The sequence below is a fragment of the Odontesthes bonariensis genome, chromosome 2 (genome assembly GCF_027942865.1).
Source record: "Odontesthes bonariensis isolate fOdoBon6 chromosome 2, fOdoBon6.hap1, whole genome shotgun sequence".
Taxonomy (NCBI): Eukaryota; Metazoa; Chordata; class Actinopteri; order Atheriniformes; family Atherinopsidae; genus Odontesthes; species Odontesthes bonariensis.
In genome coordinates, this window is record NC_134507.1 from 42,141,531 (window position 1) to 42,202,478 (window position 60,948).

General features: G+C 39.3%; 3 protein-coding genes across 4 annotated transcripts; all 3 read left to right on the top strand.

Annotated features, from left to right (window-relative positions):
- The first annotated feature begins 17,728 nt into the window (after positions 1-17,728).
- Positions 17,729-24,410, top strand: tlx1 (T cell leukemia homeobox 1). The gene is made up of 3 exons (XM_075485898.1): positions 17,729-18,182; positions 20,767-21,004; positions 24,200-24,410. The coding sequence occupies exons 1-3, from the start codon at positions 17,729-17,731 to the stop codon at positions 24,408-24,410; spliced, it is 903 nt and encodes a 300-aa protein (XP_075342013.1).
- An 8,562-nt stretch (positions 24,411-32,972) lies between these two features.
- Positions 32,973-35,702, top strand: sdhaf4 (succinate dehydrogenase complex assembly factor 4). Its single transcript, XM_075485912.1, has 3 exons — positions 32,973-33,170; positions 34,098-34,211; positions 34,695-35,702. The coding sequence occupies exons 1-3, from the start codon at positions 33,092-33,094 to the stop codon at positions 34,802-34,804; spliced, it is 303 nt and encodes a 100-aa protein (XP_075342027.1). The 5' UTR covers positions 32,973-33,091; the 3' UTR covers positions 34,805-35,702.
- A 1,523-nt stretch (positions 35,703-37,225) lies between these two features.
- On the top strand, positions 37,226-60,727 carry cep68 (centrosomal protein 68). 2 transcript variants are annotated; one of them, XR_012772740.1, is made up of 10 exons: positions 37,226-37,360; positions 48,757-49,163; positions 49,701-50,756; positions 55,098-55,302; positions 55,464-55,660; positions 57,464-57,586; positions 58,082-58,178; positions 58,287-58,472; positions 60,406-60,459; positions 60,639-60,727. XR_012772740.1 is itself a non-coding variant. In XM_075481778.1 (8 exons), the coding sequence occupies exons 2-8, from the start codon at positions 48,909-48,911 to the stop codon at positions 58,418-58,420; spliced, it is 2,067 nt and encodes a 688-aa protein (XP_075337893.1). In that variant the 5' UTR covers positions 37,226-37,360; positions 48,757-48,908; the 3' UTR covers positions 58,421-58,741. The 2 variants fall into 2 exon arrangements, 1 of the variants encoding a protein (XP_075337893.1); XM_075481778.1 differs by lacking the exons at positions 60,406-60,459; positions 60,639-60,727 and having other exon boundaries at positions 58,287-58,741.
- The last annotated feature ends 221 nt before the right edge of the window (positions 60,728-60,948 follow it).

The window sequence follows — 60,948 nt, forward strand, 5'->3', positions numbered from 1 at the left end:
TAAACTTTTTACTTCTAAAGTAAATGTCTGTATGCTAAGATAAAAGAAAACACAATGGGAAAGATTCTGGAGAATTTTTTTGCATTACTCAAATAATTCTCAAAGTATACACTATGAATTTCATTCATGTCTATGACATGACCTGTATAATGTCTGTCTGTACTCTGGTAAATGACCCGACAGAAGACTGACAAAAGCGAACTTATGTCCACTATGTTTTAGTACTGTACTACTACTACCGTAATGTGAGGTAATAATTTTATTTATCAATTTATCTATTTATTTGTCTGTTTATTTATTCATTACTCGATTTTTCCTCATTGTCGAGGGGTTTTCTTTTTTCTGCAGTCTGCTTACTGATTTCACTTTCTGTTGTTGCAGCACTCTATAGACATGAGTGATGCGCAATTAATGTAAAAATAGAGTGCCTGCCTGAGGAAAGATAAACAAATGAGGAGCTCTAACAGGAGCTGGTAGGCTGTTCTATAACTGAATTCAGCCTGAATGCAATGATTGGCAGACCTCTTTACACACCTATGACAGACCTTAAACTTCTACTTTCATTGATGAGTCTTTATGAGATTTTAGGAACTCTTTTTTCTTTTCTTTTTTTTTTAAGGAAAATTCTTTGGATATCACTGAGGACCACTCAAAACACATTCACAAAAGACTAGTTAAATGACAGAGCACTGACGGCACGGTCAAGCAGAATCACATCTGTCCTGCGACTGGCAACGTCTCCCAGCTGTCCATAGTAGATAGATGGATGAGAACTGGAAACCAGAATAGTCACCATTCCTCCCACCTTCTCTTCCACAGATGGCAGGAAGTGCACACTCGACCCGCAAAGCCTCGAAACAGGACAGCGACACCCTCAATGCTCTGGGAGGATGGTGGGTATTCTTGGAGCCTCAGGGTGCTGACAGAGGCTACTGTTCTTCCAGACACACTCCACCTGTTGCGTATGTGTCTGAAACAGTGCTGAGATAAAAATCTATGAACTAGTTTCTTCAGTCATTTCTTTTACTTCAGAGAAGTATTTTTGTTTTATCACTCAAGCAAAAACAATCTGTGCTGCCATATACCTGTAGACATTTAAAAAACTGACATCTTTTTAGTACTCAAAGATGTGGCAAGACGTTACAAAAGGCTTAAAAACATTAGTTATACAAATATTTAGTAATGTGAGCACCCATTGCCTTTAAAACTGCTTTTTGTTTCAGGCTTTATGTCCCAGTGTCTTCTGTCTTTACACGTAATCCCAAAATAAATCCAAGACATTGACATTGATTAGGGTTCTATAGGGGTCAGACCTTCTGTTGCTGGATTCTTAGTTCTTCTGATGCCTAAAGACAGCTTTTTATAACTGGCTAGATATATGGACGTGTTGTTGTGTATTTGGGATGATCAGACAGCTCCAAGCTCTCAGACTGTAGGGAAGTCAGAAAAAGAAATAATATAAACTTGATCCCTAAACAAAGAATAGGTCATACTTGGAGCTGGAGTGGACCTACACCAATTTGAAATGAAAGGTAACCAGGAATCTGACCAGGAAAATGTTTTAAGAAACACAGGGATTTATTTTAAATCTTCTCCCTAATTAATTGTATTCATGGTTGAACAGCTAAAAGCTAAATTATTTTAAATAAAGTATAAAATTCACACTAAGCAACAGAGAACACATCTCAGTTTTGATACACTGTTAAAACTGTCAAAACTGACTACTATGTATTTTGACAGTAAGCAAAAATGTTCGTTATAGAGATGATTGGCCAAATAATAAAAGTATGAACATTTTAAAGTCTTCATTACTGTGGAAGTCACATTGATTTTCTCCAATAAGGAGATAGAAAATATATTATTATTTGAACACTGTCATATTAGAATGATTGATTTACTGAAAAGGTTGCATGATAGATTATGTTTTGTCTAAAAAGAAAGGTTTCACACTAGATCCAGTAATGGACTGTAATATCACAGCTCTGTTGTTGTGTCTATGACCTCAGGCACTAATAACACAAGTTGTCCTCATTTGTTACCACAGAGCCAGAAGAGTTGACAGATTGAATGTTGATCATCTTCGTATGTCACTGAAACCGCCAATTGCTAAATACTTGATAATTGGTGTTCACACTTTAAATCTCCTTTGTAACCCACAAGACCTAGATGATTGAAGGAATCATGTAAAATGTATGTAAAATATATGTGTCATCTCAGACACTACTACGTAGCTACAATGAATAAGGAAGGTGAAAAGTCAGCTGAATGGTAAGAACAAAGTCCATGCCATCAGCACATACCCCCTGCCAGTTATCAGATAGGCAGAAGGCACTGATATCAGTCAAGAAGTCAAGAAAGTTCCTCACAGTGCTCACAAGCCCATTACGCTTAGAATGTACACTAAACGAAAGCAGGGGGGTCGAGGCCTAGTGAGCGTCAGAGCCACTATCCAGCATGAAACAACAAAGATCCAGGAAAACACCAGGAAGATGGCCCCCAGTGATGAACTGCTAAGTGAGTGTCTCAGGCAGCTGAAACCCAGGGGAGGAGGAGGAAGGGGAGGAACCATCATGGAAAGATAAGCCACTGCACAGCATGTACCACCGACAGATTGAAGAAGTGGTTGATGTCAAAAAGTTCTATCAGTGGCTACAAAAGGTTGGTCTGTGAGACAGTACAGAGGCACTAATAATGGAAGCTTAAGAACAGGCCCTGAGCACAAGAGCAATAGAGGCTGGGGTCTACCACACCAGACAGGACCCCAGGTGCAGGCTGTGCAAAGAGGCCTCTGAGACAGTCCAGTGCTTAATAGCAATGTGTAAAATGCAGGCAGGCAGAGCATACATGGAACACCAAAACCAAGTGCCGGCAATAGTGTACAGGAACATGTGTGCCGGCTATGGGTTGGAAGTTGTAAAGTCAAAATGGGAGATACCTCCAAAGGTACTGGAGAATTACAGAGCTAAGATCCTGTGGGACTTCCAGATCCAGACTGATAAGCAGATGATGGTCAACCAACTGGACACTGCGGTGGTCGACAAACTAAAGATGAAGGCAGTGGTGATAGATGTAGCAATTCCAAGTGATAACAAAATTAAGGAAAAGGAACACAAGAAGCTAGAAAAATACCAAGGATTGAAGAGGAGGTTGAAAGTATATGGGAATTGAAGGCAGCAGTGGTATCAGTTTTGACTTAGGGCCATGACCCCCAAACTGGGAGAGTTGCTTCAGCAGTGGCATGACACTAATTTTGAATAGGTGAACTTAGTATTTTGGAATTGTATATCATACTGAATTGATCAAGTCAACAGATTAACAGAGAGCAGCAGAAATGAATTCATGTTAAGATACTGATGGAAATGAGAATTTAAGATACAAGAAGTGAACTCTCTTTGAACATATTGTGGAACATCCACATTTTGCTTTTACTCGCTTTGATTGATTAAAGCCAAGTTAGATTTTCCTCTGTGGAAATTCACATAGCAGCTGTCTGTAATCCCAGGTCAGAGATCACAACATGAATTGTCTTCTTCCACATCTGAAAGTTCTAACTTCCGTTGTGAAAACTTGGGCCAAGTATCAAGCATTTCTAGTTTCCTCCCACAGAGCCAGCAATTCCTCCCATCAGCCACTCAATCTAAGAAATCAACGACCAAGGGCCTCACCAATAGAAGGCCTTTTACGGGAATACTAAGAGAAATTATGGGTCAGCTGGTATATTGCAGGGCATACTGATTTGGGTCATATTTTACTCTTTCCAGTATAGTTTGGATTGTGTTACCACGACAGGTAAGTTCAGCTTTAGGACATAGAGACTTTGTTAAAGACTTTCTCTTCTACTTTATTTTATGTTAACTAACTAGCAAAAACACGTCACAGGCACCTAGTACTGTACTTTGTGCCCATTTGTCATATATGATGCATAGCCCACAACATATCAAAGAAATATTTTAATTTAAAATGATCTCTCAATAAGCACCACTTTAACTATTTGATGACAAAGGAACATATTCAGGGTTTACACATGGGCTGACTTCCATATGTTTAAAAAGTTTTAGGAACATTATCCCAATCTCAGCATTTTCAGTAGATATAATGTCAAATAAATTTAGTCCAGCCTTAAACCATTTTCACCAAACCAATGCTTACTATGTTTAGATTCACTGGTGTATCAGGGAGAATTGTTTTCTCTTGTTTCCTCTTTGACCCACTCTTTCCTTTTCGCTCTCTGTCTGCCTATTTGCTGACTGGCTTTTATCAATCACCTGAAAATGGGATTTTCTGGAAGTCCTTGACACTCGCATGATAAATTCACTGATAGGGATCTGTCAGTAACACAGTGGGAAGGAAAACAGCACTGGCCTGCTGTAGAAAAGCTTTGAAAACATGACCACAATACTGATGTTTTCCAAATTCAACAGTGGACAGAAATATAAATTGACAGAAGGTAGCTTTATAGTTTAGATGTGTCAAAGATAAAGAAGGGTAAAAAGAGAGAGAATATCAACATAAAAGAAAGAGATCACAAGATTATAGTAACTTTATTCAGCCTGAAGAAATTCCATCAGTATCAAAGCACATTCAGGTTCCTAAGTATTTGAGCATTTATATAATGCTCCTAATTATACCTTTATACACCAATTCTACTATCAAGATTTGAGTGAAAAGTGTCTTTTTTCAGCTTTAATTCAAGTGAGTTTTAGGAAGATTCAATTTATTAATTTCATCCATTTTTACACAAGATTTACTCACAAGATTCTTTCCAACTCAATGACATTCTTTTTATTTTGCAAATATTATAGAAATACCTGGTACTGTTATGTACCTGATTTCTCCAGTGCATTTAACACAATCCAGCCTGATCTGCTTCGTCTGAAACTCCAGTAGACTCAGGTGGAGGCCTCAACAATCACCTGGATTAATGACTACCTGACAAACAGACCACAGTTTGTCAGACTGAAGAATTGTGTGTCTAACCAGGTGATCAGCAGCACAGGAGCACCACAGGGGACTGTACTCTCACCATTCCTTTTCACTCTGTACACTTCAGACTTCCAGTACAAGTCAGACTCCTGTCATCTACAGAAATATTCAGATGACTCTGCAGTTGTCGGGTGTATCAGAGATGGACAAGAAGCTGAGTACAGAGAGCTGGTGGACCGCTTTGTGGCATGGTGTGGGAACAATCATCTCATCTTGAATGTTAACAAAACAAAGGAGATGATTGTAGATTTCAGGAGAAACAGGGTCAGATCAAACCCTGTTTCCATCATGGGAGAAGAAGTGGAGGTGGTTGAGGAATATAAATACCTTGGTGTTCATGTGGACAACAGACTGGACTGGAGACACAACAGTGAAGCAATCTACAAGAAAGGACAGAGCAGACTGTACTTCTTGAGGAAGCTAAGGTCCTTCAAGGTTTGCAACAAGATGTTGCAGATCTTCTACAAGTCTGTTGTTGAGAGCGTCATTTCCTCTTGCGTCATCTGTTGGGGCAGCAGCATCAGAACCAGGGACCTAAAAAGACTCAACAACCTGATAAAGAAGGCTGGTTCTGTTCTGGGGACGACTGTGGAACCTCTGGAGACAATAATGCAAAGAAGGATTTTGCATAAAATCAAGAGAATTATGGACAACCCTGAACATCCTCTCCATGAGACTGTTATCGGAAAACAGAGTCTCTTCAGTCAAAGGCTTCTTCAGTTTGGATGCAAAACGGACCGCTACAGGAAATCTTTCCTGCCCACAGCCATCAGCATCTATAATAACTCCTTGATTTAATTGAGTTACATCAACATTTAATTTCCCTCTGGGATAAATAAAGTATTTTTGAATTGAATTTGAATTGAATACCACTTTTATAGCACCAGCACACAGTTGTTGTGCTTACTTGTAAAAAGTATCCAACATTTTGGTAGGTTTCCACAGAGGGATAACCACTCTCCTCTTGAAAGGTACGCATTCACATAATGTGTACTTTTAAACATTTGTGACTTGTCTCCCCATGTTTTGGCAGTTTTATGCAGCGCTGTCAAGGTAGTAACCCCCCTCCTCTCTACACACACACACACACACACACACACACACACACACACACACTAACACACAAGGTTGAGGAGATTCTACAGAAAACCAAGTCGAGGAAGTAACTTAAAGCAAGTAAAGCTGAGTAAAGAGAATCTGTCAATTTAAACTAAATTTTAGTTGACCTTTAGTTGTGTCTTAATGCCTTCAGTTTTGTCCTCAGTAGGGAAAAGCATTGTCAGTGACTGACTAAGCAACTTAAGAGTATTTAATTTCTTTGCCTTAAGAAGCTCTTGGGTTGCTTTTGCATTCTGCTATAAATAAATCTTGGGTTCACAAGTACAAATAACTTTTTTTTACCAGAAATAGTCACACTATTTCAGCGGTTCTAGTCTTTCTCTCCTTAGGTGTTTCCAGGGGTTTGAATAACCCCTCTGTGTTTACATTCTTGAAGGCATATCTTGAATGTAGATCCACCTACTTCCATGAGAATGTTCTTTACTTATTGCATATTGTAGAGAAGGAAAATTCAGTATTCCCCCCATTTATTCCTATTCATTTTTAAACCTGATAACTTGAAAAAGCTGCTGAACATCAAAAAGAAAACGTGAAGTTATTGAGGACAGTACAAAAACTTTTGAAAAAGAGTGCAAAGAGCTACACAGAAAAAAGCTGGAAAGAAAGCTCCAGCAAAATAATGTGAGAAATGTGTGGTTAAGGATGAAAAAGATCAAAAGCTTTAAAGGGATAGTTCGCCTCTTTTGACATGAAGCTGTATGACATCCCATATTAGCAATATCATTTATGAACATTGACTTACAACCCGCTGCGTCCTGTGAGCCGAGTTCCAGCTGAGTTTTGGCGTCCACGAAGGTAGTCCGGCTAGTTGGCTGGGGCTTGAAAAATAAAGCGTCTTGCTTCTCAAAAAAATATGCGTTCAAAATAGTAATACATTTGTGTCACAAAATCGTTTTGCATGAAAAAGTCAGACCTCACTTCGATTGGCGCTATTTTTGCCTCCCTTGATATCAATGCGTCCAATGTAAACTGTGCAGACCGAAGAGCAGACCGAGCACTCCCCTGCTTCCGAGCAGTAAACACCGTAACAGGTGCGGCTATCGCTAGGTGGCTTGACTCAGCTGGAACTCCGCTCACAGGACGCAGCGGGGGGTAAGTCAATGTTCATAAATGATATTGCTAATATGGGATGTCATACAGCTTCATTTCAAAAGAGGCGAACTATCCCTTTAAGGTGAAAAAGGATCAGACTGATGGACTCCTAGAAAAAGCCAATGAGCTGAAATTGTATTTCAACTGGTTCAGCTCAGATCAACACTCAGCATGCTCTTTACCTGCCTCCAGCAACACAGAACCCACACCCTACTTGTACCCACATCCTCTCTGTCACACCTCCATAAGGTGACCCTCCATCTCAGTCATGGCCCCCACATCAGGACTCAATGAAACCGCATCTGCCTCCCCCTCCAGCCTCTTTGTCTTCAGCAGTCAGGTGCAGAAGCTGCTGGAAAGACTGAATCAGAACAAGGCTGCAGGTCCAGATGGTGTCAGCCCCAGGGTTCTGAAGACATGTGCAGAACACCTATTTGCACCAAGGGATTGTGAGGTCTGACTTTTTCTGGAAGATTTTGAACGATTTTGTGATGCAAATGTATTACTCTTTTGAACACATATTGTTTTGAGAAGTAAAACGCTTTATTTTTGTGGCCCCAGCCAACTAGCCGGACTATCTTCATCAACGCCAAAACGAGGCTGGAACTTGGCTCACAGTACTCAGCGGGAGGTAAGAAAATGTTCATAAATAATATTGCTAGTATGGGATGTCATACAGCTTCATGTCAAAAGAGGCGAACTATCCCTTTAAGCACCTCTTCAACCTCTGCCTGAGTCAGGAGCTGTGGCGGCTCCTGACATTTTTTTTTAGGTAGTGCAATTTCCAGTCTGTGAAAGCTGCATCAGAGTGTGCTGTGCGAAGCTGAACCGATTGCACTGATGCAAACCTGTTATGTTCCCACGCAGGAAATAAAATGTCCAATCGTCCAGAAACTCCTTGTCTTCCTTAAATAAACACAACGCAGAGTCGAGGGGTTATTTGGTCTGCCAAATAACCAAAGTGACTCTGCAATTTCCCCCGTTATGTCCATAAGTACCATAAAAGTCCATAGGACTGAGGTATATTTGTCTAGGTAGCATAATTTATTGTAATCATTTTTAATAATTTTTTGTTATTTTTTGCATAATTTGACAATCAGTTAATATTACACCTTAACCATTATTTATTTATTTTCCTCATATCGTTCCAGGATTCTATGAAATAAGTAAACACATAAGCTCTTAAAGATAAGATTCATTAAATTTTCATTCTAAAGAATGTAATTAAAATGACAGCATATAAATCCAAGTCAAGTGTTTATTAAAGTTTTGGAAAATATGACTTAGAAAAGCATAACCAATAAACATGGTTAAGTGCAGCTTACTTATGTGAGATTTCTCTTTTTTAAATATAATACTGCACCATTAACAATGAATGTGTCATTATACATTCTGCTATTATTGTCAACATTATATAAAAGATTTAAATCATTACAAGTCAATGACTGAGCATAAAAGGTTAAGTTATTTAGCTACATCAAATACTACCTCGAAAAATACCAGGGTTGGTGGAGCCCTGGGTTTTATCTTTGCCTCGCAAGGCTAGCTCGAAAATCCTGCAAAATTCTTCCAAACTTCCTTCTCCGCATTAGTACGATGACTAAAGGGTACTTCTTTCAGAAACACTACCGTATTGTTGCACTCAACACTCGCCATCTTCTTCGTAGAATGTTCATGGTCCTGCGCAACAGACATATGACGAAAGCACGTTGTGCGTCGTTTGTGCAAGCACATAAACCCTAATAGAAAATGTACTGGCAGCATGATTTTTGAAAAAAACTGACATACCATTAATGTCAATGGGAGATTTCTAGTTCAAATTCAACCCTGACAGAAATCGCCCCAAATGGTGGTGGCAACACCAGGCGCAACCTTAATCTGATTGGACAATGACATATACAACCAGTTTGCCTACAGTAGATCAGTCCCGCCTTAGCAACTAGATTAAAAAAAAACTCTGTGTTTGGTAGTGCATCGCACAAATCGCCCCTATGAAGGAACCACCGCTGATCAGGAGAAAGTTTCAGTGTTGTGGAAGACTCCCCGCCTTGTTCCTGTACCTAAAAACTAAATCCTAAATACATCTGCCTTCCATAACTACAGACACGTTGACCTAACATCCCATGTCATGAAAGTCCTGAAGAGACTGTTATTGGCTCACCTAAATAAGCAAGTGAAAACCTTTCAAGACCCATTACAGTTTGCCTTTCATCCTGGGGTTGGTGTTAAAGAGCCCACTCTCATCTGGACAAAGCAGGCAGCACAGTTGATGCCTCCACCACCACCTGGATTACTGACTACCTGACAAACAGGCCACAGTTTGCGAGACTGAAGGGTAGTGTGTCTGAGATGGTGGTCTGCAGCACAGGGACACCACAGGGAACTCTACTTTCACCATTTCTCTTCAATCTGTACACCCCAGACTTTCAGTACAACTCGGAGTCTTGTCATCTACAGAAATAATCTGATGACTCTGCAGTTGTTTGGTGTATCAGTAGAGGACAAGAGGCTGAGTACAGGGAACTGGTCAGTCACTTTGTGGCATGGTGTGTTACCTCATCTTAAACACAAACAAAACCAAATAGATTATTGTGGATTTTAGGAGGACCAGGAGTGAGCCAAATGCTGTCTCCATCTAAAGTGAAGAGGTGGAGGTGGCTGAGGAATACAGATACCTGGTCAGTTTACCTGGACAGCAGACTGGACTTGAAATGCAACGTTGAGGCTGTCCACAAGAAGGGACATAACAAACTGTACTTCTTAACTCATTGGCTGCCAGCCATTTTCAGTTCAGAGACACCCATACTGCCAAGTGTTTTTCAGTATTTTGACTGATTTTCCAAGACCCACAGAAAAGTGTGTCTTATGACTATGTACACACCGAAATTACCAAAAGAATGAGTAGACTCTCTTCTTTGATCAGGAAAAAAAAGTTTGTTTCTACCATTTTCAGTCTTTTAGTAATAGACAGTAGAACATAGGTTGGTTTCACCAAAATCAGCTGTTTGACCCAAAAAATTGAGAAAACGAGCTCTTTTTTTTGTGTGTGCATAGTTGCACTGCTGCCACCTAGCGGGCAATTTTGCCAGTATATTCTCTGTTTAGTGTTTACAAGCCTAAGATTTAGTGACGAACTCCGCTAGATTGTCTCCCAGCCCGCCCCGTTAAAAAACGCAATTGACGTCTATAGACGTCTTTGGCAGTGAACGTTTTTTTTAAATTGACGTGTATAGACGTCAATGGCACCAAAAGAGTTAAGGAAGCTGAGGTGTCAGGATTTCCTGTGTTTCCTGACTGAAAGTTGGTCTGGAGCTGGAACCAGTTACCTACACACCTGCAATCAATGGAGCCTCATCTACACCTACTCTCTTCACCCATAAAGTCCTGGTTCAGTCCTCCACTTGTCGCCAGATCGTCTGCTTACCTTCAGTGGTATTGTGCCTTGACTCTGGTCTTTTCGACAGTATTGCCTTCGCATGTTGCTGATCTTTATTTCCCTGTCTTCAACTCCTGGTCCCAGCTACTCAACCTGCTCCGCCGTGTTCTCCCTGGAATTCCTCCTCTACACCACCAAGCCGCCAGCCTCCCTCACAACAGATCTGTCTCTGGATTCCACACCTACTGGTTAATGATCCATCTCCATTGTCCTGCGCCTCTGTTACCCGTGTCTTGGCAATAAACCGTTTTTTTTACCACCACCTCTGAGTCTTTTGGTTTGTGTCTGAACTAGTGTGTCCAGTAATAGACTGGACATGGACAGTAATAGACATGAGGTCCTTCAATGTCTGCACCAAGATGTTGCATATCTACTAAAAGTCTGTTGTGGAGAGTACAATCTGTGTAGCAACCATCTGTTGGGGCAGCAGTATCAGAGCCAGAGACTCAAGGAAACTGATCAAACTGGTAAAGAAGGCTGGTTCTGAAGGCTGGCTCTGGGGAAGAAGAATTAGGACCAACAATTAATCACTAGGGAGTATTGCTGAAAAGCACAAACAATAGCTGCACAGGACACTCATTTAATCAACATCTAATTTTACACCATAACAAAACAGTTCTTTGTCCACACTCAATTCAGTTAGTTCAGTTTTATTCATATTGCGCCAAATCACAAATGTCGTCTCAAGGCACTTGAGACAAGGCAAAGAGTTCACAGTTCAATTCAAGCCAGTTATAATGCAATGCCAATCAAAAAAAAAAAAAAAAAGTTGCCCAGCTGGGCTGGATTATATTTGAGTGCTTTAACTGTTTCGCTTGAGCCTTAGGTGGAGTGCTGGGCAGAGTCTTCTGTGGAAAATACCTTGAGTGGAGTCCCTCCTCCCCTGTACACCTTGTAAATAAATCACTTCTGCACCTAGAAACTGTGTGCTGAGTCTGCGTTGGGGGGCCACTAATTCTAGTTCAAATTGTGACACTTCTTTTGATTCAATCCCCTGCCCTAATCATGTATGAGGGGATGGGGAAAAGACAAAAACTCCCTTTTAGCAGAGAGAAACCTCTTGTACAGCCAGATTTAGGAAGAGCGACCATCTGGAAAGGAAAGATGGGACAACAAGCACCACAACACCAGGCCAAGGATAACTTCTGACAAAGTGAACGGTTAAAGGGATAGTTCGCCTCTTTTGACATGAAGCTCTATGACGTCACATATTAGCAATATCATTTATGACCATTTTCTTACCCCCTGCTGCGTCCTGTGAGCCGAGTTCCGGCCTTGTTTTGGCGTTGACGAAGGTAGTCCGGCTAGTTGGCTGGGGTCGCAAAAATAAAGCGTTTTGCTTCTCAAAACAATATGTGTTCAAAAGAGTAATACATTTGGGGGTGGTCGGTGGCGTAGTGGTTTAAGCAGCCGCCCCATGTGCAGAGGCTACAGTCCTCGCCGCAGCTGGCCCTGGCTCAACTCCCGCACCGAGCAGCCCTGTGCTGCATGTCTTCCCCATCTCTCTTCCCCATGCTTCCTGTCTCTCTCCAACTGTCCTATCATTAAAGGCATAAAAAGCCCAAAAAATACTTTAAAAAAAAAAGAAAAGAGTACTACATTTGCATCACAAAATTGTTCTCCAGGAAAAAGTCAGACCTCACAATCACTTGGCACTATTTTCTCTCCCTTCGTATCACTGCATGCTGCCACCTGCTGATAGCTGCCCCTGCTACGGTGTTAACTGCTCAGAAGCAGGGAACTGCTCGGTCTGCAAGGTCTACACAGCACGCAGCCTTTAATGACAACAGTAAAGTCTGTCTTCTCAAACCCCAGCTGGTCGAGGCGGATGGCCACCCTTCCTGAGTCTGGTTCTGCCAGAGGTTTCTTCCTGTTAAAAGGGAGTCGTTTCTCTCCACAGTCGCCTCAGGCACGCTCAGGACGGGAGATTGGACCGAAAAAACAAAAAGTTTTCAGTGCAATCTGTTGGTTTTCTTAGCTAGGAAATTGTTTTTGAATTGGCTCTATATGAACGAATTGGATTATTTTATGAATTATGATTATTATTAATTAATTGAATTCCAATTGGCTTGAATTGGACTTACTATCTAAGTGCCTTGAGATGACATTTGTTGTATTTGGCGCTATATAAATAAAAATGAATTGAATTGAATTAAAGTCATATGTACATGGAGAGTAAACTAGAGCAGAGTGAATATTAATCCCAATAACATGTTCAAGCCTCTGCAATAGAATGTTGTGATCATTCGTATCAATTGCAGCACTGAGATCCAATAAGTAGTGCAGACACAGTGGCCAAAGGGAGATCATTGGTAACTTTCACTAGCGCTGTTTTTGTGTTTTGATGCACTCTGAATCCTGGCCGAAATATTTCAAACTGATTATTCCTGTGTAAATGATCACAAATTTTAGATGCAATGCTTTATTTTCAAAAACTTTAGACATAAAAGGGGTATTGTATATATGTCTAGAATTAGCTAACCATCCTTGATGAAGAGTAGGTGTTTAAAAGTAAAGATTTAAATACAGCAACCTTAAAATTCTGTGTTACATATAGCCTGTCAACAAAGACTGATTGATCAAATCCAATATGGAAGTATGCTCACAATACAAGTTGATGGTTTAGATTAAACTATTGTTGAAACACTCTAAACACTACTTTAGATACTTCTAAAGCTGCTGTGCTTGATGATACATTAGTGACAATCGTAGGACGGATTCCATGAAGAAACTCATGAAGTCACTACTTGAGAGTTAAAGGAATACCTGGCTCAACACAGCTGGGACTCCAAGTCAGCCTGGTTACATTGCTAAAAAGAAACCTGGGATTGTTCTTATTCCCTTCAATCAATAATTAATAATGAGCAGTTCTAGCTTTGTAAAGTAATTTCTTATATCTTATCAAACTATCGTTCCAGACTAAGCGGATTCTTCTAAATTAGTGGCCATTTTCTCTCCAGCTTTCTTGCAGTTTCCTTAAAAGCACACAGCCATGAATTAAACCAAGGAACCAGCTTCTTTTGACCAGTAACCGTATTTTTTAGAGGGGCAGCATTGTCCAATGTTGTCAACAAGACAGTCAAGTTCTATGGCAGTAAAGTTTAGTTAGCTGTTCACTGTAGCTGTCAACAGGAGAGAGGCCTGGACAGATCCCCAGTCTATTACAGAGCCCACACAATGGGAGCCAGGTTTCAAACTACAAGCCTTCTTGCTGTGAGGCGACACACCAATGTGCAGGCAACTATGTGATTGGCTTTCTCAAAAGTGACAGTGGTGAAGCCAGAACGTGTCTGAAAAGTTCAAAGAGTTTTAAATTGAGAATGCTGGCAGCAGCTATTCAACAAAAAAGTGGAACACTTTTGAAAAAGAAACTACGTGCAGTCATTTTCTGTAGGTGGTCAGATACGCTCTGTACTAGTTAGGAACAAAGTTGAGAAACATGTTGGCTCTGTAATTAAAAAAAGATAATAATAATATCCTCCTGAAGCCTCCGGTCAGATGCATTAAGGCATTGGTTGAAATTTTACACTGTCGGGCCAACTTCTTGTTGTCATGCCAAAAAACAAGGAAAAAATAGAGTTCAGGCCAGAAGGTGATATTCAATGACAGAGCAAAGTGAATACAGAGCATTACCAACATCGAACCAACTTAATATTTTTTGTTGAAATTATACATCAATACCAAATCTGACAGGAAAACAAAGAAAAGATAAGAGAAAGGGGACAAAGAAAACTACAACAACAGTAAATGTGTAAGAAAAACAAGACAAAACCAGACAGCCAGCTGCTACATCTGTAGAGAGACTTGATAGTAAACATCCCATGGCCTCTGTTGGGAAACCAAGTGGAGAACCATCAAGAGCACTTGCAGGACTGGACGAGGACAAATGGACGAAAAACACAAATAGCACCAGTAGAAAGTATTTGAAAACACAACTGTGGATACTGATGATTAAAACCATAGGATGACACAGCAACTGTATAATAAGCATGATAGTGAGGGAATGAGTGTGTGTGTGTGTGTGTGTGTGTGTGTGTGTGTGTGTGTGTGTGTGTGTGTGCATGTGGGTGCAAAATATATGGCATAGGTTTTACATGAAATGTGTTCAATAATGGGTGCAGAGGGCCACCATCATGCCTCCCCAAGACTCAGGCCCCAGGCAGAGTGGCCATAGCCATATAGCAGAGGCCCAAAGGAACCAGGAGCAACAGCCCACTGGCCTGCCAGGCAGTGGTTACCAAAGCATGAGCCAAGCGTGGGACCCAGGGTTCTGCGAGTCTGAGAACCACCCAACCATCCAAAACTTGTATGACTCTACTCTCTGTTACTTTGGGCTCTTTTGCTTAAAAATAAATATTTCCATCCATTTTCTATTCCTTAAGCCAACCCAGGTTTGCGAGTCGACCTATCCCAGCTGTAGAGTAGATATAAGAAAGATGTTTTTGCTTCCAAAGGAGTACCAGTTTCATAATAAATTTGATCATTGTAACGTAACATGGGTGCTTTCATTATATTGTCCACCCCATGGGTAAAAACCGAAGAAGATAAGTCTTTATTTAGACACAATTTATGAGTTAAACCACAATCAGATCAACTTGAAAAGCAGCGTGTCTGAAGGGATTTCAGTTGTTCTGTGACTCCAAAGTTTAAACAGAGCTCCTGATGCGCTGTGGCAGCGTTAGCCACATGATTATTCTATATGTGGAGCTTGTGCTGTTTAAAGGGGGCAAGAAATCAATACCAGTCTCCAGTTGAAGTGAGGAGTTTTTTTTCCAAACCCCATAAGGACATTTGAGCCCCTGAAATGAAAATGGTCGCTCGATAATTGAGTTTGAAAAGATGCCACTGTCAGTATTACTTCAAGATATGTCAGGAATGCTATTGCTTCTCATTACAGCACATAACCTATTAATACCACTTTCATCAAGCACACTCACTTTCCTATTGCAAAACTTTCAAGTAACAAAACTCGAATTGAAAAATAATTGCATTAATGTTGCAAACAAAGCACCAATAAATAGTATTGTTCTTAATATTTGTATACATTGTAATCAAACAAAAGCAGACAATTGAAAAAGTTTTTAACTTACATCATAACTTTATCTGATCCACTGATTCAAATATTTGATGGTGCAAAAGCTGTTTTGGATGGTTGATAAACAGCAGGTTATTATCTTCAATACAGCTGCGCTGCATTCATTTGTGCAAGATTGCCTTTCATCTCAGTAATTGAACCACCTTTTTAAGACCCTAATGCTCATTTATTGGTCCACGTTTAAAATAAGAGGTGCACTTCACTTTGCGGTATGGCATGCCATATGCATTAAAATTGTATTTCGGTCAACAGGCCAATGAGACTTTTCAAAGCATATAAAATATTAATACGTAAATGCCCTACGTTAAGTAATTAAGTCCCAGTGGGTTTGAGATGGCTAGAAAATCAATGAGCCACTTGGTTTAATTGTTCATTTAATTGCTTTATTTGGTGTCTGACGTTTTGAGTCGTGGGACAGCACCGTCAGAATGGGAAATGCGCCACACAAAATGCGGTTATTTATTTACGATCAGCGATTAATGACAGTTCAAATGTTGTTGCTTTTTGTGTGTTTTTTTTTTTACGGCAGCCTATGATGAACCAACCCCCCCCCCCCAGATTTAAATCCGCTGCTGAGACATCGATCTTGACGGCATTCATTAAAATTGTGCGGAACAGTCATTTATTTGCAGCTATTGCCAATTAAAAATCTTTTGGTCTGAAAGATGCCGTGAAACGTTGCAGCAAAAATAATCCAGCAGTAACTCCAGCTCCTTTCTGTTCCCACGGCGGAATCAGAGCATCTGTGTGTGTGGAAATGTCATCATTCTAAACATGAATTAATAATAACGCCAGTTCCACAACAATAAATGAGCCCATTAAATGACAATATATCTTCATTGATTCATATTGAATCATTTGTTCATACTGGGCTAATTTATCAATGTTCCATATTTAAGCTGCAACGGAAGTTGTGTTCATTGTATGTTGATTTCATTCAACTAATGGCAGTTATTTGCATCTGAATTAGTTGAACATTTTTTTCGTATTTATTTATTTACTTATTTTTTTATTTATGTTCTGTCTTTTTATTAGGAGCCTCATGTATAAGCCCAATGTGAGACAGTTCATCCCTCTTGTGGTTCTATCGCTAAAATACTGACACATTGCCCAGCAGTGTTATGCAAAATATTAAAGTTAATTAAATTACACGTTTCATAAGAGAAAAAGAATGTGTTTTTTTCTCTAATAATATATTCCTAAACCGGATTCACCAACATGAATAAAACTCTATCTTGACATGTTAATTTGAGTGAGGTTTAGAAAAAAATCTTGGTGCAATCCATGGCGGCAAGTGACCAAAAATAAAATATAAATAAAGTCTATAGCCTTCAGTTATAGTACTCTATAGTCTGCTCTTTCAGTCTTTGTCAGTTATATAGTTCGAAATATCTGCAGTAGGTGGAAAGAAATTAGCACAATGGCTAATTATTCTCAAGGCGGACAAACAAACAAAAACATAACACAGATAAGTAAATCAGTTAAAAACAAACTACTGCTATCAGAAATGATAGAATCATTTTCTTACAAAGCTAGATATGTGAGAAAATAATTGTATTGGCCTTGAAGGCCGTGTGTGCTTGTGTGCGTGCGTGCGTACAATGATTGGAGGAACGTACGCTGCCCACGCGGCACGAGTATGAAACAGATAAATCTTGTAGTTGTTTTATTGCTGTTAATCGCTGTTTTATGAAGTGTTCAATAACGCCCCACAGAGCTACATTGTTTAGCCAATTGAGTTTGTTGCTCCAAAATTGGATCTTAATCTCGACTTGTCTATTTGGCAGTTTGATTGATGTTCCCGCACATCGGGGGCAGGGGAGGGGTTAGCAGTCCGGTCTCACTCCCCTGCAAGCTCACACAGAAAGACGCACACACGTGCATCCACATTCATCAGATAACGACCGGAGATAGAACAGAAGAAGTCCAGCCGGAAGAGTCGAGAGAGCGGGGCGTGAAGCATTGTCTGTTCCTTGCGCAAGAGCTGGAGGCTGAGGGAGGCCATGGATCACATAGGGATCCTGGGCGCGCATTTGCAGCAGCACACGCACGTGGAGCCCATCAGCTTCGGCATAGATCAGATCCTCAGCAACGTGGAACAGAGCTGCATGCTGGGCGCAAGGATGCACGAGCAAGACTATGGACACCTGACATACAACACCTGCGCGAGTGGCGGCATGAATGGCGGCTTCACCTGCGGTAATAGCGGATATAATGGCACCAGCAGCTCGTGCGGTGTAACGTCCCTCGGTGGATCTTATCACATGAACATGAGCGTGAACATGAACGGAAATAACATGAACTCCGCTGGAGTCATCCGTGTCCCCGCTCACCGGCCCCTCAACGGCGGGAGCTCGATTGTCCAGCCGTCTGTCAGTGGGACTATTAACAACCTGACCGCGCTCACGTTTCCATGGATGGAGAGCAACCGACGCTACACCAAAGAAAGGTTCACAGGTAGAACAACAATGATAATTACAACAATGATGATAATAATAATAAAAATGATACATTTATTTTCCGTACCCGTTTTTGTTCAATTTAGCGTCGCGGCAATGTTATTATTATTACAACAAAGCCAGAAATCGTAATTTTAGATCCCTTTGTGTCATTAACTATTTATTTCGGATATGTGTTCAGAAAATAAATTGTTAAAAACCGAAATTGGGACACTTCTCTAATCAAATGATTGTTTCACTATTTTCCCATGTGCAGACAACATAATTCATCAGTTGTTAACAAACATACCTGCTCAAGGGAGACAGACCTGGCTGTGTCATTTGCGCACCAATTAGCATCTGAAATAAATAGCAAATTCGGGTTAAACTTGGAAATACATAAAAAATAAGAAATTTAAAACACGACCCATTGCTTGTTTCATTTTTGTATCTGACAGTAGTAATCACCCATACACAAGAATCAGTGCAAGATGTTTAAGAATAGAATAGAATGTGAAATTTAAAAATGAAAGGGGGAAGTTTTTCTCGTATCAGATTAACTAAATTATCGTTCATTTAAACTGATCAGTTAAACTGAGTTTTTTCAAACATGAGTTCCATATACCTTTAAATGAGCAGTTCCTGAGAAGTCACAACTTTATTGCACCATCACTGCAAAATATTATCTTTTTCATAACGCTCTCTATCTTTGTCTGTATCAGCAACACTACAATGTTAGCTTACCGTAAGATATTTAATGTATCCTTCTAGATTTTTGGTTTGTTTTTTATTCTGTGTATGATTTGTGTGCTGGAGAATATGAGCTATAGAATCTTTTTTGAAGCTGTCCCTGCTGAGGTATTCCTCTCTGTTTCTGCTCTGTCTGCAGTCTGTTATTTTTTTTTTTTTATTTCAGCCATTCATGTGAAATCTATACTATGCTGGCATAATGTCGAGTGTGTTATAACTAAGAGCCAAATGACTGCAGTCACAATTTCAGCCATCAGTTTATTCTTAACGAGCAAAAAAATGTATACAGTCGCCAAAAAAAAAAAAAAAATGCACCAAGCTTATTTTTTTAAGTGCTTCCTTTTTTTGTACGGCCACTTCCTGGATTTTCAGGTAAAATTCGGAAAATGACCTTGTATGTTTCGTCAAACAGAATCATAACAAAGTTTAAATAAACGTCTGCAGAACCAGCAGACACTGGTGTTTCTGCTGAGTGTTTTTTTTTTTTTTTTTTTTTTACAGATGTGCGAACTGCAAGCTTCGTTGTTGTGCTCCTCTGTGCTCTGTCGGTGCTTTTCTGCCAGAAATAAACACGATGCGGACACGTGTACCGCTTTAATTGTCATTGTGATAGTTAATCAGCTCCCCACGCACACGTTTCACTAGTTTGATTGTTGATATAAAACATCACATAAATCTAATGGGAAAGATTAAACTAAATCGTATTACATTGGTAGGTCTACAACCCGCAATACCTCTTCATCAAACGCTTTGGCAGCCTTCGAACAGCGAAAGTCTCAGTCTCTTCTGAGAGTAATGGGATCCCAATCTGGTAGGATATCATTTTAAATAGTATGCGAATGTTAGTTATTGCATTTTAATAGTTAAAATACAAAAATATGCACTGATGAATTTTACATTAAATCTGTGTTCAGAGGCTTCTGATGTTTACATTGTAGAAGTCTGTCATGTAATATAAGCCAATGAGCTTTATTTTTACATTAAAAATACATGAATTTAGCTGCATAGCATCTTCAATATTTTATCAATAAATAACTGGTTAAAGTTTGTTAGACAAACAACTAGCTCAAGTTGTCAGTGCAAGGTGCTTCTCAACACTTGCATTTGAGAAGAACAGGAAGAAGTTCACCGACTCAGGAGAACTTGAGGCCTTAATGCTAATGTGACCTGTCCTCATGTCATTTTGCAATGACACAGTAATAAAGCTACAGAAACGAGCACAATGAAGTGAAATGGTACTAATATTTCTTATCAAAACAATCGGACGGGCTGTCCTGCCATCGAAGAAAAAGTGGACTTCTTTTGGAAACGAAACGTTTGATATGAAACTCCCGAAATGAAAAAAAAAATCAATTCAATTAAATTCATTTTTATTTATATAGCGCCAAATACAACAAATGTCATCTCAAGGCACTTAGATAATAAAGTCCAATTCAAGCCAATTGGAATTCAATTAATTGTAATCATAATTATTCATAAAATAATCCAATTAGTTCATATAGAGCCAATTCAAAAACAATTTCCTAGCTAAGGAAACCAACAGAATGCACTGAAACTTTTTTTTTTTTATCAATAATGAATTAGCCTATCAATGAATAATAATAACCGAATACACTGAAATGAAATAAAAATAAGGTATTATTTTGGCTCCTGTATTTTCTACTCTGCAAGAAAAAAAAAAAGAATGCTGCGTTGTATTGCTGGCTTCTTTGAGATTTATTTTTCTTGGAGCTTGCAGCTTACTCACATAGCGCTGCTCTCGCTTCTTTTCTATCTGCCTTGCTTATCCTGCTTTCCTCTCCCTCATCCTGTCCTTTCGTGTTCTGTCCTCTGGCCTTTCTGTCCTGTCCCAGTGTCCCTCTCACCCCTCACTGTAACACGTCGTGTAGGTCACCCGTACCAGAACCGAACGCCACCGAAGAAGAAAAAGCCACGGACATCCTTTACTCGGCTACAGATTTGTGAGCTCGAGAAACGATTCCACCGACAGAAGTACCTGGCCTCAGCTGAGCGGGCCGCGTTGGCCAAAGCCCTGAAGATGACTGACGCTCAGGTCAAAACCTGGTTCCAAAACAGACGAACAAAATGGAGGTAAACTCGCTCAAAACATTGTTAACATCCCTCTTTTATTGTCAGTATTTGAGAGCAAAAGTACTTGCCTTCTGTCCAGGGGCGATTTTAGGATCTGGTCTTTAGGGGTGCCCAGCCCCCAGTGCTCACAGAGGCACATTATTTCTCACTAATTGAGGCAAACTAGTACATTTATAAATCTTGGAGCTGTATTAGTTTTGCTTTGAGTAGTGTTTTCCCCTACAACATTAAATTTTGACCTCTTCGTTTCAAAAGACTGTGGCTTGACAGGGATAACAGAGCCTGAGACAAATATTGAAGATAACTCAACATTTATTTTGGGAGTAAAGAGTTAAAACAAAAACAAATGCTAGAAAATACATAAAATGGTCACTTAAAATAATGCATCCTTGAGCAAAAAAAACATGTTTTTGCATAATATAATATTTTAAAAATGTGCTGAGCCAGGGGGTGCCGAGCTATCTCACGGTGGTGCCTTGGCACCACTAAAAATACCCTAGCCTCGCCCCTGGTTCTGTCACAAGCTTGCATCAAAATGAGCACAGACATAGTAAGGAAAACGTAGCAACCTACTTTTTTAGCCTACATTTATTTTAACCTCTACAGTGAAACTGAAATGTTTTACAATGTTGATCAAAGTAGACATTTCATGGTCTGTCATGGATTCGGGTAATAAAGGTTTTTTCTAGTCTCTGTGCATTATCTTATCTGACACTTGAAAAATACACTAAAATCATAAATGCATGACGTTTAACTTTGGATGGGTCCTTGTGTTGTGAAGCTTAGCCTCCTTGTTATAACTGGTGTTGATAAAATAATAGAAACACCCTCTGGGAATGCATTACAGGAATGTTGCAGCAGACCACATTCATTTCAGCTTTAGGTTGACTAATAAACTGAAAGTGAGTGTATACAACATTTGGTGAGCATTGATATGAGGAGACTTATTAACACACCGTCTTTCAGAGAGTCATTTGAATGTTTTTTTAAAGACGAACTACAGTATTGGCAATTCTGCATTTTTTTTTAAATACTGTGTTCAATAACAGCATTGGGAAATAATATATATAGGCCGTTTTATTTTATTTATCTTTTCTTTCTTTAGAAAAGTTGTTGAATTAAATGGGCCAACTACATTTACAGATTTTTATTTATTGCTTAGTAAGATAAATAATTTGGGCTCACTGATTTTACTGTTTTTAAAGTGACAAAAGCTCCTCAGATGCCTTTTTATGTTTTCCATTAGAATTTAGCTTTGTTTCTGAGCAAGCCCTACTCATCTTTCCATCAAGTAACTGTCAGGCCAACGAGAGCATATTAAAGTCAGAAAAATAAACGATTGTCATTTTTTTAGACAGTGCATCAATCTGCAATAAGGCGACTGCTAAAAGAAACAAAAAAGAAAAGAAAAGATAGGCTGTCTCCAATTTTTGTGAGTTGTTCTCTTTACAGAGACGGATGTGCATGAAAGTGCTGTGTCATAAAATTGAAGAAAATGAAATTGCTGTAATCCACAGTGCCCCGTGAAATAGTAACAATTTTTATTTTCATGACTGGATACCTAGTCAGTAAATTAGTCTATGTTTTGTTGGATGTGTTCACTTTGCATTCTATTGGGGATATTATTGGGATTAAAGGAACTGCATTAGGCTGGTTTAAGTCATATTTATCTGATGGATTCCACTGAGTTTCTCACACACCAGTAAGTCATGGAGTTCCCCAGGGTTCTGTGCTTGGACCGATTCTTTTCACTGTATCCATGCTTCCATTAGGTAACATTATTAGACAGCATGGCATAAATTTCCATTGCTATGCTGATGATACCCAGCTGTACTTATCTATAAAACCAGATGAACCCAATAGGTTGGTCAGACTACAAGCATGTCTTAAAGACATAAAGACCTGGATGACTCAGAACTGTCTGCTTCTAAATTCAGACAAAACTGAAGTTGTTATCTTTGGACCTGAGCGCTTCAGGGAGAAACTAGCTGGCTATATAGTTACTCTAGATGGCATTTCCTTGGCTTCTACTAGTACAGTGAGGAACCTTTTTTTTTATTTTTGACCAAAATCGATCTTTTCACGCACATATAAAACAGGTTTCTAGGACTGCCTTCTTTCACCTTTGTAATATTGCCAAAATTATGAACATCCTGTCTCAGAGTGATGCAAAAAAACTGCTCCATGCATTTGTTACTTCAAGATTGGACTACTGCAATTCTTTATTATTGAGATGTCCCACATATTCTCTGAAAAGCCTTCAGTTGATCCAAAATGCTGCAGCCAGAGTTCTGATGAGAACTAACAGGAGAGCTCATATTTCTCCAGTTTTAGCTTCTCTTCATTGGCTCCCTGTTAAATTCAGAATAGAATTTAAGATTCTTCTCCTCACATATAAAGCTCTTAATGACCGAGCTCCATCATATCTTAAAGATCTCATTATAAGATATTTTCCTAACAGAGCACTTGGCTCCCAAACTGCAGGTTTACTTGAGGTTCCCAGAGTTTCTAAAAGTAGAATGGGAGGCAGAGGCTTCCGTTATCAGGCCCCTCTCTTGTGGAATCAGCTGCCAGTAAATGTCTGGGAAGCAGACCCTTTCTAACTTTATGATTAGGCTTAAAACCTTCCTTTTTACCTTTGTGATAAAGCTTATAGTTAGGGATGGCTCAGGTGATCCTGAAACATTCCATAGTTAAGCTGCTATAGGCCTATAATGCTGGGGGGCTTTTCTCTCTTTTTTTTATTATTGTCATTAACTTGTAATTCTCTGTCTCAACAGGTATCCTTTGAATGGTGTTATGGTGTTTGTTGTCCCCCCTTTCTGTCTTCTCAAACCCCAGCTGGTCGAGGCGGATGGCCACCCTTCCTGAGTCTGGTTCTGCCAGAGGTTGCTTCCTGTTAAAAGGGAGTCGTTTTTCTCCACAGTCGCCTCATGTATGCTCAGGACGGGGGATTGGACCGAAGTAAAGCTTTGGTGCAATCTGTTGGTTTCGTTAGCTCGGAAATTGCTTTTTGAATTGGCTCGATATGAATGAATTTGACTAATTGGAATGTAATTAATTGGATTTGATTGGATTATGATTACAATGAATTGGACTTTAATTGGACTTTATCATTGACATGTCTTGAGATGACATTTGTTGTGATTTGGTGCTTTATCAATAAACTGAATTGAATTGAATTTGCTGCTGCAGACGGCAGACAGCCGAGGAGCGTGAGGCGGAGCGGCAACAGGCCAACCGGATCCTCATGCAGCTGCAACAAGAAGCCTTCCAGAAGACCATCAACCAACCAGTGACCCCTGATCCACTGTGCCTGCAGAACAGTTCTTTGTACGCCTTGCAAAACCTTCAACCCTGGACCGATAACACTGCTAAGATCAGCAATGTGTCAACTTGCGAATAGAGCTTGCGCACAGCCTCCAGCTTGGGCCACTCTGTCAATACAAAGTGACTGCCCGTTGGTAGAGGGGCTGACTGTTGCCTACTAGTTGCCTACTATGGAGCTGAGAGGCCCCACGTGCTGAACAATGTTTCACAGGTGTTGGTTATCAGGCCAAGTCCCTGTTCGTATGATCACACATCTTCTGTCAGACAGACACTAGTTTTGTTTTTGATAAGGTCCTTCAGCATTGTTCCCATCAAATGGGGAGCACAGTGTGAGGAAGATCTTTCATCTGTCAGGGGAGAACCCCTGTGCCTACACCCTACAAACATTGAACATTGAACACCGAATAATCCAGAGGCATCAGAATAAACAGTTGCTTCAAAGAGCCCCAAAGTAATTTGTTATATTACTGTTTACCATTTAAAGAGCTTGATGTTTCAAAAACATATTTTCATTTATGTTTATGTCAGACAAAAATAATAAGCTATGTTGTCATTATTATGTGTTGCTATCATTATGTAGTACTTATCAGCTATATTAATGGACTTTTCACTCAACTGCAAAATAACAAAGCACTTGTTTTCAACACCTTTGTGTAAATTCAAATGTGGTCTTTCAGAATGAAAATGATCTCATAAGGTGAACAACAGTAACAGTGATCAAATATTTATTCAACCTGGTCAAACCCTAAGTATTAATAAACAAATTGGTAAAAAAAAAAAAAAATCATATCATGGCACTTTGGATACACAGTGTTCCACATTTCATGTTTTCTTGGACTCTTATTATAGTATTTACAGATCATATTTTCTTATTGCTCTGCTACCACTGTGCTGTGAAGTGTGAACAGTTTTCAGACCTGTGAATCTGAGCTGACCAATCACAAAGAGCATTCGTGATCAAGTATTTAAAATACATTATTGGCAATTACTTTCATTATCTGCCACTGCATTGTTGATGTGTGTGTGTGTAGATACCAAAGTGAAAACAAGAGGCACAAAGTTGTAATGGAACAAACCCACAGACAAAAGGACGAATGAATGTTATTATTGACAGAGTCAATATGTTGGTTGGTCAATAACCCAAAATTTCTAAAAGTAACTGACACTCAGGCTACTGTGATTAATGACGGTGGTGGAGACAATAAAGTTGCATCGTGGGAAGGGAGTGTGTGTGTGTGTGTGTGTGTGTGTGTGTGTGTGTGTGTGTGTGTGTGTGTATGTGTGCTCAGGGGTGCAGATGTCTGATGTCAGGATTGGGGGAGATACAAAAGTGATTTTTTTTTTTTTGCCTGTATGCAACTCATACCATACCACCATAAAATAAATCACAACCATATCATTCAAAAAGTACTGCACAGGGAATCATTCATTGTGCTTACCTTTCTTGTTTATTTGTATTAAACAGCCCACAACACGTATCACTGCTTACTTATCTGTTATATTAATAAATCATAATTTTAAGAGTCTCGGGCATGTAATGTCTACTCACGTTCTTATCTTTAGCCTCCCTCCGACCCTCCCAGATCCCTAATTCTTCTCACCATCTTCCTTTTCTCACAGTGTATGGGACTACTTTATGCATGATTAATTAATATGGATGAATATTAAAATATGAAGCCCTAACCAAGTTGTGTAAACTAACTGATCATGTTTTTACAGTGCCAGTTATGCTGGTAAACAGTTCTAAAAAATAAAAAGACAGTTCTAAGAGCACAATAAACCCAACACAAGTTGACCCAACAAAATCTGATTTATTTACATAAATTTATATAAAATCGATCCTTTTTTGTTTTCATCTGTCATTTTCCAGGACTCCCTGGAAGAAGAGATCCTGTATCTCTATAACTCTTCTCATCTGTATAACTCTTCTTGTCTGTATAACTCTTAATATCTGTATCTGGACAATTCCTGGATACAAAAGAGGATAAATAATTTTACAACTTGACAATTAATTCATATCCATTCATTTATATAGTCATGTTTTATTGTAAAAAAAAAAAAGTCCTTATAACAAAATGTATCTAACTTGTTCTTTTTTTAAAATCATATTTCTGACCAGTAGACTCAACAAAATCATCAAAATCATCAACAAAATGTACCTTTGTTGTCTTTTTTTTTTATCATCAATCTGACCAGTAGACTCAACAAAATCATGAAAATCATCAACAAAATGTAACCCTAGCCCCCAGTCCCCACTTTCCAGAGCTGAGAGAAAGATTTTTTTTAAAGCCTGCTGATCTCATCAGTGTCTGTGTAAGAAACTACCCAGAGATGGAATGTGGTGTCAGAGATATATTTGTCAAACATTATTTGTCTTCTTAGATGTGAATCTAAAATATGAAGAATGTGAAGTCTGAAAATACATTTGTTAAATTTTGAATAATTTAGGGTGTTTTTATTGGAGACAATTCATGTTTTTCAGAAATCCCCGTCCCCCCGGGATCTGCACCCATGTGCTCGTACCTATTCTTATAGGCTATATAGATCCACCTCCACCCAAATATGTCCCAATGGGCTGTTTGTTCATTCAGGTCGAAAGTGCCTTAATTACATTTGTAGAATAGGCAACCTCTTATGGTAGTGAGAACAGCAGCATGTGAATTGTGAAAATGGAGTCCATGAAGGTGATGGTCTTGGTTGCGATTTCAGTCTTAACTTTTATTGTTTTCTAATAATAACAAAGTGTTTTTGATTCCTAAAGTATTTTAGATTTGGGAAAGCTGTAGCTCAGGATTAGAGCTGTCAATCTGTGGCAATTACTGGCTTTTCAAAGTGTCAATGGGCACTGAACTCCACATTGCCTCCACATTGCCTCCACATTGCCTCCACATTACCATCGGTGTGTTAATGTGTATAGGGGCAGAAAGCACTGCATCGCCTGTAACAATATTTAGACTATGCCGTCACGTATCCTGCGTTTGTTTGGTGCGTTGGTTGTGCACGTCCTCAGATATAAACATTAGGCTGAAAATAAACTTGCTAGTAGCTCGCATAAGCAAGTTTATCATGGCTGCCTCACGTATCCTGCGTCGGTTGTATGCATCTTACGCGTACAAGAGTTGCAAAATATCTATGACCTGTAGGGGGTGTGTAGGCTTACTTTTGATGTTTCTATGTTTTTCATAGTCAATTTCTAAAGCTGTGCTTATTTTAGGGCCTCACATACCATCTATGAAACTGCCACTATCACTCTTTGAGTTGTGATCTTAGGATCAACAAAATGTTAACATCCTCTACTGACGCCATGTTTACCATTTACCAGAGCGCTTGTTTACATGCTCTAAATCAGCAGCAGCTTCTTCTGTTCTGAGTGATAAGGTGCGCCCCCTTGTGGAATTCTCTGATAACAAATGTACTACACAGGAAAGTATGTGAAAAATTAGCGAAATAGCATCCATGAGAGGGAAGGCCACTTTGCAGAGAGAGTGTATTTTGGCCATAATTGTTATCTTTTTCGAACCTTAACCAACCAATGGTATTGCCTGGTTCCAACCAACAAGTGGCAAAGGCGTTTTTGAAAAATATTGTGTTATTAATCTCAAAAGTGAAAATGCAGTTTTTTTTATGTTGGTCTTGAACTCATTCAAGAGCACATTAACTCATGAGCACATTGAAGCTCCACGTGTTGCCGCCTGAGCTTAATTACGGTCTCATTAGCAAACAGCAAACATAAAGTATGAAGCAGTGGGCACAAGTAAAGAAAGAGTAAATAAAAGTCACAAGGAGTTCGTTACAGCAACTTTTTTGTTATGAAGCCACTTTGCAGGTTAATCACCTTAGACAAAAAGCCGTGTGAATGTAATACAATTAAAAGAAACATGAAGAACTGATAAATATAGAAAAAAATAACAACTGCTCAACCACTTACAATACAAAAAAAATACATAAAAGTAGCAGATCTTATTTGAAAAAATGTGTCATTGTTAAAGGGGAACTCCGGGGCATTTGAAGCGCAGTCCCATTGCTAGAGGTTGTCAAATACTGACAGTAGGACACAGACTGGTGCAAATCGGCGCTCCCTGTGCGGCGATTGCGCTGTTTGCGCAGCCTGTCATGCTAGCCAAATACGTGGTGGCCAATGGGCAAATTCTAAACCTTCCACTTAAAACAACAACTTGCACACTGCAGAAACGTCACATCACTTTATAAACCATCCGACAATAAAGTCACAAGCCTTACCATCAAAACCATATGCATGGTTCTTACATTACTGGCATAGGGACGTTACAAAACAACTTTATAAACAGCATGTCACTTACCGGTTGTTGGTATGCGCGCGCATGTGAAAGCCCAAAACAGTCAATGGACGATAATCCCATATACAAAACAATTATCTTCTCTAGAAAAACTGCGTTCAAGTATTTAAAACATTACAACAATACATGCCCAGTAATATTGTATAAGTGACATGCTGTTTATAAAGTTGTTTTGTAACGTCCCCATGCCAGTAATGTAAGAACCATGCATATGGTTTTGATGGTAAGGCTTGTGACTTTATTGTCGGATGGTTTATAAAGTGGTGTGATGTTTCTGCAGTGTGCAAGTTGTTGTTTTACGTGGAAGGTTTAGAATTTGCCCATTGGCCACCACGTATTTGGCTAGCATGACAGGCTGCACAAACAGCGCAATCGCCGCACAGGGAGCGCCGATTTGCACCAGTCTATGTCCTACTATCAGTATTTGACAACCTCTAGCAATGGGATTGCGCTTCAAATGCCCCGGAGTTCCCCTTTAAGAAACCTTCCCAATGGCACAAACACTTTTTTTAGAAAGAGATAACAACATAAATTTATCACCACAAAAAAAGCCTCTAGCCCTTTTTCTCAAGATAAAGAGATAATTAACTCATGGTCTTGGGGGAAATTATATTAAAAAACTGTTGCAAGCATGGCCTCTCAGCCTCCATGACATACTGCTTCTATGTTCTCAAGTTTTTGTCCATTGTTTTTTGTGTTCAAAGGCTAGTGCACATGTAAACCATATATGTGCATGTGGAGAGATCATCTTGTTTATCACAGTCATTACTTATTGGATGATCTCAGATGAAAAAGACTAGTGCAGTTCACAAACCTAGGACTAGCACAAACTTTGAGGAAAATCTTACTTTTTTCTTTCAAATCCAGACTTGAATTCAAAAAGTGCCACAGTATTTTTTTTAATGCATTTGTTAATTTCTTTTCCAGTCTGTGCTGTCACATTCTGCATGTTTTTTTTTTTTACATATCCATTATCTCACAACTCACAAAGCCATATTTGGATATTTTTGCATATGTGTCAAAATTCCAAGATGCACATTAAAGACATTTTGTCAAAGACTGTTTTAATATGTGTTGGAGTCAGCAGTGCATGCTGAGTCAGCTGTTTGATAGACTGCGTGTGCATTTATTTGAACTGACATTCTCCAGGACTACCTTCTAAAAGGTTAAGAGGAATGTGAAGGAGAGTTTCATCATCCACTCAGAAATATCAGCACTTAGTCGATAGAGTTGAGCTGCAACGAATCCTTCTGAAATTCCTCAGACTCAGAGGCTTACACACCCACTCACACACACACATACACACACACACACGCACACACGCACACACACACGCACACACACGCGCACACACGCACACACACGCACACAAACATATATCTGTTTACTGAGGGGGAAAAAGGTGGTAACTAGAAGTAATACTGATAAACCCAGCTGAAACATTGCTTATTCAACATCTACTGGACAAATGGAAACTAGAATAGCAGAGTCGGTTAAAGGCAGCATGAACACGATGTCAGAGTCAGATCTTTAAAGGACAAGACCGTTTTTTTTACATTGGGCCCTTGATTTCACATTATAACATGATGTTCTACTCACCCCTGCTTGTTGTTGTTGGTAATTTGGAGCTGTTCCGAAGATATTCGAGAGGCGTCTGGCTGCTCTCTTGAGATATTCGGCCATGAAACTGTTTCCTATGGGCAACGTTATACAGGCACAAACTATGCTGTTTCTAATTTATTAATTACTGTACACTAGCACTGATAACGTGGAGGTGCGTCGCTTACTTAAAAAAATCCGGGTTACTGTCATTTTGAATTTTTGTCGTAAAGTGGGTGTTACTGACGTCATCGTCGTGCTACTACCACAGACAGCCCACAGACCCACTTTACGACAAAAATTCAAAATTACCATAACCCGGATTTTTTGAAGTAAGCGATGCACCTCCACGTTATCAGTGCTAGTGTACAGTAATTAATAAATTATAAACAGCATAGTTTGTGCCTGTATAACATTGCCCATAGGAAACCGTTTCATGGCCGAATATCTCAAGAGAGCAGCCAGACGCCTCTCGAATATCTTCGGAACAGCTCCAAATGTTCAACAACAAGCAGGGGTGAGTAGAACATCATGTTATAATGTGAAATCAAGGGCCCAATGTAAAAAAAAACGGTCTTGTCCTTTAACACGCTGTATACTGTTCAATCTAAAACCTCTAGGAAAAAACATGCCTAGATTCTTATTGATTGCACAACATCAGTAGGTGTCAACATGTGTCACAATCAATATCCCGTATTAATTTAGCTTCAGAACGATCCCATAAGCATCTTTCTTCAACAACATAAGTCCTGTATAGCCCTCACAGAGCTCTGATCTCAAAGCCCAGCAGTCACTCTGGGAATACATGAAGAGAAATAAGACAATGAGAAGACCCAGAGAAGAACTGTGAATTTTCCAAGGTGGATGTACCAGTCAACATGTTCCCTTGTTCCAGACCTTAGAATCAGTCAGTCACTGAAGTAGACTGATGAAGGCAGAAATAGAATGTAAGTCTTTGTCTATCTTAAGTCTATCTAAAATTCCTGCCCTGCCAGGAATTACCTTTAAAAGAGCTCTGTTAATGTGCTGAGAAGATTGATACTGTTTTAAAGGCAAAGTGTGCTCACAGCAAATATCGACTAGACTTACGTTTCTACTTTTACTGGACTTTCTATGAAGTTAACTGATGCTGACGCTTCCATGAGTGTGTAACGAATCCCAAGCAGTAATTTCAGTGTCTTTGTATTTATCTGGTTACTACTATTTCGTTTTGGTAACAGTTGTGAATGTGTACAAACCAGTATGCTTCAGTACTAAACTAGTCAAAATTGGCTCAAAGCCCAATGATGGCTATGGTGTACATATACTGAGGATACTCACAGCAAACCAATTTCCTTTTAAACAGAAACCAGAAATCTTAAACAGATTTTCAACTGGTCTAAATTAAATACATTATAAAACATTTAAAATGGTTCAACTGAGCTCAGTTTAAATGTGTGAAGTCAAGCCATTATAGCATGTTATCATCATCACATTTGCAAGGCCAACTACTATTTGTGTTAAGTATCGGGAAAGTTTTTTATTTTTATATTTTTTTATTTGAACAGTTTCAAGGCTTTACTGTATGTAGCTATTTATTGTTACAGTCAGTTTTTTTGTCCATGTATTATTTTCAGACACAGCCATCAATGACTTACTATGACCATAATATTTTTTGATGTTCCTGAGACGGACTCAAAGCCAGGAAAAACTGCATTCTCCTTCTATGCTCCTAATGCATAGAATGAGCTTCATAATCTTGAACTTCAAACTTTCTCCTCTTTACATGCTTTTAAAGGCATATTATTAACCGATGTAAACCTCATATTGTTTTATATTGAGAAATTTGTTGGATTTTGTTGGTGTGACCCTTCTTTTTCACATCTTGTGGTATCTTCATTGCACTAACATTTTAAATAGGCTTTTATGATAACCCTTTGTGTGAAATTATGTTTTTTGCTGCACCTTGACCAGGACTCCACTGGAAAATCAACCCTGTATCTCAATAGGACCTTCCAGGCTAAATAAAGATAATAGAATAAAACATACCCTATACACTAATTATATATAAATTATATAACTGACTATATCTACTGCCAGCTAGTGAGGATGACAATGTCTACTGATCATTTAGGCAACTAACCACACACTTTCCTTTTCCATTAACTACAAAAGTACATTGAAAGTGTAGCTCTGAAGTGCATTTTTTCACAATAACAAAGTAAATTTGTTATTAGTAAATCCCCCAATACGTTGAAAAATGTCTGCTTTCAAATATTGTCAGAATGCCAGCAACTGCTGAGGATATAGCCTACAAATACATATGTCAGGTCTTGTGGGACCTTTCAGCCACTTACTGTCTGATCTTTAATTTTTTGGGGAAATCAGATAGGCCTACTAATCAGCTCGGATTAAATAACAATAATTTGACATTTTTCCTCGCTTTTCATTTAGGTTTAATTAAAACAGAGTAAACCATATTAGATTAAGCCAGGCAACATAGGCGTTACCAGTGACCATGTCTTCAGCACTCCTGAAATCTGAAAAAAAAAAAAAAAACTGAGCTCGTTTTTTTAAATTTTAAATAGCAAATTGATCTGAATGTAAATTATTTGTACAATAAACTGAAAGTGCAAAAAATACACTGCAGATCTAATTGAATAAATGAGGCTCTATCGCCCCCCATTGGGGTAAAAGAAAACAGCACTCTTGGCGTCATCGTTTTCCGTCGCACAATGATGACGACATTTTGCGTCGGCGAAGCCATCACAACATTGTTGTGTAAGTGTCCGAGAGCAGCGTGAAAGAGAGCCTCTGCTCATTTGTTTGTCTTCTTTTGACTTCTTTATTGTCACCTGCGAGCATGTCATTTCTGCGGCTGTGTGGCTCTGCTGGGAGACATGTAGTTTCCAAGAGGATAGCGGTGGAATCGGTCTTTACAGGTTAGTGCTTCCCTCGTTATCAGCTTGACTCGCACCAGAAGATACTCTTATCACCACATCGGCCACATCTCTATTTTTGTTCAGCGAATTCTATTATTTTAAAGCTAGCGACGACCATTATACGTTCTAGGGCATAGCTAGCCATTTGATGTCAACGGTGATGTTTATTCTTACTGTTCGGCAAGGTTAACCCTTGTGCGGTCTTAACATTGTGTTTACTCCCCTTGTCCTATGGGTAAAAAAAATGACCCGCCCTACCAAAGCCCCCAAATAAAGCAACTTAATTGAATTTTAAATCCAAAATCTATTTTGTATGATGAAACCACCTGTTATTTATCTATTCAACTCAATTCAATACATTTTTCATGTATTGTTCTTTACACAATACAAAAAGACAATCACCAGTTTTCAGGATTACACTTTTTTTTTTTACCACAAACCAACTGTCAGTTGGACCAACAGTTTTCTTGTTTTCTCAGTTTTCTTTTACATAATAAAGGTTTATTATTGCTATTATATTAATGTGAAGTAATTACTTCTGAATTAATTATATGGAAAGGGAAAAAAACAGTGAACTTTTTTCTGGTGTTTAAATGTACAATCTCTGTACCCTAGTGGTGTACAGCCCACATGGAAACATAAACAAAAATAAAGTATGACTTTTTCTAATGATGGGGTCCCTTTAGGAAAAGTCATAAAATTTCAAGTTGGAAAAAGATAGTTTAAGGTGTTTTTTCTACAGCTAAACATGGTCGTGGGTCACTTTTGACCCGCAAGACAACAGGAGGGTTAACCCTGGCATGTAAAGTCCTACCATGATGGATGGCACATTAGAAGGGACTTTGGGACTTATATCTCTTTGGCGTTGTGTAGTTGTTATTCTGTAAACTCCGCTGTCGTTGTTGTTTCCCTCTTTGTCTTGTTCAGGATGTTCACGTGCAGCCAGCGGAGCGGTGAAGGACAAGGAGCCGCTGAGAAAGGCTAAAACACCACAGGGGCGGTTTGATATCACAGAGGAGAAAACCAAAGATGTTCTAGAAAGTGAGAAAGACATGCGTCTGAGGGTGTGTGTGTGATGGTGGTGCAGGGTGACTATTACACTGTCGTGTGTGTGTGTGTGTGCGCGCGCATGCGTGTGTATAACATAATACTGTCTGAAATAATGAGTCAACTACTCTAACTGCAGCCACCTGAATGAGCACCTGCTGAAGGCAAGTTTGAAAAAAAATAAATAAATAAATCAGTTACCATTGAAACTACCATATTATTCTCAGGTGTTACTGTGTGACAGTATTTTACTTCATTTGCCAAGAATGGCTATGCAAGAAGGTTTAAAGCTCACGCAACTAAGGAAATTGACCTCAAGCTCGGTGGGTTTGCCAAAGCGCAGCATTCAGCACAATATTTCTTTCATTTGTGACTGTCGGAGATGATAAACTGGAAATTGGGCACCGTAAACTGAAAAAAAAAGGAGTGCAGTCTTGAAAGAAAATGATTTTGATTGTTTTTTTTGTTTTCCCTCAGAGTTCCCTGATGATATAAACCCTGAAACCAAGGAGAAAGGTGGTCCTCGAGGGCCAGAGCCCACCCGCTATGGAGACTGGGAGAGAAAGGGTCGCTGTTATGACTTTTAGTTTGCTACTTGTCCCTACTGGAATATGGGAACATGAGTTATAGCTAGAGGCACTTTGCAACATTCTGCCTGTTTTGAAATGCTGTAGCACATATGAGTTTCAGATCAGAAGATGAGCCTTGTGCAAAGATACCAACTGTAACTGTATAAGCATACATTTTGAACAATTAATGTATAAAACAAAACTTGTTTGACATATAACTTATATCTGTAACCTAAATGGATAATTCTGTTTATTTCAGTATGGTGTGCTCCAAATTGTCTTTCTCTAGCTCTGTGGGTCATGCTAAATTTATATTCTTCACCTCCAAGGTGAGGGCCATTTTTGCCAATGACCTAACAAGAAGTGAATTGGACCATGGTTCTAGTTGGGGTCATACTTATTTGTAATTGTTATTTGAGTTATTCATAGTCTAAAAAAACCCAGTTTTTTTACGCTATTAGACCTGATATGTATTGATTTGCATTTGCGCTTGTTTAACTTCAGATCAGAGTAGGTGAGTACAAAGTTAGCATGGCCCACACAGAGCTACAGCGACATGCTCCAGAATCACCAATTGGAAGGTCTGTGTTTCAATCCCAGGCTTCTTCAGTACTCACGTTCATTGGTGTATCAAAGTGATAGAGGAAAAAGCACTGCGTAGCCTTTGATACTGCGTACATAAAGTGGTTAGCAAGACCAGAAAAGCAGCATATGAATGAACGTAGTCCATTTACTAGAATTTTATTTGGGCTTACTATGATATGATGCACATTTGCTTCAGGAAACTAAATGTCACAGAAAGTCACTAGAGTATGTGACGTTCAAAGACAGGTTTTGTGTTTTCTGTAAGCTAACCCAGACTTGTCCACAAGTATGAATGTTCAGATCAATAAATATGGATGTGGTCCTAAGTACAGGTTATGGGTGTTAATTTATTTAATTTGAACATGTACAGATGCTAAAGTTATTTCTACCTGAACATGTAAAAAAGAGCTGTCTTGTTGTTAAGTTACAGATGTCCCAAGGAATGCATGGCAGGAGCGTCTTATTACTGAGTCAACCCTAGTTGATTGCATACCTCCTGTTCTGCTACTTTGGGGTCCAGCAAGGACCATTCCTCCTCATCCAGAGCCACTGGCTGCTTCTCTCTGCTGCCTTTGATGCAGCTTGGATGGCCCAAGCAGTGGCTCTGGTCCCTGATTCCCAGGTCTGTCAAGCATGTCTGTAACCAATGTTGGAAAAAAAAAAAAAAAAAAAAAGATTAAATGATTTGGAGAGGAAGCAAGAAAATATCGGAAAATCATGATATTCAGGTGCATAATGCTTGGCCATTTATACTCAAAAAGACTTCAGGCTGTAGTCATGGACATTCTACTATGTCATTATTTGTTTGACTACTAAAAAGCCAAAATACAGAAGGAGTGTGTGAAAAACTATATACACCCCACTATTCAACAGTCCATAAAAGCCCTTATGAAAAAATATGAAATCACTGCTTTTGATGGATAGTCAAACAGTTTTATTTTGTAGAAATAAAATAAAAATCATAAATATGACAGAACTGTGTTATTTATTAATTGCTCTTATTGTGTTGCTTTTATCACAGTTTGAATTCCTTGAAGCATGTACCTTACCACTGAGATCAATTTTTCTTGATCAGTTAGATTTCAGCTTTTACATATTAAATTCAATTGAATACATCCATCCCAAAATAGAAGCATATTTTACAGCATAAAGAACCACCCCAACCCTGGATTGGATTAAGTGGGAATAGAAAATGGATGGATAGAGATAAAGATTGGTCATTACTCATTGTGTAAAAATCATTGTATAAAGTGATTGCTGTGGGTTAGAATGACCTCCTGTTATGTTGTTTGTTGCAGCAGAGCTGAAGTAGCATATTATTGAACAAGCTTGCTTGTTTGAGACCTTTGCAGGAGGTCTGTGTAGCCATTTCCATTTATTGTTCTGTTGTTGCATTGATATTCGTATCATTCACTGTAATGGTGGTAAAAGTAATTGTACTTGCTGATATTTTTATTTCTTACATCAGTAATGGTACAATATAAATGTACTCTTTATTCTTAGCTCTGAGGAGGAGTAAAGAGTCACATCAGCCCTTCCCCTCTTTAAAATTAAAGTTGCATTTATGGTGTTTTCACAACAATAGAAATACCATTGTTACTTTAAAACTTTCACAAGACAATGTGCTAAAGTTTACAACAGATAGTGTAGACCTTTGGATGATTTATTGGTTTTAAAATGCTTGCTACTCATTTCATAAACACTGTACATGTCACAAATGCCATATGATAATTATCTTTAGAAAGGCATGTATTAATCATAATATTAGTGTAGAGAAAACAAGCCCCGCCTTCAGCAAAGGCACTAATTATCGCTAATTTGAAAATACTTGCGCTCAGTTACACCGTATGATGATGGAGGCAACATCGGAGCTGAGAGGAACCCGTGAAGTTGACGCAGACAGAGGAACGAGGCAGCGTCACACATCAGCTATTGTGACCAACGCCATGGCAGCTGGGCGCTCCGAGCTGATCTGCACCGCCGAACGAGGTAAATATTCATCGCCTTTGTTTAAGCTGCACCTCTGTGCCGCAATGGCTGCTTTTGGATTGGTTTGAAACAAATGCTTGTTAGACTTTTGTCATTCATATACAACAGTTTTAATGTTAAAGAAGATGATTTGACTTCCGCTGATCGTATACGCCAACACTAAGGCGTTGTGGAAAATGTCAAATACTATGTAAATTAGAAGTATTAGGAATATTAACGGAAGTTTGGAGAGAGATTCCAATTTACAAGACGGTTACAAATAACTGTGGTGGGGCGCATTTGCTTCATTGGTGATCCGCTAAACGAATGTAACATGTTGCACATCGAAACCAGCGACACCATGGAGCATTCTGTAGATTGCTGTCCCTGATTTTCTGAAGTATATTATCCTTGGTCGTAATGCTGAAGAGGACGTGATTAAAAACGTAAGACAATAAGATGGGCACATCTGTACACGACAATGGGTGCTCGCTTTGTGTAGGTCACTCGACTTTTAGTGTTGCTTATTGCTACGGTTACCTCCGAATTCTTCCGGGTATCTCGTGTCATACGTATTTGACGTGCAGTGTTGTTTGCAGGGGCGATTTTAGGATCTGGTCTTTAGGGGTGCCCAGCCCCCAGTGCTCACAGACTCACATTATTTCTCACTAATTGAGGCGAACTAGTACATTTATAAATTTTGGAGCCGCATTAGTTTTGCTTGGAGTAGTGTTTTCCCCTACAACATTCAATTTTGACCTCTTCATTTCAAAAGACTGTGGCTTGACAGGGATAACAGAGAGCCTGAGACTAGGGGTGGGCGATATGGCCAAAAAAAAATATCTCGATATTTTTTAGGATTTTCACGATAAAGATATTTTGACGATATTTAAAAAAAAAATTAAAACTTGCATTAAGATCACAATAAAATGAACACAAGCATGCAAGTCTAAGCACACACGGCCGGTACAGTGAAACTGCGAATGGCTCATTAAATCAGTTATGGTTCCGTTGATCGCTCTACCGTTACTTGGATAACTGTGGCAATTCTAGAGCTAATACATGCAAAACGAGCGCTGACCTTCGGGGATGCGTGCATTTATCAGACCCAAAACCCATGCGGGGTGCCTCTCGGGCTGCCGCGGCCGCTTTGGTGACTCTAGATAACCGCGAGAAGTAGCCTGAGAAACGGCTACCACATCCAAGGAAGGCAGCAGGCGCGCAAATTACCCACTCCCGACTCGGGGAGCCGGTAGTGACGAAAAATAACAATACAGGACACTTTAAATCCTTTAACGGGGATCAATTGAAGGACAAGTCTGGTGCCAGCAGCCGCGGTAATTCCAGCTCCAATAGCGTATCTTAAAGTTGCTGCAGTTAAAAACCTCGTAGTTGGATCTCGTGATCGAGCTGACGGTCCGGTGCGAGGCGAGCTACCGTCTGTCCCAGCCCCTGCCTCTCGCTGTCCCAGCCCCGGCCTCTCGGCCCCCCCTCGATGCTCTTAGCTGAGTGTCCCGCTGGGTCCGAAGCGTTTACTTTGAAAAAATTAGAGTGTTAAAAGCAGGGCGTGGCGCCGTGGTAAGGGCAGAGGACCACTGGCGCTGCACTTTATTGATTTTTGGCGATTGGGAAAAAAAAAAAAAAAATATATATATATATATATATCTCGATATTGCAAAATTACTCATTGTCAAAACAACATTCACGATAATTTCGCAAACGATACATATCGCCCACCCCTACCTGAGACAAATATTGAAGATAACTCAACATTTATTTTGGGAGTAAAGAGTTAAAACAAAAACAAATGCTGGAAAATAAATAAAATGGTCACTAAAATAATGCATCCTTGAGCAAAAAAAAATGTGTTTTTGCGCAATATAATATTTTAAAAATGTGCTGAGCCAGGGGGTGCCGAGCTATCTCACGGTGGTGCCTTGGCACCACTAAAAATACCCTAGCCTCGCCCCTGGTTGTTTGTACTAGCCTAAAGGCATTTTAGTTTCTGTCCAGCAACGTCAACAATATAGAATTCAATTCATTTTCAATAAATTATTATTTATAGAGCGCCAAATAATGTCATCTCAAGGCACTTAAATAATAAAGTCCAAATCAAGCCAATTGGAATTCAATTCATTGTAATCATAATTATTTATAAAATAATCCAATTCGTTCATATAAAGCCAATTCAAAAACAATTTCCTAGCTAAGGAAACCAACAGATTGCATCGAAACTTGTCTTCATTCCAATAGAAGGGTTGCTATTTGAAAGCATACACAACAAGTTTATATGGATGTGAATTCTGAAAGATTGACTAAATCTTCTTGTCTGACAATATATTTAAAAAATGTAACTCGTGTTGTTTTGATATTGCATAGTGATCTTTGTGATGTAAAAGCATCTGAGAACAACAAATAAGCTAGCTAGCTGAATGGCCCTCATCTTCACCAACCTGAGCCCAGAAATGGTCCTCACAACCAGATTCCTAACTGCTAACATCAACAGGAGAGAACTTATCCTCCACCTCCTCCAGCATTGCCTGCACCTCACTGTCTTCACGCTTTTCCTTTTGAATGAGGATTCTATAACCATCCCATTCAAATCTACTCAAAATGTCCTTGAGCCCTTCAACTAGTGTGCTGTCTAATGAACACTTTCACAACATGTGTACCTGCCATTGAGTGAGAACTACTGTATTTGTAATGCTTTAATGACACACATGTACTAAAACACAAGTAGTTTTGATAAACAATAACAAAATATTCTGAAGGGCATTAATACATGATATTTCTTTTGATTACCGTATTTTCCGGACTATAAATTGCTCCGGACTATTAGTCGCATCAGTCAAAACATGCGTCATGAAGAGGAGAAAAAAAACATATATAAATCACACCGGTCTATTCGCATTTATTTAGAAATTAATTTCACAAAATCCAAGACCCAGAATAGACATTTAATCTGGAAAGGCTAGTTATTCAACTACACAATAGCACGCAGAACAACAGGCTGAATAGGTGTTAACGTAACACACTAAGAGTCATTCAGCTACGCAATAGCACTTCAGCCCATGGGGAAGTCAAACGTGAGGGGGACCATGTCCATGTTGATAACATGATCCTGTGACATGTTGTGTTCCGTTACCTGCTTTTCAATGAACTCACGGAAACTGTCGACCTCGGCTTAGAAGTCTGCTGGCAGTTTCTGACACACCGTTGTCTAGTGCTGTGCGATATGGGCAAAATTTTATATTCCGATAACGATATATATCCCGAAATAATATTATTATTTTTTTCTTAAAATTTTATATATGAAATGAATGGCAATTTCTGAATTTTTCAATGGCGTCTGATTTGGCAGTGTCTGATTCATTCAGGCTCATTTGGTGTGTTTGTTTTTTTTTTTTTTTTTCTTTTGTGGTTTTGAGGTAGTTTGTCGCATCTTCACGCTGTCTCTGTACTGTTCTTTATGTCGTGTCTTTAAGTGATGGAACAGATTAGACGTGTTCAAATCGCTAGTAACGACTTGTTGGCGGCATGTTTTGCAAATTACCGTTGTCTGGTCGGTGTCTGACTTTTTAAATCGCACTATTTGAATTAAATGAACCACACTATGGAATTCCGGTTCCCTCTTTTCGGCACGAATTCCTCCCTAGGTTCTGTTTCCATTGTTTTTTCCATCGTACTCTCCACCAAGCTCTCCGCCTGTGCCATGTTGTCGTTTGTATCCATGCATGCTCCCTTAGCACTGCAGTAAATGATTCTTTGCGGGTCATGTAAAAAAATGCTACCGCAAAGTGGTAGCGTTGCTGTAGTTACATTTAGCCTTCATTCATTGTTCATACAACGTGTAATTTTAATTAAAAAAAAAAAAAACAATATAAACAATAGAGGGCTATATCGTACAGTAGACATTTTTATATATCGCACTACGATATATATCGTAATATCGCACAGCACTACCGTTGTCCGTGCTCTGATAGAGAGGGGGTTGCGTTGCATGAAGCGGTCACACCAGGCCCGCCTGCAAAGTCATTTATATCCATCTCCTTGGCAAGTACCAGGGATGGAGACATAACTGCACCGTTGATGAGCCTCTCCCGGCAGGACGTTGTTCCAGCACCCACCTGTGGACTCGTTCCTCCAGCTCCGGCCATCTAGCTTTCTTTGTTTTCTTCATCGCAGTAAAAGTAACCTCTGCTTCTCGCCAATCCGTCGCAAGTTTCTCACTCACTCCAAACTTTCTTTTAGCTGCTCCATTATCGTTTTCGGCTGCATATTTTCAGTGGTGATTCTGGAGTCTGTGGGGGCCCCAAGCAAAAACATTTCCGGCGAACGTTGCCAACGATCGCAAACACTCTGAGGGGCTAGTTCTCCGCGAACATAGCCTACAGTGGAACTTGACGTGAGTTTGACGAAGTCAACAATGCAATTATGGAATTATAGAATGGCATGTTAACTAGACAATCTTTGACTAAATCATTTAAATTTAACTGTTCAAAGAAAACATGTTCACCACGAACGTTCGCCACTGTTTGAGACAGTTTATAAAGTAACTAGACAATCTTTGATTGAATGCACCTCAGCTCTCGGGGGGCCCCCTAGTGGCTCGGGGCTCCAAGCAGTTGCCTGCCTTGCCTGTTGACAAGGTACGCCTCTGCATATTTTACTACCTGCAGTTTGTAACCTGCAGAATAGGATTTTCTTTCAGGGGTACAGGAGCAGCATATAGTTGTCACAAGCCTACAGTGTCCTCTCATGACTGTAGATAACAATGTTTACTCGTTGGTTTATGTCCATCAGTATGGATTAACATTAAAAAACATATTAAATGACATACATTTTGATTTAAATCGCACCTGACTATAAGATGCAGGACCAGCCAAACTAGAAAGAAATGAGACAAGACTTATAGTACTACTGAGGGTGCTGCTTTTAATGGACACTGCTAAAATCATCATCCTGAAATCACAAGTTACTTATCTCATTATCTCGCGATTTTGAGGCTTGTTTTGTAGTGATAAATGTACTTTATTTTTACAGCCCTTTACAGACAATCCTTGTGGTGTACCAAAGTGCTTTACATCTGGTAATGAATAAGTAAAAGCAATAAAAGAACAGTGAAAGCAATAAAATACAACAAAATCGAATAAGACAAAACAAGATAAAAGTGTCATCATACTACTGGGTATTAAAAGCAATCCTAAATAAGTAGGTTTTTAGCCTAGATTTGAAGAGGCCCAGGTCAGAAATAAGATGCAGCTCAACGGGGAGCTTATTCCAGAGCCTGGGGTCAGCGACAGAAAAGGCTCGGTCACCCCAGTGTTTGTATTTTGACCTGGGCACTTCCAGCAAAAATTGATTTGTTGACCTCAGAGCTCTACCAGGATTGCGGACTGTTAAAAGCTCAGCTAAATATGATGGGGCAAGGCCGTTAAGAGCTTTAAAAACAAACATTAAAATTTTAAGGGTATAATTATGTCATTGTTAAGAGAGTAATGACATAATTGTTTTATCGTGACAATGGATACATTTATGTAGTTTTCTAGAGATAACAAGGCTTCTATTGTTGATATAGCAGGTTGATATATTTTGTTAGTTTGTCCTAGGAAAGTTCGACTTCCGTCACTGTAAATAGTGGGATTGCCCCTGGTCAAACTCGTATGTCCACAGACAACACTTGTCTGTGCTCAAGAACAGTGTTGTTTTTGACAACCATCTTCGATTTAGTCTTAGTCTTTTGAACTAAAATGCTTATTAGTTTGTCACATTTTAGTCACTTCTATATGTGATAGTTTTAGTCCAGTTTTAGTCGACGAAAAGTCAAAAAGGTTTTAGTCTAGTTTTAGTCAAAAAAAAAAGAAAAAATAAGTATAGTCTACCGTGTTAAGAAAATAGTATGGTCTTAACTATCAATCAAGCAGAACAAAAATACATAGCTTATTAACTGACCCTATACTAAAGCTTTCTGATTTTTCATTCTGTACTGTGCGTGTGTCCCAACTTTACTGTAAGCGCACTAAACGCACAGGTCCTGGTTAGGGCTGCACAACGTCACTTGTGGCTTTTAGGCTAAAGCTAGCAGACTCTACGTATAACAGTAACTCGACCTGTTTAACATATCAAGTTACGTGCTGACAGAACGTACACACAAAGAGATAACCACACCGTCACTGAATGTAAACATGGCTAAACATGCTGCTAAAGTAACACACACATAATGAATTGACGTTAGCGTAACAAAAGCTAACTTTAGCCTGAAGTTAGCAGCCCATTTGCGCCAGGAGTATGTGGAAAACGTACTAATGTATTAGCTTACTATGAAATTTATCGATTATGTTAACAGCATTTGTAACTTACCTTCGAAAAAATATCCCTATGGCGAGCCTTAAGGTGCCGCAGCAGATACTTTTTAGGTTTTAATTGACACACACAATAAGCAGAAATGTCATGCATTTTAAACGTCTGACAGATCACCCACTAACATTTTCGTCCATTCTCGTCTCGTCAACGAAAACTCACACACGTCTCGTCATGTTTTCGTCATCAGAGAGCTATGTTTATCTCGTCACCGTCTCGTATCATGAAAAAAAGTGGCGTCAACAAAATGATTTCGTCATCGTCATCGTTGACGAAAACAACACTGCTCAAGAACAGACATTTATTCAACTCAGTTGTAGCAAACATACTTACACATGCTTGCCTTGACTTACTGTTATAGAGCTTCCCCACCTGTCTTGACAGTGATAATGAACAAAAAAAATAGAAGTTGACACAGGAACCACTAATTTTTTGACCTCATCATAATTTCCTTGTGATCCTGACTATCCAAAGCTTGTTTTCTCTTAATAACGCATTACTATGTTATGAAAACAAGATGAACAAACTTTTTATCAAGCTTTGGTATTCAAGATCTTGAGATAATATCATCAAAAAAAAAGAAAAAAAAGTATAGTATAAAGAGTGGCAACTATTGCCACTTCTTTTTTTTTAACTTATTTTTGTTGCGTGCAATAACATCAACTCTGGACTGTTCTAAATGCCAAAACGACACTTAATGTATACTGTTATATAGTGTATAAAAAGATACTAAGCCAATAACTACAGTAACTACACCCCCATCTCTGTGACTGACACCAACATCACTTCTACCGCCATCCCTCCGCTACAACCTCAGCAGCTCCCCCTGTCTCTAACTATAGGTGGGAGCTGAGCTCAGGAAACTTCGGTCAGGCTTCTTTAGGCCCAGATGGAGTGTGTCCAAGGCTTCTGAAGGACTGTGCAGGACAGCTAGTAGTCCCTCTTCAAAGGCTCTTCAATATGAGCCTTCAGATGGAAAAAGTCCCAGTGCTGTGGAAGACTTCCTGTCTCATACCCGTGCCCAAATTTGGGCGACCGGTGGAGCTGAATGACTTCAGACATCTCGTATAATGAATACCTTGGAGCGCCAGGTTGCTGAAGATCTTGACCCTCTCCAGTTTGCCTACCAGAAACGCATAGGAGTGGAAGACACGATTCTGGACAAGCTGCATTGGGCATATGCTTATATGGATGTGCATGGTTCATATGTAAGAATCATGTTCTTTGATTTCTCCAGTGCCTTCAACACCATACGGCCTCCCATACTGAGAGACGAGCTTCTAGGTATGGGTGTGACCCCCTCCCTGACGTCGTGGATTATAGACTGTCTGACTGCCAGACCACAGTATGTCAGGATGGGGAGATGTGTTTATGGAATGCTGGAATGGGGCTCCACAGGGTACTGTTTTGGCTCCTTTTCTTTTCACCCTCTACACATCGGACTTTAGATACCACGCAGAGTCCTGCCACATACAGAAGTATTCTGATGATACAACTGTAGGGGTATTTGTGCGCGGTGGACAGGAGACCTTGTGGAAGCCTTTACTGACTGGACCAAAAAGAACTGTCTTTTCCTGAACACCACCAAGACCAAGGAGCTGGTGGTGGATTTCAGGAGATCTAAAACACCATGCCAGTCAGTCTGCATTGAGGAAGTGGTGATAGACTGTGCAGTCTTACAAATACCTGGGGGCGGTACTGGACGATAAACTGGAGATAAGCTGGACCCTCTCAGAACTGTGGTGGAGCAGCGGATGGGAAGGAAGTTATATTCTATGATGGTGAACAATAAACATCCTCTCCACAGCATCCTGGCAGGACAGAGGAGCAGCTGCAGTGAGAGGCTCATCTCACTGCGCTGCAGGACTGAGAGGTTTAGGAGGTCCTTTGTCCCCACATCCATAAGGCTTTTTAACATTGACTGATAAGATGTTTTTCTCAAATTTAATTAATTTATTATTATTTGCTTTGATATATATTGATATATAATTAATTGAGTTACATAACAATTTGAATTCTTGGGATGAATAAAGTATTTTATATTCTATATTACGACAGCTTGTAGGGCCCTATAAAATCCATCTTATTTTTCCCCAAATTCCGTTTTTTCCATTTAAATTTTTGGGAATCCTGTTTTTGTTGTTTTTTTTTACTCTTATTTTACTACCAAAAACAGTGTGTTTTTAATGTAAATAACTAAAATGTACACAAACATAACACAACTTCCTTTCACCAATACTTTAAAATACTTAATTTCACGAATACTTTAAAGTATTGGTGAAACAAATTGAGGAACGTTCTGCTCAATCTGTCTTTAAAATGTTGAAAGTAATCTTTGGGTAAAACTTTGCAGATGTTCTTGAAATTTTCACTTTTACGTCACATTGCAGGATTTTTGTTTCTCAATTCCTGGTATAATAAGGCAGCTGATTGAGCACAGTGTCTTAAGGTTTTAACATGACAAGTCCATGGGTCTGAGTATCTGACTGCTGGTCTAGAAGACCCATTGGACATAGAGGATTCTTGTTTCTTGGTGTTGTGAGCACAGACAGGTCTGAGCATGCAGTTTGTTCTTTTTAAACCTCGTTTTTTTGAAGTTCAGTTTTATAAAAGGAGGATATAACATGTGACGTAAAGGGATAGTTCGCCTCTTTTGACATGAAGCTGTATGACATCCCATATTAGCAATATCATTTATGAACATTGACTTACCCCCCGCTGCGTCCTGTGAGCCGAGTTCCAGCCTCGTTTTGGCGTTGACGAAGGTAGTCCGGCTAGTTGGCTGGGGCTAAAAAGATAAAGCGTCTTGCTTCTCAAAACAATATGCGTTCAAAAGAGTAATACATTTGCATCACAAAATCGTTGTGCAGGAAAAAGTCAGACCTCACATCGCTTGCCGCTATTTTTGCCTCCCTTGATATCAATGCGTCCAATGTAAACTGTGCAGACCGAAGAGCAGACCGAGCACTCCCCTGCTTACGAGCAGTAAACACCGTAACAGGTGCAGCTATCGCTAGGTGGCTGCCTATATCCCTATATTCGCTTATTGTTATACAATCGCTCTCCTGATAGCACTACAGCATAGATCGAGTAGAAGTGAGTAGGGGAGGGGTGAAAACAAAGTACAGTTTTTGGACAGGGTCTCTTATGGCCACCTTCTTCCAGTTTCTGACTATAGAGAATTACCATAATTAGTTGATTATGTCGGTCTTCAAACACTCAGTTAGTCAGCGCTATGATGAGCACCAATGATTGCCCTCAGCACGAGTTTCTCTGTTTACAACAGTACGTGGCGCTGGTATGGGCAGCTGGAAAATGCAGAAACATAAATGTAAATTCAGACAAACTACATAAAAAATACTTGTTTTCGTCATGGTCGTGATGCATGGAAAGCTCAGTGCATGACATTCAGAGCAATGGGCAACTTATTATTTTTCTTATTTTAATCTGTGGCCATATAAAGACTGGTTGTAATCTTTCTATATACTGTATCGTTATTGTGTTATAAAGGGACAAACATTGAATAGAAAGAATTAACACTTAGCCACTTGGCAAGATTTCTTTTCACGGAGTTGCACTTTATTTAATCTTTGGTCAAAAAGAAAAGTAAGACGAGTTGTTGTTTTATGTTGTGAATCAGCGGAAAGGTTCAAAGTAGGCCTGTTGACCACTACAGTGGACAGATCCAGTAAAAGCAGTCATTTTACGTTGTTTTTCCATCCCTTTTTTTTTTTTTTTTTTGCTCCTGAAGTGCAACATTCTTGTGACGGTTTAGTAAGAGAGTCCTCAACGTGCTGGTAGAACCGTGGTAAGCTAGCTTCAGCCCACTTTGTTGTCCAGTTGAGTGAAATACTGCCACACCTCGCTTCGTTTTGTTGCTCCGCCGGTCTGTTGCTTCTGCTATAGGTGCAAATTCCGGAAGCAACAGCGCTGTAAACATTAGTTCCACGCACCCACACAATGAAAAATCTTCTCATTTAGAATATGTGTCGACCTGGAGTAAAGCATTTTTTCAGACTGTCCATCTACTCCGACTAAAATCCTAATATATGTACTGACACAATCACCATTCAAGTAAATTGGAGACAATGTCCATGCAATTAATTCAGCTAAACTTGCATGTAAAAAGATCATCGACAAAGAAAGTTGGAAACAACAGAATATCTTTCCCATTGCATTTTGGCGTCGGATATACTGCAGTAAATTACTCCATTCTGGCGCATGCATGTAAACTGTTATAAGGATTGTCCAGTTGAATGGCCTAGTTGAGTCAATAGTAACCATATGTTGAGCTGTGGCTCAGTGGTTAGAGTGGGTTGTCCAATAACCGGTTATTGGCCTGTTCAGCCGGTTGGCGGTTCGATTCCCACTCTCGCAACTCAAAAAGATTGAAACTGACAGCTGGAGGTGTCGGTCCACCTCTTTGCCACAGCACCGTACCCCCATGCTCCCCGGCCAGTGCGATTGGCTGCCCACGGCTCCAGTGTATGGCATCTGTCTCTGAGTGTGTGACCCTGTGCATGTGTGTGTTCAACAGGTGCCAACCTGGATGGGTTAAAAGCGGAGGGCAAATTTTGTGTATTCCCTGTAGATGACAATAAATCTGATCTTGATATATTTGTCCAATTTAAGATCTTTTTGACTGCTTTTTCCCCCTTTTTTCTTTCATCTTTTATTCAACCCAAGCATTCAACTCATGGCAATGGAGTTTTTAGGTATTTTAAAAAAACAAGCAAAAACAACAAATATTGGATTTGGGCCAATTGGATGGACCCAAACACAAGTCCATACTGATGATGTTTTGTCTTTCAACAAAATGTTAGGATTTGGGTCAATAATGTTTCTGGCTTACATTGTATGCATTTCAAATGCATTATGTGATTTCTGTCTTTTTATTATTCTCAATACCTTTATGTCAAATATGTCTTCAGTTAATTGATAATTCTACAAACTGAATGCAGATTTAGCAGCATTACTGTAATCTATTATTACGATGCAAAATTTTCTTCTTTTTTTCTTTATGATTTATTGTACTCTACTATGTTCTTTTATTCCAGGTCTCAACTCAACGAAGTAATGTTTGTTGGACTCTGGACGGGAAACTCTGCTACCACTGTGCAAGGTGCATGATTGAACCCAATGATAATTAAGATCATGTAAAATATTTATATTTCCCTAGTTGACAGAGCCCTCCTACTTTTCTTGTCAAATGGAGGGTAATGGATGCAGACAGCAATCGAGAATGAATTTTCCAGAGTTAAAACACCCAAGTCCATCTACAGAAGACGGTGAACAAGACAAAAATGAGAGAAAGGGCAAAGAGGAGCCACACAATAATGTGACTATGGCAAGCACTGCCAGGTATCTGACAGACAGACAATATGTGATGAGAAAGCCACTATTCACTGCAGAACGACATGTACCTATTTTAAAGGGGACACATCCACAGAGGCTCACAGAGAAGGTGAGGAGGATGAAGAAGGAAGCAATTCTTGCATGTTTTGAATTCTCAACCATTCCACTCATATTCTTGATCATATAAATGTAATGGGAATTTTAGATATATGTATCTTATCAGTTTCAGCAAAATTAAAAAAATAATTGGACTTGGGTAAGAAAAACTCAAAGTTAGGTTTTGCAACTCAAAAAGAATAAAACACACCTGATGAAATATCTCATGTCATATGAAATTAACTACTAACAAGTCAGTAACATGATTTTAAAATGGCAATTCCAGAGAGGGTGTCTGTCAGAATACATGCATATATATATATATATATATATATGAGAGACATATGGTCTGTAGATCTTTGTTTTAATTGCTTGTTTATTTAATTACTTATGATTGTTTTGTTGTTTGACCTGTGTTAATAAGTTGCACGTAATGTTTAACTTGTTATTAAGTACTAATATCATTGTTGATACTTTTTTAAAGCAAACAAAAATGTCACAGGAAGTCATTTTAAATTTGTGTGTGGGGGGGGGTTGTTTTGCCTTTTAGGAAAAACAGCTGGTTGTGGACAAAAGGGAACACAACATGAAATACCTGACAAAACCAAGAGTTGCGCTAAATCCAGAGAGTTCTCAAAGTGATATCTCAACTTCCTCATCCTCACCTTTTAGTGTCTCAGGAATCCAGACTCAGCTGTGCAGTCAAAAACCCACTTTACGATCACCTTGCCATGGCAGCAAATCCGCTCAGCAGAGCCCTATGAGTTCCATTCTTCAGGTCCAGAGACTAAATCCTCCTTTGAGGCCACGACTTGCCTCCACAGTCCTGTATCCTACCTACACTCCTCGCTCTGTTTACTCCAGACCAGGCCATACTCGGCTTAGGCTATGGGAGAGAGAAGGTAGTAATGGGGGAGAGCCCAAGCTAAGTTCTCCTGGGATACACTCAAAAGAGGGCTCTGCCTCTTCCTATCAGGCAAACTACTGGACCTGTGCCATTCCAAACTCTTTGCCCCCATCTCCTAACAGGCATTCTGCAGGCTGGAATCCAAACAAAGAATACCAGGCCCTGCTGGACTACACCTATCCTTTAAGACCAGGACATGTGGACAGTGTGAGGGAACCCAAGATGCAGGGAGGCTCTCTTCCCATGACAGACCCTAACCTACAGGACTCAGGAATTGAACTTGACCAACTTTGCAGCTCAACCAGTCTCTTGGGGTTCAACTTTTCTTTAAGCAGAGCAGTGCAGACCCAAGAAACAAAGCAAGAAAGAAGTACCATAAATGCATGTTACGGGTCATCTGACTTTCAGGGTTTCACAAGATCATCAGATGGTCTGTTCTCCAGTATCCCACTTTCCCTTACTGATCCCATAGGTTTGTCCTTGGACAGTTTAGACCACAACAGGGACAGAGGTGGAACAAATCAACACCAGAGTGCTGGTTGCCATCATCGGCACCATACTGAGTCCTCTTCCAGTTCCGCTTCTTTTATCGACTCCACCAGTGTTCTACCACAGGCCAAGTGTGTTTGTGGGGAGGTTGATGAGGATTTCCGGCCTCTTCCAGAGAAGCTTGAGGTCATGCAACAGCTTTTCAGACAGGTCAGTTTTGCAGACACTTGTGGACATATTGGTGTCATGATTGTGTGAAACACAACTACTAAGCCAGGCAGCTGTTTCTTTTGGTTAACAGTTATCACCATATGCAACCAATAGTATTTGACCTTTGCAGTTGCAAGAAAGTTTGTGAACCTTAGAAATTACCTAGATTTCTGGATTGATTATTAAGGAAATGTGGTGTGATCTTGATTTAAGTCACAATTTTGAACAATCACAATTTGCCTAAATGAACACAAAATGCTTTCCTCTTTGTTGAACACATTAAGCAATCACTCACAGTCAAGGCTAGATAGACAGACAGAAAGGTAATGGGCAAATGGTAAAGTAAAACAGAATGTACAGACAGTAGTGCAGAAGAGAATGGTATGTTTACTTGTTACTCAGAGGTGAGCAGTTGTACGGTAAAATGATGAAGAGAATGAATGATTTCTTAAACTGCTCTTTGTAGCACCAAGCTTAACATTTGCTGAGGAGTGAGCTTCGCTGTCCCTGCAATGTGCATTGGAAGTGGGGGGATGGATTGTCCATGATGGAGAGCATTTTGTTCAATGGCCTCTCATTGACTTAAGTATATATTGTCCTTCTCCATGTTCCCAACTTTCTAAGTTTATTCAGCCTGCTAGAACCTATGCGACTGTTGGTAGACCACAGCACAGTAGATGAAATTTGCCACCAGACTGGTAGAATATTGCCAAAATCCAGTACATAGCATTTGCGTTGGTCCTTCGAGCCAGTCTGTTCTCAGGTGTACACCAATGTAATTGTACTGCTCAACAATTTTATGGATATGGAAAAAAATTGTTTAGTTATTAGCAGCAATTGGGCTATATGGGTCTAGAGAGAGCTATTGATATTTCATAAAATTGATGATTAAGAATTATGAATGAATTTCTTTAAATTCAGTTAAATTCCAAATTGGTCCAATTCATACATACAGAGCCAATTTAAAACAAAAAAAAAACAAAAACGATTTCCTAGATAAGGAAACCAACAGTTTGCACTGAAACTTCTGTTCGATCCAATCCCCCATCCTGATCATGCATGAGGCGATTGTGGAGAGAAACAACTCCCTTTTGAGAGGAAGAAACCTCTGGCAGAACCAGACTCAAGAAAGGTAACCAGACTCAGGATCCATCTGCCATCGAGCCATCTGCCTTGACCAGCTAGAATTTGAGAGAACAGAAAAGAAGTGACAACAAACACCATTCAAAGGATACCTGCTGAGACGGAGAAAGACAAGTTAATGACAAATGACACTTATGCCAAATGTACATAATGTCATATGAGGGGGAAGGGGGGGGGGGAGAGAGAGTAAGGAAAGGTGTAACCGGATGCGCCAGTAGTTGCAATTTTCTCTGTCACAGAGGTGTCGCTGCTACGTGAAGGTTACCTCTAACTACTCTAAGACGAAAGTCGAGAAGAAAACAATGCCCCTGTCAAGAGCAGGAACACTGTCATCAATGATACTGCTGCAGTATCCGGAAGATGAAATGCTTAGAACCTAGTGTGTTTTGTTACCCTTTGTTTGTTAGAGTGTTTCAATGGACACACTTGGGAATTATCGTTACCTTTCAGGATGCAATAATAATAATAGATCGGTTTTATATAGCGCTAATACTCAAAGCCGCTTCCAGTGAATAAAACAACAGCAAATTCCTAACGACATAATGTATTTACAAATAATTTCACAATGTATTTTACATGACAGAACCGTCAGCTGTGAGCCTGTTTTCGAGTTGGTCCATCCGGTTTGTCGTTCTGAGCGCGCGCAAAGTTACAAAATTCGACTTTTGCACGACAACGCACTGCGCAGCCTTTTCATGGCGCACGCCTGGCCTGAAACGTCATTTTGACGTCACGGGCCGCCCACGCCTTGAGCAATGCATCAACTATATAAATCCAGCTTAAGACTACAACTCTGCATCCTGGTCTCAACCCTGGGTTGTCTTGTTTTTGGATGACTAATAAATTTGAAGCTCCTTTGTGTCCAGTGCCTTGCCCCAAAACGTAGTGCATGAGCGAAAAAAGGAATTTTGTTTGTTTCTTTCAAGAAATTATTGTCCCAATTTGTGTCATGGAGCATGTGGAGTAGGGCTTGGGTTTGTGAATTTTCGATGATTTTCCACATGATTAAAAAGAAATATAATTTTAGATTCTGACTGGTGCTGTAGAGGGACTCCTCAGCTTAGCAGAGCTGAGGAGGAGATATCGAGGCTGCAAAGCCAGTGCTAGGCTAAAAACTTGGCAAGTGGACAACCAGATGCATTCTAAAACTTCCGGTTCCTTCCATAATTATGGGGAATGTGAACTCTCTACAAAATAAGAGCTGTCTGCTTTGGAAAGTGCAAGTTCTTCATCATCATGGAGTCGTGGCTAATGGACAGCATTACCGGATGCTAACGTGGACTTGAGAGGATTCACGGCAGTGAGAGCCGACAGGGACACAAAGGCATGCGGCAAAAGCAAAGGTGGGGGAAGCAAACGGACTGAACCAGTTCTTCAACCGGTTCAACCACTCCACAAACCCCCCCACCCTCATTGAAGCCTTCCCTCAATGCGTCCCCACTCCAACACCACAGCAACAAGAAGCTGGACTGGAGCTCTAAGAATGCCTAGAGCAGACAGTGTATTTCCTGAGGAGACTTTAACATCTGCAGGAAGCTACTGCAGATGCTTTACCAGTCGTTAGTAGAGCATTCTCTATAGCGTTAATTTCCCAGAGATCTATCAATCAGGATGGAATGGATCCGATGATAGATCAAGGTGACTTATTTGAACAAATTAAACAATTTAATCATTTGCTGTTAACCTGGATGAAATGGCCAGTAGAATATGGTTCACACGAAAAGCTAAAGCATGTGAACATCAGCTTTCTAATTTGTTGCCACGTCTTGCTTAACAACCAACAACTTCCAATAATTGTTGATCAGTCTTGCACATTGGCTTGGGGGAATTTTTACTCTCCTCCATACAGAAAGCTTTTAATGTAGGGATGTTGATGATTCCCCTATAACTGCTTCTTCAGGTCCTCATGCAACATTTCTGTTCCCGAAGTAAGGTCAGGGCTTTGATTTATAGCAGCATTTTCCACAATTGATCCATCTTTGCCCAAATGCAGAAAAAGGGCACAAACATTACAACCACTACTTTGTCTTTTTTTTATGATCCGATAAGGTTTTTATGTAGGAATGCATAATTTTTAACAAAAAAAAACCCATAATTCCTTTAATTAAAATCATGAAGTTCTATTTTCATCTTGTATGTGCACAAAAACCTTTGAACAACGGCTCTTTTTACTTCTGACAAATTTTCAAATGCTATTTAACAAGCGGCAGACAAGCAGCAAAGAGTGTCCACAGTTTTGATTTGCACTGTAAGGAGGGACACCAATTCATCCCTCATTTCCAGTTTTGTGCTCCTAATTGGATATTTTGCAGTGGTCATTAGTAAGGATGTCCACATTTTCCCACCCTGCACTGTGAGCGTGAGTGACTGCATTTTAAGAGAAGATATGGAAATTGCAAATTTTTGTTAGTTATTAGTTTGTTTAGTTTTTTTTTTCTTTGTGTAATTTGAATTTAACTGCAACCTAATTAAATATCACACCACATTTTGTAAGTAATCATGCAGAAATGCATCTATTCACTATGGTTCAGAGAATTAGAGAATTTTTATTAATTAAAATTTTTGTTGTACAATATACAGCTTTGAATTACTTGCATGTTATATAATCCAATCCAATTTTATTTATAAAGCACTTTACTACAACCTCAGTTGACCAAAGTGCTGTACAGGAAAAAAATAATTAAAATTAAAAGAATAAAATACAAGAATAAATTAAATTATACAACAGCTATATAATTTAAAACAATAATAATACTAAAATAATTTTTTAAAATATATAAATGTCATTGCATATGTGTTGAATAGGAACAGTCTGTGTAGTATTTTTCTAGGCTCTTTATTGGGTTTCCATGATTGAAAGTAATGAATTGAGCTTTGTTTATCAATCGCAGCACCAACCCAGTTTTGTGTGTTACTTTGGACCAGACGTCACTGAAAACAAAATCTTATGCGTAGTGGTTAAGATGACCATAAACTTGCTTATTAATTATACTGGTTTAAGAGATTAAGATCATTCTGCCTAAATGTCTAAATTACCACAGTGGATGCCTCATTAGCTTTTAATGTACAATACTGAAAGAAAACATTACACTGTGGTAGGACAGATGGAAACAGAAAAAAACAAAACTTTGCAAGCTGAAAACATTGACTGTGTTCCAGCAGAAAGATGGCTAAATTGCATGTGGTCCCTTTGTTTAGGTAAGGGAGGTGACAGCCAAGCTAAGCCAGCCTGGGAGAGCCAGCACTGGGTCGCTTGACAGTGGTACAACTTCCATTCTGTCTTCCTTCAACTTGCTGGGGAAACGGGGAGCTGAAGACGACAATGAGATGGTTGAAATTAAAGAGCTGCAGGAAGACAAACAAGAAGGAAATAAGAGAGGGCAAAGAAGTGCTGGTCAGACAGGTATTTGTTGTAAAAGGTTTTGAGCTTTAGATAGATGTTCAAATTTTGCACTCTGTACGCTCTTAAAAGGGTCAAAATGCCCAGTTTTACAATAGATAATTCATGTCGCCTCACTGTAAATGTATCGCTTACCACCCAAACTGTCATTTGTACAACGGCAGGCAATCACAGAGTTTCTGAGACGGTGAGGAGCAATTTTGGTGCTGGCTTGGAACCTAGTAGAGGGGAACCTAGTCAGTCCTATCTTAGAGAGGTGGAGGATTTGATGGAACGGCTGTCTGGCCCTACCCTGTCTGACAGCCAGAAGAACAACCAGGAGGATCAGGAGAACAGTTACACTCTGATGCAACACATCCAGGTAGATCCACAATCTGAAATTAGATTCAGCAGTCTCACTGCAAGTCAGTACGATATTCTAAAAATTCTGAGACGATAGAATGGGATGCACTGCTTTCATATTGACATCCAGTGGTGTGCAAAATTTTGTAAATTGTTTTTTTTTTTTTTTTTTTCAATTTATCTGCTGACTCGTGACCTTTTCTGAGATTCATTTCACATACAGAACAGTCTGGATGATTATGGACAATATAGACTATTGTCTGCATTCTGATTTCAAGGATAAAAATCAGAATTTCTGTGTACTGATTTGTCAAAAAAATGCTTTTCACATAGATTATATATAAAAGATGGACATTTTCACCATGATGCTACTCAATGTTTAAGAGTTTAGCAGAGTAATTTACAAGTTAGGAAAAACATTTTATTTTATTAGCAATTTAAACTTTGGTTTAAGAAAAGTGTACTTAGTCTATTTAAAGGACACTGATGATGAAATGCTGTGTATACTTTGGTGAAAACCAAGAATGCCTCAAGACCTGTAAATACCTGGGTTCATCAGAACAGGAAATTATTAGTAGTAGAAAGACAATTTCATATTGAAAATTATTTTATAGAAGAATTATGTAGCCCAAAGTTGATTAAGGCTTCAGGGAACTTAGAAAAATTGGAAAAAAATCCATTTAGATCACAAAATAAATTGGATAATTAAACCTGTTTAAACGTTGTTAATCCTGAGTGTTGCTATTGTCAATATGCACTAGGGCATCTTCAAAATCGAAACAGCATAAATGGATCAAGTTGACTCAGAGCAACAGAGACGATACACATTGTTACCATAGTAACCATGGACAGTTAAAGATGGAGGGTATTTTCAGATGACTAAAACTTGTAATGTATTGGCCCTGCAGTATTAGTAGGCAAATAATTACACAATAATTACACAAAGTATGCTTTATGCTAACAATGGGATGCTTTTTTTTCTTTTGCTGCTAGATGGAAAAACTAATTTGTTTGTACAGATTCCAAGAAACACAGGATATTTCTTACTTTCCTTCTGACTGATCTGGAAAAACTCAGTGTTTCCACTGTATCTATCTGTATTTGAGGTGTCAGTCACCCCTTATTAAAAAGATGGATGGAGAGAGCTGCCTATCAAGATTGGTGTCCAATTGAAATTGTTTCTGTATTTGGTATACCAATCACAAAGCAGAAATGCTGATTGATATATTTTTTTTCCTTTTTCTATTTTGCTTAGATGCAGTTATCTTTTATTTGGTTTGTTGGGGCACTGTGAGAATGTGAGAGGGTGGCTAAAAGCAGTTGTCTCGTGCTAGAAGCAAGAGTGTTGACAACGCTGTAATAAAACAATATCGGTATTCCTTTTTTTCTAATTACAGTTATCACCAATACCACCATATTTCACAACCTTTATGTTGATCCTCCAGCCATCCATGTTCTATACCCACTTAATCCATCTCAGGGTGGCAGGAGCCTATCCTAGCTGTCATTGGACGAGAGGCAGGGTACACCTTGAAAAGGTCGCCAGTCCATCACAGGGTCACACGGAGACAAACGAGACGCATAACCATGCACGCTTACACTCAGTCCTAGGGACAATTCAAAGACGCCAATTAACCTAACATGCATGTTTGTGGATGGTGGGAGGAAGCCGGAGTACTCGGAGAGAACCCATGCATACACGGGGAGAACATGCAAACTCCACACAGATAGGCAACGGTGCTAACCACCAGAGGTACCATGCAGCCCTTTTATGTTGATCATTATATATCAAAATCAGTTATGAATGTTATCTGGGTTTCAGATCTTCTGTTCACATCTGGAACTGCTCATCCAGCAGCTGTATACTGTTTCACAAAGGATGGAGCAGCTTGCTACACCCACTGTGGACATAGACAGTGTGAAGTCATCTCTGGCTGAGTATCAGGTAAGAATTGAGCCTTAAGATCACTGCTGCATACTGTATTTCTGTTAACAACACATATTTTGTTTTGATCGTGACAGTACTTAATGTACAAAACTGAGCAAAATGAAGTGCCATTTACCAGACAGTTAGGTGCACGTGTCCTTACAGGGAGGCATCTTTACACATTTGTTGTTGTGAAAAAATTATCTGAGTTCCTGAATCAAAAATTAGCAAATTTCGCATAGCTCAAGCTTTTCTGCTGGATCCACTAATTAATTTGGTCATTATTACTATAGGTTGCAAACTGGCTGCAGGCCATGTCAGTTTTGGTTTCAGTTGTTTTTGACTCTGGGCTCGAGCATTTTACAAGATGGTGGAGGAACACCAAACAAATGATCAGTTACATTCTTTACATTACATATCAAGGTGAAAAGAAACTAAAAAAAAGTCAATGCTGACCAACCTCTCTTTACAATGTTCATTCTTTTGGTTGTTAATGTGTTATCATGTTGTCAGAGCTTTCAGAGAGAGGTGAGCAGCCGTCAGCCCATAACTTCCTGTGTTCTGCATGCTGGATATCGTCTCCTCAGCTGCATCAACAACACATCTCCATGTCAGTCACACACATACTACCTTTTTAACAACTATTGAAATAAATACTTGAGCCTCAACTAACCCACAGAGCCTAAATATACTTTGTGCCTCGTTTCCTTGATTGCAGTTTTAAGAGACACCCTGCTGCTTATTGAGAGACAGTCTGGAGTTCTGCAGACCTCCAATGACCAGTTTTTCTCCTCCATCCTGTCTGCCATGGATAGCCTGACTCAGACCACACACCCCAGTTCAGTTGAATAGAGAGGTGAAGAAGATCATGTGGGGACCAAGGGATGCAGTTTGCACAAAGACTGTAAGACACGCCGTCATCAATGGACATGATTTATTTTACTTTAGAATTAATTTATTTCTGACTTCCTTCCAGTAGTACTGTTTTGAATGGCTAGAATTGTAAAAGAACTAAGACTTTTTACATTTCTAAACACTGTTTTTTAACACTCAGTATTTTCTATCACTTGCAATTAGTAATAATGGTCCACTGATTCATTCCAGCTAAGAGACTCTGTTGTTTGAATACCTGTAAAAAAAACACCAATATAATAAAGGATTTCCAGATTGCCACTCTGCCTCTCAATTGTGAATGACTACATAATCCAGGGGCAGGTTTGCCATCAAAAATATCTTTTTTTAAAAATATTTTTTAACTTAATCCACTACTTTGCATACTTTTTTTAACCTGTTGCATGCATAATACAAGACATTTACAAATGTACGTGTACAAGGCTTATATACTCAATAAATATGACCTTAACTTTAAACAATGACCACTTTCATAACTAACACAAAGGTTTCAGTCAGTAAAAAGTGTGCACCATCGTTAGTCTAACCATGGGTTTAATAGTTGAGTAGTAACCTCAAACCTGAACAGTTAACAAAGTGAAAGATAAGTTTAGTCTTTCTTGTGGTAATATGCAAGTGTGCAGAAATATTAGGCAACATATTTACAAAAGTAAATTTTCCCAACTAGTTTGTTAAAAAGATTTTAGAAAGTTTAATGAATAACTTGCTGAAATGACGACAACATATCAGCAAGGTATCCCCTGCTTTGACTTTGGGACTTCCAACCTATGCTTTTTGCAGAAGTTCCTGCACACTTGCATCGATAGCCTTCCAACTGGGAGGTTGGCAGGTCAATCTTCACTGTATCTTCATGTCAAAGTGTCTTTGGCATTGAACCCTGCATTGCTCCCGTTATAATATAATCTGTGTGATTGTAGATTCAAATCAAATCAAATTTATTTGTATAGCACATTTCATGTACAAAACAATTCAAATTGCTTTACATAAAATAAAAGCATTGCAGCAGGGAGTGGAAGAATCATTAAAAATACATAAGAATATAAAGAGAAACAAATAAGATAATTTAAATGAATTTAAAAACAAGCAACAGTCCATTGTAAAATAAGAAGTCCTGTATGAGAGTCTATGTGAATGGCTGGATGAGAAACACATGGAAAGCACTTAAAGTTTAAAAAGTCATATATAAGCATTGACCATTTACAATTTGTTGCAGCCATTTAATTATGTTCCTTGTGTGTCACACCTGCTTGCTTCTTGCACTCTGCTACTAGGCAGAGTCTACACAGCTTGGACCTGGGGTTGTGGTAGACCTGCACTCGGCACCCACTCTTGTGCTGCATAGTTGGCTCCTTCATGCTGTCTTTCAGACCAGACTTTTCTAGGACCTGATAGGACTTCTCAATCCATCAACCACTTCAGTCATGCTCTCCAGGCGCTTATCCTTCGTTGATGGCTGCTCCTCTCTCTTAGTGTATTTATGCTTGTGGCCACTGAGTGACTGAATTTCAATAAGGACACTCAAGGCGGAGTACAGTACAGACAGTTTTTCTTGTTTATTTATTCAATATTCACATCAAGACCAGGAACTAACAAAGGTTTTCAGCTTTCGGGCTAAAACACTTCCATGTAACAGGGGTGTTGCTATTATCCAACATAATCCTGCTTTCTCTTTATAAATAAACGATTGATAAATAAATATGATATAGATAAATAAATAATTTGCTCTATAAATAAATAAATTGCCTTTAGTTTTCCTGCAAGCAGAAACATCCAAAACACACTAGATTATTAAAAATAAATCTATTTACAAAACTGTGCAATAATTATAAAACTCATTTTCTAACACCTAAAACCAGACTGGTCCAACCCTCACACCCCACACATTCTCATCTCATGGCCTCTCATGGAAACTTTGTTGTGTTCAGACCCCTGGGGAAGCATTTGCCCGAACACCCTGGAGAGGACACAAGAAGAGACTGGTGAGTAAACGGCCCATTTACACCGACTCATATTTTGCACCACTATTATTGCACAGACACATTTACTCTGTCTTCCCAAACCATGGCCTACTGAATTTGAATTTCCCCCACTGGGGGATGAATAAAATATTTTTCTATTCTATTGTACTTCCTGAAACTCACACCTGTTTCCTTCACAGGCAACTGCCACTCGATCATCTCTGCAGCTGAGTGACGCCCAGAAGACAGAACCCCACACACGGTGCCAAAATGTTCAATAAATATTCCAATAAATAATTCAAGACATCTTATGTGTAAATGTTTCCTTATGTGCATCTTGTTAGTTAAAATGCAAATGTGACTGAATGAATCACCTGAAGTGCTATAAATATTACATTATACACCGTTACGGTAACAAAGTGCCCTTACAATGCTGCTTGAGACATTCACTTCTTAGCTTATTAGTGGGGGCCATGTTCCAACTGGCAGGATGGCACATTGGTACTGTTG

Coding starts and splice junctions, on each gene's coding strand:
- cep68 (XM_075481778.1), top strand. CDS start 48,909: ATGGAGGGTAATGGATGCAGACAGCAATCGAGAATGAATTTTCCAGAG. Junction 55,303..55,463: donor AAGAAGTGCTGGTCAGACAG/GTATTTGTTGTA, acceptor GTACAACGGCAG/GCAATCACAGAGTTTCTGAG. Junction 55,661..57,463: donor CTCTGATGCAACACATCCAG/GTAGATCCACAA, acceptor TCTGGGTTTCAG/ATCTTCTGTTCACATCTGGA.
- sdhaf4 (XM_075485912.1), top strand. CDS start 33,092: ATGTCATTTCTGCGGCTGTGTGGCTCTGCTGGGAGACATGTAGTTTCC. Junction 33,171..34,097: donor GGTGGAATCGGTCTTTACAG/GTTAGTGCTTCC, acceptor TGTCTTGTTCAG/GATGTTCACGTGCAGCCAGC. Junction 34,212..34,694: donor AACCAAAGATGTTCTAGAAA/GTGAGAAAGACA, acceptor GTTTTCCCTCAG/AGTTCCCTGATGATATAAAC.
- tlx1 (XM_075485898.1), top strand. CDS start 17,729: ATGGATCACATAGGGATCCTGGGCGCGCATTTGCAGCAGCACACGCAC. Junction 18,183..20,766: donor CACCAAAGAAAGGTTCACAG/GTAGAACAACAA, acceptor GTCCTGTCCCAG/TGTCCCTCTCACCCCTCACT. Junction 21,005..24,199: donor AACAGACGAACAAAATGGAG/GTAAACTCGCTC, acceptor TTGCTGCTGCAG/ACGGCAGACAGCCGAGGAGC.